At 46.5% G+C, this 71,584-nt stretch overlaps 9 non-coding genes across 9 annotated transcripts; all 9 read left to right on the forward strand.

Annotated features, from left to right (window-relative positions):
- The first annotated feature begins 19,711 nt into the window (after positions 1–19,711).
- trnan-guu (transfer RNA asparagine (anticodon GUU)) lies at positions 19,712–19,785 on the forward strand. The gene has a single exon. It is a non-coding gene; the product is annotated as a tRNA-Asn (tRNA).
- Positions 19,786–21,199: 1,414 nt separating this feature from the next.
- trnan-guu (transfer RNA asparagine (anticodon GUU)) lies at positions 21,200–21,273 on the forward strand. The gene has a single exon. It is a non-coding gene; the product is annotated as a tRNA-Asn (tRNA).
- A 1,414-nt stretch (positions 21,274–22,687) lies between these two features.
- trnan-guu (transfer RNA asparagine (anticodon GUU)) lies at positions 22,688–22,761 on the forward strand. Its single transcript has one exon. It is a non-coding gene; the product is annotated as a tRNA-Asn (tRNA).
- A 4,788-nt stretch (positions 22,762–27,549) lies between these two features.
- Positions 27,550–27,623, forward strand: trnan-guu (transfer RNA asparagine (anticodon GUU)). Its single transcript has one exon. It is a non-coding gene; the product is annotated as a tRNA-Asn (tRNA).
- Positions 27,624–29,037: 1,414 nt separating this feature from the next.
- On the forward strand, positions 29,038–29,111 carry trnan-guu (transfer RNA asparagine (anticodon GUU)). The gene has a single exon. It is a non-coding gene; the product is annotated as a tRNA-Asn (tRNA).
- A 4,788-nt stretch (positions 29,112–33,899) lies between these two features.
- trnan-guu (transfer RNA asparagine (anticodon GUU)) lies at positions 33,900–33,973 on the forward strand. Its single transcript has one exon. It is a non-coding gene; the product is annotated as a tRNA-Asn (tRNA).
- A 6,677-nt stretch (positions 33,974–40,650) lies between these two features.
- On the forward strand, positions 40,651–40,724 carry trnan-guu (transfer RNA asparagine (anticodon GUU)). The gene has a single exon. It is a non-coding gene; the product is annotated as a tRNA-Asn (tRNA).
- A 3,219-nt stretch (positions 40,725–43,943) lies between these two features.
- Positions 43,944–44,015, forward strand: trnae-cuc (transfer RNA glutamic acid (anticodon CUC)). The gene has a single exon. It is a non-coding gene; the product is annotated as a tRNA-Glu (tRNA).
- Positions 44,016–62,005: 17,990 nt separating this feature from the next.
- On the forward strand, positions 62,006–62,077 carry trnae-uuc (transfer RNA glutamic acid (anticodon UUC)). Its single transcript has one exon. It is a non-coding gene; the product is annotated as a tRNA-Glu (tRNA).
- The last annotated feature ends 9,507 nt before the right edge of the window (positions 62,078–71,584 follow it).

Below are 71,584 nucleotides of genomic sequence, written 5' to 3' on the forward strand. Positions count from 1 at the left end.
CCTTCCTCTGCGTCCTTCTAGTCGTTGAATAAAAAATAATCAGGCCTCATAAATATGCCTTAGTGGCCTCCTCCATTATTTCCGGATTACTGGCCGTACCCGAGTTGATATCCCAGAAGGTTCTGAACTCTTGTGATGTACTCAAAAAATTTGCTATCCCTTAACAGGAATGGGTCCATGCACCAGTGTTGTGCATCCATTCCACCACTCTTGATTTTACCATCTAATTACACTGGAACATGGTCCGAGACAGCTATATTGCCAATTTCACCAGCCAATGTTCTGTCCAAGCAATCCAATGGCATTTAAAATGGTCAGTTCCCATGTGGTACTTATATGGGTTGGAAGCTGCCCCGATTGTGGGAAGGTGTTCAGTCGCTCCTCCCACCTCGTGATTCACCGGGGGGTCTAGAACCGGTGAGAAACCCTTCCCCGGCCCCAAATGTGGGAAGGCCTTCAGCGATTCCTCTGATCTGCTGGCCCACTGGCGGGTCCACACCGGCGAGAGGCCATTCACCTGCTCTGTCTGCGGGAAGTACTTTACACGCTCTTCCGACCTGCTGAAGCACCAGCGGGTCCACACTGGGGAAAGGCCCTTCACCTGCTCTGAGTGCGGGAAGGGCTTTACCCAGGCCTCCCACCTGCTGACACACCAGTGGGTCCACACTGGGGAGAGGCCGTTCACCTGCCTCGAGTGCGGGAAGCGCTTTGCTGTCTCCTCCACTCAACTGACGCACCAGCGGGTCCACATTGGGGAGAGGCCGTTTGCCTGCCAAGAGTGTGGGCAGAGGTTCACAATGTCCTGCAGCTTGAACAAGCACCAGTGGAGGCATCAATGCTCCCAACAATCAGATTCTGCCGGTAACGCTGCTGAGGGTCACCCCCAGGACTGAACCTCCTGCCCTTTCTGATAGTGGGGTTAGTGGGAGAGTTGGTAGGCTTTTTTGTTTTCTACTGGGGGAGTGGGGGGGAAGGGGGGGGTGGTGGCTCAGTGGTTAGCACTGCTGCCTCATAGCGCCAGGGACCCAGATTTAATTCCATCCTCAGGGTGACTGTCAGTGTGGCGTTTGCATGTAATTCCCCGCTGTGTCTGCGTGGGTTTCCTCTGCGTGTTGCAGTGTCTTCCCAAAGTCCAAACGTGCGCATGTTTCGGCGAATTGGCCAAGCTAAATAGTCCCATAGTGTTCAGGAATGTGTAGGTGTGGTGCATTAGTTAGGGGTAAGTGCAGAGTGATAGGGTAGGAGAATGTATCTGGGTGAATTACTCTTCAAAGGTCGCTCTGAACTTGTTGGTCAGAAGGGTCTGTTTCCACACTGTCGTGATTCTATGATTCTGTGAATATTGCTTCCAGTGGGCGCTGCTGCTCATTGAGCCCAGGACCCGCACAAACCTAAGACCACAAGGCCATTGGAGCAGAAGTTAGGATATTTTGACCCATCGAATCTGCTTCACCATTTGTTAGAGACAAAATAAAAAACTGCAGATGCTGGAATCTAAAATAGACAAACAGGAGGCTGGGCACAACAAGGCAGGCAGCACCAGGAGGTGGAGAAGTCAGCATTTCAGGTATTACCCCTCAGGACTGAAGAAGGGTTCTACCCGAAACGTTGACATCTCCATCAGAAGTGATTTATCAGTTAGAACTAGAGGGCATAGGTTTAGAGTGAAAGGGGAAAGATTTAAAAGGGACCTAAAGGGAAAACTTTTCATGCAGAGTGTGGTGCGTGTATGGAACAAGCTGCCAGAGGAAGTGGAGGAAGCTGGTAGAATTTAAAAGACATTTGGTTGGGGACATGAATAGAAAGGGTTCGAGGGATTTGGGCCAAGTGCTGGCAATTGGGACTAGATTAATTTAGAATATCTGGTCAGCGTGGACGAGTTGGACTGAAGGATCTGTTTCCAAGCTGTACCTCTCTATGACTACTGGTCCTGATGTAAGTTTAGAATTGAGTAACTTTGAATAATTCAATCTTGTTGAATTCACCTCCTGAAAGGTTTCAAATGAACCCCTCCAAGCGATATGAGTTAACTACGCCGAGTTGGATAAAGTATCCCATCAAGTTCAACACGAATGCGCAGTTGAAGAAGTCAGAGGTCACACAACACCAGGTTACAGTCCAACAGGTTTATTTGAAATCCCAAGCTTTGGGAGCATTGCTCCTTCATCAGTGCTGCTCCTTCATCACTTCACCTGATGAAGGAACAGTGCTTCGAAAGCTCATGAGTTCAAATCAATCTATTGGAATTGTCACCTGGTGTTGTGTGACTTCTGACCTGTCCACCCCCAGCACCACCACATCAGAGTTGACCAATGAGATCAGATTTTATTCAGCATGATTTAGTGAGATATTCATCTGGATGCCCTTATGCCTGAAACATCGATTCTCCTGCGCCTCGGGTGCTGCCTGACCTACTGTGCTTTTCCAGCACCACACTCTCAACTCTGATCTCCAGCATTTTCAGTCCTCACTTTTTCCTGGTTCATGTGGAAACTCAACATTGTCAGAGTTACGAAGAGACGCCAGTCATAGAGTACTATAGCACAGACACAGGCCCTTCAGCCCAAACTGGTCCATGCTGACCAAAATGTTTGTCAACACTAACGTATTTCCCTGCACTTGGCCCATATCTTTCTAAAGCTTTCCTATCCATGTATTTGTTGAAATGCCTTTTCAGTATTGTTAATGTGCCTGTTTCAACCACTTCCACTGGCAGTTGTTTCCTCAGGCGAACTACACTCTGTAAATATTTTGCCCCACATCTTTTCTTCCATCTTTCTCCTCTCATCATAAAAACGCGTCCTTGGACTTGAAATCCTCCCCCTAGGGAAGAGACAGCTACCATTAAGCCAACTCTACCCCTCATGGTTTGAAAATATTGCCTCTCAACTTCCTCTGCTCCAGTGGAAAAACATCCCAGCCTATCCAGCCTAAATTCTAATTTGATAATAATGGCAGTGATGATTTTGGCTGTGTGTGTGTCAAGGATCTCTCATTTCTAAGCCAATGCTGTGCCTCTTAAGTTCTCTGATCTTAAAACGAATGGCACCCCATTCATTTACAATGTCCATGTTTTCTGTGTAAAGTCGGTCCTGGTCAGGAAATAGGCAGTGGTGTCTTATATTCCCGTAGACTTCTTGTGACCGGGTTCATATGCTCTGTTTTGAGATGTATGAGTAAATCTTCAGAACAAAAGATTAATGCAACCTTTATTCATGTCTCATTATTAAAAACACTTTCTCCATTTACAGATGTGATTGAGAAGCTTCTCCCAATGAATCTTTGACTGATAACAGCATTTGTCAGGCTTTTGAAAGTCACTGCAGCTCTGTCATAGCACAGGGGGGGGGGGGGGCGGGGGGGGCTCTTTCAGACACAACGCGTCACGCAGAAAATTCTCCCACATTAGTCGAGCAAGGTAGACGTCTTTTTAAGACATTGTGAAAATTGAAAGGGTTCAGAAAAGGTTTGGAAGGATGTTGCCAGGTTGCAAGGTTTGAGCTACAGGGAGAGGCTGAATACGCTGGTACTATTTTGCCTGAAGCTTTAGAGTCAGCCAGAAACATCTGTTGAATCAGGAAACATCTCTTCCTGCAGCAGCTTCAGACAGACTGCTTGCTAAAACCCAAACCAGGGGAAAAGAATGAGACAACTGCCCTTTCATTGTAGAAGTGGTTTAGAAAATAAAATGTCAAACCCTTTTCCCTGATTGTTGCCTTAGCCAGAATCTGTTAACCATTAGCGAAAACCTTAAACCTGGATGAATGGGAAGCCTTTTACAACCCCTCCTGAAAATAAACCAACAACTTCATCTTCTTAAAGGAGCAGCATGATCACAACGAAAAGCACCTGAACTGAAACATTTGTAACAAAAGGCTGTACACTTAGCAGGACAAGAAAACACGTTTGCAATTTCACCAATCAATTTAAATCAGCCCCGTTGGCTACCAAAAACTTGTTAAATTTAAATCCTAAAGTTTTGACAACAGGGCCAATCCTATCATAAAGAACTGGCTCTCTCAGTCATCTGTGTATTAGAGAAAGCATCATTTAGAAAAACAGAGAAGGACATTCCTGACAGAGGAATCGGAGGAGGCATCCCCGACAGAAAATGGCACAGAATATTCCGGAAGACACATAACCTGGTTGTAATCTGAGAGATTAAATTCTATTTTGTGTTATCTGAGTGGGGCATGTATTGATAGGAACAGCATACCAGAAGGATCTTGATTTATTCCAGAATACTCAGTAGTTAAGAAGGATTTATTCAGTTTGTTAGTAGTTTTGTTCATTCGTTCACCGTGAGAGTTGGTTAAATAAATTGCTGATTGTCGATTTTAAAATGTCAGGGATTTACTTTTAACACTACAGCAGGTTACACCACTTATCACACTGACTTTACAGATTAAAGGGCAACGTGCCACTCTTTGGACGTTTCAGTTTGAGATCTTGGTGTGTGGGGGGTGGGTTCAGCCTTCGCTTTGTAACAGTATTGATGACATTCTCTTGAATGCAATGGAGTCAATATTAACCCCAGCCTCTTGGTGTGGTTGTGGGTGAATCGCCTTAATTTGGCTCCTGACTCAGAAACAGCACAGAGAATCAACTGCTGAAACAATGATTTGCACTTTATTGCATGGAGCAACCACAAATAAAACCTCTCAAGTTCATTCAGCTTCACCACCCGCCCCCCCCGCCCCCCAAACTTGGCTATCACCCAGTTGATGGCTGAATTTAACTGGGTTTCCACCGACAGTGCCCATTTATGGAAGTTCCAGGGGTTTGATGCAGTATTATTCTTCTCAGTACTGCTGCTGCTGCATCATTCTGGAATTGAACTTTGGTGGCTTTTCCTCAATTTCAAATCTGTGGTGTGACTTTTTTTTAAGACTCTAACATCACCTCACATTGCTGGAGACCTCAGGTCTGTAGCTTACCTTCTTATCCTTGAGGGTTAGCTGCCTGTTTGAAACAGCCTGCCCTGCAATTAACCCCTCTATGTCAGGGCTTTCCTTCTACAGGCAGAATTAATTGTCCTTTGGTCACACCATTATTAAACAACATTATCTTGCCTGTCCCAATAAACAACTTATTGTGTTGCCTCCTTCTTCCCATGGATGTTAACGAGCAGAAATTAAGCCATTTATCGTATTGAATCTGCTCTGCCATTCAATCATGGCTGATATGTTTCTTAACCCCATTCTCCCTGTAACCTTTGAGCCGCTTAATGCTCAAGAATGAGTGAATGGTGGAGCAGACTGAATGGGCTGAATGACCTAATTTCACTTCCTGTGGTGTCACAGTTTCTCGTCGGCCCTTTCGTTTCTTGGTCCAGAAAGAGTTATTGTTGACTCGTGTAATTTGGGAAGCTCTGGAGTTTACAGGTGCACACCACGCTCCTCTCTGCCTCCTCCCAGAATAACGATTCCTCCTGAGATACTGGCAGTTCTTGAGATCCTTGGATATCCCGGAATACAAATCAGTGTGTCTGGAAGTCTCTGGTGCTACCCTGGAACAGAAGGATTATGGGGAGAAAATTCAGAAATCCGAAGAGCAAAGAGACTTGGGACTTCTAGCCCAGGATTCTCTCAAGGTAAACTTACAGGTTGAGTCAGTAGTTCGGAAGGCAATTGCAACAATGGCATTTATTTTGACAGGACTTGAATATAAAAGCAGGGGTGTACTCCTGAGGATCTATAAGATTCCAGTCAGGCCACAATTGGAGTACAGTACACAATTTTGGGCCCCATATCTCAGGAAGGATGTACTGGCCCTGGAACATGTTCAGAGGAGGTTGATGTGAAAGGTCCCAGGATTGAAAAGCTTAACATATGAAGAACATTTGAGGACTCTGGGTCTATACTCAATGGAGTTTAGAAGATAACAAGGGAACTAATTGAAACCTACAGCATACTGAACAGCTTAGACAGAGTGGATGTTGGGAAAATATTTCCATGGGTAGGAGAAACGAGGAGCCGAGGGCTCAGCCTTCAAGTGAAGGGAAGACCTTTTGGAACGGAGATAAGGAGAACTTCTTCAGACTGAGAGTGTTGTATCTATGGAATTCACTGCCCCAGAAGGCTGTGGAGGCCAGATCGTTGAATATATTTAAGCTGGGGATAACTAGGTTCTTGAGTATCAAGAGGATCAAAGGTTTTGGGGAGAATGGGGTTGAGAAACTTATCAGCCATGATTGAATGGTGGAGCAGACTCGATGGGCTGAATGGCATAATTTCTGCTCTTATAATCTTATAATATGCTGATGTGTGGAGGGGTGAGAATGGGGGGAAAGAGATAAAGAGGGGAACACAATTAAGGTGAAGCTGGATCCAGATACATAGGAAATACAAGAATTGTACGATAAATTTCAGACCACATAGAAGCACTGGCATACAGAGGGATCTGGCCATATGGATCTCCAAAAGTGGCAATACAGACGGGTAACGTGATCAAGAAGGCACACAGCACGTTTGCCTTGAGTGTAAGAGTTGGCGAGTTATGTTACAGCTATTTATTCCAGTCACATTCAGAATATTGCGTGCAGTTCTGGTCCCCACACGACCAGAAGGACATGGATGCTCTGGGAGAGGGTATGGAGAAGGTTCACTAGGACATTTCCTGGTCTGGAGGTCTCATTTTGAGAATAGATGGGATAAACCTGGATTATTTTCACTGTAAAGATGGAGGCAGAGGGATGGCCTCAACGAAATGATGAGACACACAGATTGACTGGACGGGGGCGGCGTGATGGCTCAATCATTAGCACTGATGCCTCACAGCGCCATGGAAACTGGTTCGATTTCAGTCCCAGGTGACTGTCTGTGTGGAGTTTGCACACTCTCCCTGTGTCGATATGGGTTTCCTCCGGTTTCCTCTCACAATCCAAATGTGTAGGTTAGGGTGGAGTGGCTATGCTAAATTACCCCAATGCCCAGGGATTGGCAGGTTAAGTTGGATTGTCCATGCTTAAATTGCCCCACAGTGTTCAGGAATGTGAAAGATAGGTACATTAGTCAGGGGTAAGTTTCGAGTAATAGGGGTAGGGAAATGGGTCTGTGTGGATTATTCTTTGGATGTTTGGTGTTGGGCCAGATAGTCTGTTAAATAGTCAGAGGCTCCCCCCCACCCCCACCCAGGGTGGAAAAGTTAACGACAAGAGGGCACAAGTTCAAGGCGAGAGGGGGAGAGTCTGGGGGAGAATTGAAAGGGAAGATTTTTCACACAGTTAGATGGTATATGCCTGGAATGCATTGCCAGTGGGTGTAGTGGTAAGAGGCACCTTAGCAACACTTAAGGTGTATCTGGATAGACACATGAATGGGAGGTGTATGCAGGGACAGAAACCACGCATCGGCAATAAATAGCAGGTCTAAGTTTGGATTAAAAATTGGCACAGGCTTGGGCGGGGAGGGGCTAGGGGGTAAAGTGAACTTTCAAAAAGTAGGGGATACCTGTATGCTGATGAAGGGGTGGGTGGAGGCTCAGGTGGAGCATAAACACTGACAAAGGCCAATTGGATCGACTGTGCTGGAGACTCAATGGGACAGAGACAAATGTATCTATTTCAGATCTACCTGCACTTCAGCCGCCTCTGTGGACTGTTTCCGTAGGGAAGGTGCAATCCCAGTCTCAGAGAGCATCAGTCCCCACTGGAAGTAAAGTGGGTGAGAGAGCGGCCAGTCAGCATCAAGGAACTCCTTACCCCTCCCACTTCACCCACTAAACAGGGTTCAAGATGTGACTCTCAGCAGCGGTAACAGCAGAGTCCAACCTGAATACCTGCGCCATCTCACTTGTGAAGTTGCTGGTGACTCCACAAGTTGCACGACTGGGTGAAGCCCTTCCCACACACTGGACAGGTGAACGGCCGCTCCTTGGTGTGGATGTGCTGGTGTTTGCACAGGGTGGAGGAATCACAGAAGTCATTGCTCCACATGGGACAGGTGAACGGCTTCTCCCCAGTGTGGACGTGGAAGCTGTGGATCAGGAGATACGACTGGGTGTAGCCCTTCCTGCACACGGAGCAGGAAAACGGTTTCTCCCCGGTGTGCATCCGCTGATGCGGCAGCAGGTGGTGTGACTGAGTGAAGCCCTGCCCACACACGGGGCAGATGAACGGGTTCTTGCTGGTGTGGACCCACTGGTGGGCCAGGAGGTGGTGTAACTGAGTGCAGGTGAACAGCCGCTGCCCGGTGTGCAAACGCCGATGAATCTCCAGCGCAGATGGCGAAGGGAAACCATTCCCACACTCCCCACATTTCCACGGTTTCTCCATGGTGCAGGTGCCCTCGTCTGTCTCAGACCATAACAATCAGTTGAAAACTCGCTTACGCTTACAGCATGTGTGTGGTGTTAATGGTGAACCCTCTGATAATTGGAACACTCTCATTCAGTCTGTAAAGCTTGTTCCAGTCACTACTCGGGTGTGTGGGTACATGAGACTTTGTGTTTCCAGTCACACTGACGTTTAAAACCTAACTAAGCTGACAGACCTTCTCCCCTTTGTTTTCAAGGCCATCAATATCCACGTCCTCGTGAATCAAATGACTATCAGACTTTGATGTGATGTTTGGTCTGACATTTCTGCCGCCAAAATCTTCTCTTGTAATATTCCTGTGAAGTGATTGCAAAGGTCATCATAGTCAGTCCATGATAGAAATTCTGAACGTAATTCTAGTTACTGTGGAACATTCTTTCCTTTCAATCCCAAAGATCTTCGTGTCGATCTATATGTAACTGTAAACCAACAGGGTTATGGGGCAGACTGCATACCTCCACGAAGAGTTCACATGGACTCAAGTTGCTGAATGGACCTCTGTAGTGCAGTATTGACACTCTTACTGAAGATCTACAATATGCTGCAGTACGATATGACAAGCCCAGGAACAACTGCAAATGAGACAAGGTCTATTCAGAAATTGGGCCATGAACTTCTGAAGCTGCTGCTGCTCAGTCCAAAGATGTGCAGGTTAGGTGAATTGGGCATGCTAAATTGCCCGTAGTGTTAGGTAAGGGGTAAATGTAGGGATATGGGTGGATTGCGCTTCGGCGGGGCGATGTGGACTTGTTGGGCCGAAGGGCCTGTTTCCACACTGTACGTAATCTAATCTAATCTAATCTCTCTCTCTGAATGAAGATTGATCTTCACCCAGACTGCAACTTCCTTCCTCTGTCCAAATATTTGTGAACACATCCCTTTTTTTGAAGGATGGCATGTTTCCTGATCATCACAATTAAAGGGGTGTCTTCCCCCTGATATGCAAGTCAGGGGAAGGGCAGAGTCACGTCTTGTGTTGTTGTGTGGAATCTGTGACAGCTGCAACAAATTCATCCCAACTCCTGTACTCAGTGCTCTGACTGATGAAAGCAAGCATGCCGAAAGTCTTCTTCACTGCCCTGTCTACCCATGAGTCCACTTTCTAGGAGCTATGAACCTGCACCCTTACATCTCTTGGTTTGAAATACTACATATGAAACAGATTTGGTGCTTGTTGGTATGTGTTATTATTTGGTGCTTATCTCGACTCTAATTCGGTATTTTATACTGAATGCCATGACTGATGAAGGCCAGTGTGCCAAAAATTTCTCACTGTGACTCCACTTTCAGAGAACTGTGAACATGTACTCCAAGATCCCTCTGTTCCACTACACTCCTTAAGATCCTACCATTCACCATGAAATTCCTACCTTAATTTGACTATACAAAATGTAAGACCTCACACTTATCTATATTAAACTCCATTTGCCATTAAACTTAAACCTATGCCCTCTAATTTTGGAATCCCCCACCTTGCCTATTTACCCTACCCATGTCCCTCATGATTTTATAAATGTCTTTAATGTCACCCCTCAGCCTCCAAAGCTCCAGAGAAAATAGCTCCAGTCTATTCAGCCTCTTCCTGTAGCTCAAACCCTCCAACCCTGGCAGCATCCTTGTAAATGTTTTCTGACCCTTTCAAGTTTCACAACACCCTTCCTGCAGCAGAAAGCACAGAAATTGCATGCAGTATTGCAACAATGATGGAACCAATGTCCTCTCTGAAGAGGATTTTAAAACAATATTTATAACAACAAGCAAATCATGTTAGTTGGGCATGACTTTCCCATAGCAGTTTGTTTTGGTTGTCCTTCATTAACCTATGCTTTATAATATATAAGAAAATATTTTGAGGGATGGGATTGTTGCTAGCACGTCCAACATTTGCTCCCCATCCCTCATGGCCTTTGGACTGAGCAATTGGCTACATGCTTGAAGGCAGTTGAGAGTCAACCACATTGTAGTAGGTCTGGAGTCACATGATGTGAGCGTGTGCGCGCGTGTGCAGGGTTGTGAGTGGTAGATTTCCCTCCCTAAAAGAACACTTTCACAACACTCTGTAATGATTGGACAAAAACAACAGTTCTGACAGCATCTATGAGGAGACGACAGTGTTACTGTTTTGAGTCCGGTGACCCTTCAAAATTAGGCTGCATTCAAAACATTAACTGTTTTCTTTCCACAGATGCTGCCAGACCTGCTGCATTTCCCCAGCAATTGTGCCTTTTGTTGCTGATCTCCAACAGCTGCAATGCATTGTCTTAGCCAATAATGGTTTCCTGGTTGCCAGTACAGAGACAAACTCTCACTTCCAGATCTTTTTATTCGTTGAAAATAAAGTCCAATAGCATCCATGATCGGATTTTAAGTTTTGTTCTCAGAAGACCGAGATCTCTGGACTACTTAACCAGTATCACGAGATCACAATCTTCCCTTCACTGACAGTGACATTGACAATCTTGTCCTGAATATTTTTCTTTATTCATTCATGGAACGTGACACTTGGTCTCCCAAAAAATAACCAAGTGCCAATTCAGAGGGCAGTTAAGAGTCAACCACATGACTTTGGATCAAGAGTGACACATTCACCAAACTGGGAAATGACTGAAGATTTCCTTCCTTAAAAAAAGGTTATTAGTGAACAAGATAGGTACTTATGACAATTGATAAGATCACCAAAGCAGCGATAAGTTTATATTCCAGATACATAAATTGATTTCAAATTGCATCAGGGCCATAGCAGCATCAATTTTAAACTCCAGACGTTAAATCCAGTAACAATGCCCAAATGCCACCAACTCCCTACAATCTCTAGGCTTCCCAACACTGACTGGTCTGTAATTGCCAGTTGCATCCTTTTCCTCCTTTCTATTTACTATTCAATTCAGCCCATTGAGTTGACTCTGCCATTTATTCAGATCACGATTATTCTGGGAAACATTTACTCCATTTTGCTGCCATTTCCCCATAATCCTCAATTCGCTTACTGATTAAAAAAAAATCCATCTCAGCTTTGAATGCACGTAACATCCCAGGCTCAACAGCCCTGTGTAGTATCAAGTTCCACAGATTTACTGCCCTCAGGAGAAATTCCTATCGGTCCTAAACATGTAATCTCTTATTTGGAGGTGACTTCCTCTGGTCCCAGACTCACCCCCTTTTCCACGTCGAGCCTGTCAAGTCTCCTCAGAATCTTGTACGTGACAATAAGGTTACCTGTAATTCTTCTAACTTCTAATAAGCACAGGCCCAACCTATTCAGTTCTCCTCATAAGACGTTCTTTCCATCCCTGGTATCATCATGGTCAACCTTCTCTGGACTGCCTCCAATGCCAATATATCTTTCCTCAGGTAAAGGGCCCTAAACAGTTCACAGTATTCAGTTGTGGCCTGACTAATACCTCACATAGGTTCACTATAATCTCCCTACATTTCTACTCTATTGAAAAGGCCAACCTCCCATTTGCCTCCCTATTACTCACTGAAATTGGATGAAGAGATTCGTGGTTGTGATTCCAAATCCCTCTATTCTAAAGCTTTCTCCATTTAATCTTCAGTTCTTCACCTCCTGACAAACTGTATTACCTCATTTTCCCATCTGCTAAGCTTTCGCTCATTTGCTTAACCTGTCTATATCCCTCTCCAGATATCTAATGTCATCCTCACCACCTGCTTTCACATCAACTGTCTCTTCTGCAAATTTAGCAATAGTACTTTCACTTTACTTATCCAAGTAATTCGTATATATATTGTAAATAATGTTGGCCCCAGCGCTGATCCCTGTGGTACACCATTAGTTACAAGTTGTCATCCTGAACATGCCCCTTTCCACGACTGTGGCAGTTAGCCAATCCTCTATCCATGCTAACATACAGCCTCCCAACACTGTGGGCTCTTTGCTTACTATTTCATGAGATGTGAATATCATTGGCTGTGCCAACAACTCTTCCCAAACTGACCTTGAAAAGGTGGCGCTGAACTGCCTCTTAAATTGCTTCATAAATGTGGTGTGGACTGCAACAATGTTCAGGAGTGAGTTCCAGCATTTTGGTCAATACCAAAGAAACAATGCGATATATCTTGCAGTCGGAATCCTGTGTTCACACTTGTCTGTTCTTGGTGGTTGAGGTCATGACTTGGAAGGTGCTTTTGAAGGACCACCACTCATGCAATCAAGCCAGACTGATAGATTGTGGCCCGAGACTCTGCCATTTTGATTTCCCTCGTCAATCTACATTCTTTCCAGCGAAGTTTCAGTCTCAAACCGTCACGCAATGCCATCTGTTACGGCTTAAACGATAAGAATACACATGATTACCAACCGTATTTTGGGTTGTATAAATCTTTGCCTGCCAGAATTATTTTCCAAAAGACTTTAATTAAACTGGGTGACTGCATGAAATGGTTTGTTGGTCAGACTATAATCATCATCCTCAAAGGAGACAATGCCAGTAATACCATTGAACTCGTCTTTTTGTTTAAAAAGCAGAAGTTCTTGATTTATTTTTACAACTTACTGGCATTCACACCTGCACATGCAATGTCAAACTCAGACAACATAAATGAAATTACACCATTACAACAATCCAACAGATTAATTAATAATACACAGTGAATACCAAGGCTGATTAATGTGAAATTAAATTTGACTGAAAATGTAAAATCGAGATGAGAGATAACAAATGTGGGAAGGGCAGAAGGCAAGAAATGCAGCATCATAGAACGTGCTCCTCCAGGGAGTGTATTTTACCAACTACAACTGCTCAATATAAACAAACACTCTGACATGACCCTCCGGTTTTAATGTAAACCATAGCCCCATACAGTAGGTACAATTTAAATAAGTTAATAGATACAAGCCTTGAGCAAATCCAGCCTCCAGCCGGGACCCCGCTTCTTGGAGGTCCGAGAGGGGTTCCCACTCATTCATTGAACAGGAGGCGGCTCAATTAATTGTAATGGGCACGGAGGGTACAGCGGTCGTGTCTCATGTTGAGGAGGAAGCTGTTTCCTCTCATTCAAGAAGAGGATCTATTTACTAGAGTTTTTTTTGTGGTGCAGGTGTAGTCTCCCATAGAGCCCTGAGGCTCAGGTTCAAATCCCACTGCTCCAGTATGTGTAATAACATTACTGCCCAAGCCACGTGCCAATTGGCATAGGGATAAGAAAATTAGGGGAGTGAACACGTCAACCAGTTCAATGCTATCTCCAATCATTTCACTTCCTGTCCCATTCGTACTCCAGGGAGTCCAGCCTCGTTTAACGAAGGTTCTTTTTGAGAAGTTTAATCGGGCATTTTTGCACAAGTCAAGTTAAGAAAGATGGGATCTCACGCAAGACTGCGTGGTAGACAACAATTGTAATTCTCGGCGGGGAGGCTGAATTATGAATTCACTAATAGCCTCACCTAAGCGATGGTGCAGCCCCTGACGTCGCCTGTCTCTGTGGCGCAATTGGTCAGCGCGTTCGGCTATTAACTGAAAGCTTGGTGGTTCGAGCCGACCCAGGGGCGGTGTGTTCGCTGTTTTTCCTTGGCTTCGAAGCCGTTCGCTTTTAATAGGGTCAGGAAAATGTTCCCCAAACGAAAATCTTCTCCACAAAGGGGTTTCTGAATTGAATTAATGTCTAACGGAAGGGACTGCGGATGCGGAGAAGCCGAGACAAAAAGAGAAACTCGGCAGGTTTGACAGTACCTGTCGGAGAAAACAGAATCCTGAAATGTTGTCTCTGATTCTCTTTCCACGGATGTTGCCTGACACAGATGGCCTCCTTCTTCAAGGACCGCAATTTCCCCCCCGACGTGGTCGACGGTGCCCTCCACCGCATCTCCTCCACTTCCCGCTCCTCCGCCCTTGAGCCCCGCCCCTCCAACCGCCACCAGGACAGAACCCCACTGGTCCTCACCTACCACCCCACCAATCTCCATGTACAGCGCATCATCCGCCGTCACTTCCGCCACCTCCAAACAGACCCCAGCACCAAGGATATATTTCCCTCCCCTCCCCTATCAGCTTTCCGTAGAGACCACTCCCTCCGCGACTCCCTTGTCAGATCCACACCCCCCACCGACCCAACCACCACTCCCGGCACCTTCCCTTGCAACCGCAGGAGGTGCAACACTTGCACACACACCTCCCCCCTCACTTCTCTCCAAGGCCCCAAGGGAAACTTCCATATCCGCCACAGATTCACCTGCACCTCCACCCACATCATCTACTGCATCCGCTGCAGCCGGTGTGGCCTCCTCTATATTGGGGAGACAGGCCGCCTACTTGCGGAGCGATTCAGGGAGCACCTCTGGGCCACCCGGACGAACCAACCCAACCAACCTGTGGCACAGCATTTCAACTCCCCCTCCCACTCCACCGAGGATATGCAGGTCATTGGACTCATCCACCGCCAAACCACAACAACCCGACGGTCGGAGGAGGAGCGTCTTATCTTCCGACTGGGAACCCTCCAACCGCAGGGGATGAACTTGGACTTCACCAGTTTCTTCATCCCCCCTCCCCCCACCTTGTCTCAGCCGGATCCTTCCAGCCCGGCACCGCCTTCCTGACCTGCAGTCTTCTTCTTGACCTCTCCGCCTCCACCCTACTCCGACCTATCACCCTCACCTTGACCTCTTTCCACCTATCACATTTCCAACTCCCCTCCTCCAAGTCCCTCCTCCCTACCTTTTATCTTCTCCTGCTGAACACTCTCTGCTCATTCCTGAAGAAGGGCCTGTGCCCGAAACGTCGAATCTCCTGTTCCCTGGATGCTGCCTGACCTGCTGTGCTGTTCCAGCAATAAAGTTTCAACTTTGATCTCCAGCATCTGCAGACCTCACTTTCTCCTGCTGATTTCCTCCTGCAATTTCTAGTTTTGTTTTGAACTGAAAGTTCATTTCAACTTTTGGGATGAAACACCTAAATATCTGCAAACACCGTGTGCAGATATTTAACCCTTTCGAATCACTGTGAAGTGATTGGATTCAAACAAACTCTGCGATGATTCACTCTTTCTCAGCTCCACAGGCAGACAGACCTGAGAAGTGAAGCTGTCAGTGTGGTTCTGTATTGGTGGGCCGAGTGGCGAATGCGATGGACTTGAAATCCATTGCGGTTTCCCCACGCGGGTGTGAACCCTGCCGAGTACAAAATGAGAAATGTCGTCGAAAAGAAAGGGAGCTTGCTCTCCGGCTTCTTCTTTAAGATTAAAATCAGTGGAGGGGGAAAAGTATTTCACTCACATTGGGACTGGTGGGAATCTGCAACCCACTGCCTGTTCGGGTGGAACAAGCAGATACCCGCAGAGCTTCCTTTGAGGCTGAGTCAAGTGTTTGGTAATGAGATTAGAACAGTGAGAGGCTTGAAATCGTGATCGAAATGAAGCAGGCACCTGAGGACAAGGGTGTTTCCTTTGCCAGTGAAAGATACTGCTTCACAAAGTTGGGCCTGTGGAAGGGAATCAGTGACGGTGATTATCTTTGGTTGTTCACCTTGTGAAGGTTCCCATTGCTGCGCATGTCCGTGTTAACGTCAGAAACTCTGCAGCATGGTGGCGTTAGATACGCACAGGGGCGGGGCGCAATGGATGACGCATCTGACTCCACCTACCTATTTGAAATGCAGCCCACAGCTTCTTCACACACCCCAATTAATCTTTCTCATTGTCCTGAAGCCGGCATACGGTTTGAATTCCCGATCTGCGGGAATGGGAATCTTTTCACTGTCTCGCGTCAGTCAATGTCCCTGAGAACATCAGAGTCAAGTCACAGCGCTGTCAGATGAGGGGAAGCTGAAATCGCCCCACACACTGCTCACGGGCACATTTCACTTTCCCCAACTCACCGCCCCAACCACTGCGGCTTGTGGGAGTGGAAAGGAAACAATCACCAAAACCCAGTCTTATCTTTGTGAATCTTCAGAAAATCAGCAAACGTTCATCCCTTCGGATTTTCTATCCTGGGCTGACAGGATTGGGTTTTGTCACTCTTTTGTAGGACATTGCAAGTGGATATTTTGTACAAAAGCACCACAATGCAATCTGATTAATCAGGATCTGGATGTTTTCGGTCTTTGAATGTAAGTGTTGTGCTCAAGAACTTTGTTGTTCACAGTTTATAATACTTATCTTCCCAGTCCCCTGTATTACTTATCGAAAATGTTTAGGCTGCGTCTTTCAATCCTTTCACTGTCTGTTAATGAGGATAGCGTTTCCGTGTTTTACCTAAATTATCTTGACCTTGCATACCTCAAGCCTCAAACTCATTTCACGAGAAACCTTCTCCACTTCAAAAGCCAATTGTTAATGATGGCTCTGTTTCTTGTCACGTATCCAATTTCAGATCGATGTTGTTAATATCCCTTTTTTTTATTTCTTTAGATTCAGGTTTCGCTCACAGGGCTAGAACAGAACTGTCACCAAATACATTTTCCAATCTACGTTCATCCTACCGATTGTATTAGCATCATCAACACTTCTCATCAAAATAACTCGAGGGACTTTCATCACAATTCTCTGTGAACAGTTCTACATTAGCTTTGCTGAATGAACCCCAAATCTTTTTAAGTGGCTCCTTATTTTCGGCCCTGATTATTAATCTCTCTACGCATGGAAATGTATCCTTCCCACCCGCTCTATCACTCATCAATGTGTGTAGTTCAGTTCGATCTCCCATCAGCCTCCTCTGTCCTGATCAAATCCAGGGGAACAGGATACGTTGGGGCTATGGCGCGGACAGGACAAGCCCAATACTCACCTTTCCTGTTAGAACCATTCCATGAGAATCTTTAGACCACAACTTTGGGCGTGTAGTTGTGGCCGAACACTTAAGGTGTTGGCGTAGAGATCCTTTGGGGCTCCCCCGCTCAAGATGGTAACCTGCTGACTATGCTTTCTTCGCTGGCGATTATAAATGACTTCCTGTTGGTTACATTATGGCTCAAACTTCACAAAACCCGTCTCAATAAAGTCCCGTTTTCTCGTGTGTCGGAATTGATTGCCATGCAGGAACCTCGGGTTCTGAACAAACAACGTACCAGACTCACAACGTCAGCTCTGTTTACCTTTCCACAGATGCTGCTCTACCTGTTGGCTTTCTGCAGTATTCTCTGTGTTTATTCGGCACAAGTGCTGCTTTTCATTCAAGAACTTCAATTCCTGTCCTCTGGTAACTGACTCTGGTCAGTGGCAATTGGTTCTTCTGATCATTAATCTGCCCATTCCCACCGCTTCTTCTCCCATCATTACCAACAGCCCCAGGAAATCTCCAGTTAACCTTCTTTGCTCCAAAGCGAACATTCCCAACCTTGGGAATGTCTCCCCAAAATGGAAATTCCTCATCCCTGGACATGACGCAAGGTGTACAATTGGGAAGAGACTTTGGCAAAATATTGTCAGTTAGGAAATGGAAAAATGTTCATGAAGCAAAGCAGAAATCCCAGTCTCCAGCTTTGTGAATCTTTAGAAACTCTTTGGGAAGCGTATTTAGAGGAGAATGAAAGATGAACTGTCCGACTGAGTAGAGACAGTCCAGACAGCGTCCCCTTGTGGAAGAGGCCGGGAGATTGACTCAGATGTTCTCGGGACATGAACTGATCTGAGACATTGAAAGAATTGTCGTTCCTGCAGTCAGGAATTCAAACCCCTTCTCGCCTCCGCGCCAATGAGAGAACTCGGGAACAGGCAAAACACTGAAAGGCTCGAAGGGCGACGGCCCCGGAGTAAGAAAGCTAGTTCCTCGTGACATGGATGTGTCTGCAGAGAGTAGGATCAGACTGTTCCCGGTGTCTCCACAATGAATGTCCCAGGCTTTATTGTGGAAAAGTAAAACTGATAGACGACAATTGTAATTCTCGGCGGAGCAGGCTGAATTATGAATTCACTAATAGCCTCCCCACTGCGATGGCGCAGCCCAAGCCTACGCCTGTCTCTGTGGCGCAATTGGTCAGGGCGTTCGGCTGTTAACCGAAAGGTTGGTAGTTCGAGCCCCTCCAGGGGCGGTGTGTTCGATGCCCTTCCTCGGCTTCGAGGCTGTGCACTCTTAAAGGGGTCAGGAAAATGTTCCATAAACGGAAATCTTCTCCATAAGGGGTTTCTGAATTGAATTAATGTCGAACGGAAGGGACTGCGGATGCTGAGAAGCCGAGACCAAAAGAAAAACTGGGCAGGTTTGACAGTGCCTGTCGGAGAAAACAGAGTTCAGAAATGTTGTCTCTGGTTTTCTTTTCACAGATGTTGCCTGACCTGCTGAGTTCCTCCTGCAATTTCTAGTTTTGTTTTTAACTGAAAGTTCATTTCAACTTTTGGGATGAAACATCTCGACTCGCCATGTGCAGATATGTAATCCTTTCGAATCACTGTGAAGTGATTGGATTCAAACAAACTCTGCGATGATTCACTCTTTCGCAGCTCCACAGGCAGACAGACCTGGGAAGTGAAGCTGTCAGTGTGGTTCTGCATTCGTGGGCCGAGTGGTTAATGCGATGGACTTGAAATCCATTGCGGTTTCCCCACGCAGGTGTGAACCCTGCCGACTACAAAATGACAAATGTCGTCGAAAAGAAAGGGAGCTTGCTCCCCGGCTTCTTCTTTAAGATTCAAATCAGTGGAGGGGGAAAGGTATTTCACTCACATTGGGACTGGTGGGAATCTGCAACTCACTGCCTGTTCGTGTGGAACAAGCAGATACCCGCAGAGCTTCCTTTGAGGCTGAGTCAAGTGTTTGGTAATGAGATTAGAACAGTGAGAGGCTTGAAATCGTGATCGAAATGAAGCAGGCACCTGAGGACAAGAGTGTTTCCTTTGCCAGTGAAAGATACTGCTTCACAAAGTTGGGCCTGTGGAAGGGAATCAGTGACGGTGATTATCTTTGGTTGTTCACCTTGTGAAGGTTCCCATTGCTGCGCATGTCCGTGTTAACGTCAGAAACTCTGCAGCGTGGTGGCGTTAGATACGCACAGGGCCCGGGCGCAATGGATGACGGATCTGACTCCACCTACCTATTTGAAATGCAGCTCACAGCTTCTTCACACACCCCAATTAATCTTTCTCATTGTCCTGAAGCCGGCATACGGTTTGAAGTCCCGATCTGCGGGAATGGGAATCTTTTCACTGACTCGCGTCAGTCAATGTCCCTGAGAACATCGGAGTCAAGTCACAGCGCTGTCAGATGAGGGGGAGCTGAAATAGCCCCACACGCTGCTCACGGCCACATTTTACTTTCCCCAACTCACCGCCTCAACCACTGTCTGCAGACTGTCCCCGGTGTCTCCACAATAAATCTCCCAGGCTTTATTATGGAAAAGTAAAACTGATAGATGACAATTGTAATTCTAGGCGTGGAGGCTGAATTGTGAATTCACTAATAGCCTCCTCTAAGCGATGGCGCAGCCCTCGTTTTCGCCTGTCTCTGTGGCGCAATTGGTCAGCGCGTTCGGCTGTTAACTGAAAGGTTGGTGGTTCGAGCCCACCCAGGGGCGGTGTGTTCGCTGTTCTTTCTTGGTTTCAAAGCTGTGCGCTTTTGATGGGGTCAGGAAAATGTTCCCCAAACGGAAATCCTCTCCACAAAGGGGTTTTTGAATTGAATTAATGTCGAATGTCAGGGACTGCGGATGCGGAGAAGCCGCGACAAAAAGAGAAACTCGGCAGGTTTGACAGTACCTGTCGGAGAAAACAGAATTCTGAAATGTTGTATCTGATTCTCTTTCCACGGATGTTGCCTGACCTGCTGATTTCCTCCTGCAATTTCTAGTTTTGTTTTGAACTGAAAGTTCATTTCATCTTTTGGGATGAAACACCTAAATATCTGCAAACACCGTGTGCAGATATTTAACCCTTTCGAATCACTGTGAAGTGATTGGATTCAAACAAACTCTGCGATGATTCACTCTTTCGCAGCTCCACAGGCAGACAGACCTGGGAAGTGAAGCTGTCAGTGTGGTTCTGCATTCGTGGGCCGAGTGGTTAATGCGATGGACTTGAAATCCATTGCGGTTTCCCCATGCAGGTGTGAACCCTGCCGACTACAAAATGACAAATGTCGTCGAAAAGAAAGGGAGCTTGCTCCCCGGCTTCTTCTTTAAGATTCAAATCAGTGGAGGGGGAAAGGTATTTCACTCACATTGGGACTGGTGGGAATCTGCAACTCACTGCCTGTTCGGGTGGAACAAGCAGATACCCGCAGAGCTTCCTTTGAGGCTGAGTCAAGTGTTTGGTAATGAGATTAGAACAGTGAGAGGCTTGAAATCGTGATCGAAATGAAGCAGGCACCTGAGGACAAGGGTGTGTCCTTTGTCAGTGAAAGATACTGCTTCACAAAGTTGGGCCTGTGGAAGGGAATCAGTGACGGTGATTATCTTTGGTTGTTCGCCTTGTGAAGGTTCCCATTGCTGCGCATGTCCGTGTTAACGTCAGAAACTCTGCAGCATGGGGGCGTGAGATACGCACAGGGCCCGGGCGCAATGGATGACGGATCTGACTCCACCTACCTGTTTGAAATGCAGCTCACAGCTTCTTCACACACCCCAATTAATCTTTCTCATTGTCCTGAAGCCGGCATACGGTTTGAAGTCCCGATCTGCGGGAATGGGAATCTTTTCACTGTCTCGCGTCAGTCAATGTCCCTGAGAACATCGGAGTCAAGTCACAGCGCTGTCAGATGAGGGGAAGCTGAAATAGCCCCACACGCTGCTCACGGCCACATTTTACTTTCCCCAACTCACCGCCTCAACCACTGTCTGCAGACTGTCCCCGGTGTCTCCACAATAAATCTCCCAGGCTTTATTATGGAAAAGTAAAACTGATAGATGACAATTGTAATTCTAGGCGTGGAGGCTGAATTGTGAATTCACTAATAGCCTCCCCTAAGCGATGGCGCAGGCCTCGTTGTCGCCTGTCTCTGTGGCGCAATTGGTCAGCGCGTTCGGCTGTTAACTGAAAGGTTGGTGGTTCGAGCCCACCCAGGGGCGGTGTGTTCGCTGTTCTTTCTTGGTTTCAAAGCTGTGCGCTTTTGATGGGGTCAGGAAAATGTTCCCCAAGCGGAAATCCTCTCCACAAAGAGGTTTTTGAATTGAATTAATGTCGAATGTCAGGGACTGCGGATGCGGAGAAGCCGCGACAAAAAGAGAAACTCGGCAGGTTTGACAGTACCTGTCGGAGAAAACAGAATTCTGAAATGTTGTATCTGATTCTCTTTCCACGGATGTTGCCTGACCTGCTGATTTCCTCCTGCAATTTCTAGTTTTGTTTTGAACTGAAAGTTCATTTCATCTTTTGGGATGAAACACCTAAATATCTGCAAACACCGTGTGCAGATATTTAACCCTTTCGAATCACTGTGAAGTGATTGGATTCAAACAAACTCTGCGATGATTCACTCTTTCGCAGCTCCACAGGCAGACAGACCTGGGAAGTGAAGCTGTCAGTGTGGTTCTGCATTCGTGGGCCGAGTGGTTAATGCGATGGACTTGAAATCCATTGCGGTTTCCCCATGCAGGTGTGAACCCTGCCGACTACAAAATGACAAATGTCGTCGAAAAGAAAGGGAGCTTGCTCCCCGGCTTCTTCTTTAAGATTCAAATCAGTGGAGGGGGAAAGGTATTTCACTCACATTGGGACTGGTGGGAATCTGCAACTCACTGCCTGTTCGGGTGGAACAAGCAGATACCCGCAGAGCTTCCTTTGAGGCTGAGTCAAGTGTTTGGTAATGAGATTAGAACAGTGAGAGGCTTGAAATCGTGATCGAAATGAAGCAGGCACCTGAGGACAAGGGTGTGTCCTTTGTCAGTGAAAGATACTGCTTCACAAAGTTGGGCCTGTGGAAGGGAATCAGTGACGGTGATTATCTTTGGTTGTTCACCTTGTGAAGGTTCCCATTGCTGCGCATGTCCGTGTTAACGTCAGAAACTCTGCAGCATGGGGGCGTGAGATACGCACAGGGCCCGGGCGCAATGGATGACGGATCTGACTCCACCTACCTGTTTGAAATGCAGCTCACAGCTTCTTCACACACCCCAATTAATCTTTCTCATTGTCCTGAAGCCGGCATACGGTTTGAAGTCCCGATCTGCGGGAATGGGAATCTTTTCACTGTCTCGCGTCAGTCAATGTCCCTGAGAACATCGGAGTCAAGTCACAGCGCTGTCAGATGAGGGGAAGCTGAAATAGCCCCACACGCTGCTCACGGCCACATTTTACTTTCCCCAACTCACCGCCTCAACCACTGTCTGCAGACTGTCCCCGGTGTCTCCACAATAAATCTCCCAGGCTTTATTATGGAAAAGTAAAACTGATAGATGACAATTGTAATTCTAGGCGTGGAGGCTGAATTGTGAATTCACTAATAGCCTCCCCTAAGCGATGGCGCAGGCCTCGTTGTCGCCTGTCTCTGTGGCGCAATTGGTCAGCGCGTTCGGCTGTTAACTGAAAGGTTGGTGGTTCGAGCCCACCCAGGGGCGGTGTGTTCGCTGTTCTTTCTTGGTTTCAAAGCTGTGCGCTTTTGATGGGGTCAGGAAAATGTTCCCCAAGCGGAAATCCTCTCCACAAAGAGGTTTTTGAATTGAATTAATGTCGAATGTCAGGGACTGCGGATGCGGAGAAGCCGCGACAAAAAGAGAAACTCGGCAGGTTTGACAGTACCTGTCGGAGAAAACAGAATTCTGAAATGTTGTATCTGATTCTCTTTCCACGGATGTTGCCTGACCTGCTGATTTCCTCCTGCAATTTCTAGTTTTGTTTTGAACTGAAAGTTCATTTCATCTTTTGGGATGAAACACCTAAATATCTGCAAACACCGTGTGCAGATATTTAACCCTTTCGAATCACTGTGAAGTGATTGGATTCAAACAAACTCTGCGATGATTCACTCTTTCGCAGCTCCACAGGCAGACAGACCTGGGAAGTGAAGCTGTCAGTGTGGTTCTGCATTCGTGGGCCGAGTGGTTAATGCGATGGACTTGAAATCCATTGCGGTTTCCCCATGCAGGTGTGAACCCTGCCGACTACAAAATGACAAATGTCGTCGAAAAGAAAGGGAGCTTGCTCCCCGGCTTCTTCTTTAAGATTCAAATCAGTGGAGGGGGAAAGGTATTTCACTCACATTGGGACTGGTGGGAATCTGCAACTCACTGCCTGTTCAGGTGGAACAAGCAGATACCCGCAGAGCTTCCTTTGAGGCTGAGTCAAGTGGTTGGTGATGAGATTAGAACAGTGAGAGGCTTGAAATCGTGATCGAAATGAAGCAGGCACCTGAGGACAAGGGTGTGTCCTTTGCCAGTGAAAGATACTGCTTCACAAATTTGGGCCTGTGGAAGGGAATCAGTGACGGTGATTATCTTTGGTTGTTCACCTTGTGAAGGTTCCCATTGCTGCGCATGTCCGTGTTAACGTCAGAAACTCTGCAGCATGGTGGCGTGAGATACGCACAGGGCCCGGGCGCAATGGATGACGGATCTGACTCCACCTACCTGTTTGAAATGCAGCTCACAGCTTCTTCACACACCCCAATTAATCTTTCTCATTGTCCTGAAGCCGGCATACGGTTTGATGTCCCGATCTGCGGGAATGGGAATCTTTTCACTGTCTCGCGTCAGTCAATGTCCCTGAGAACATCGGAGTCAAGTCACAGCGCTGTCAGATGAGGGGAAGCTGAAATAGCCCCACACGCTGCTCACGGCCACATTTTACTTTCCCCAACTCACCGCCTCAACCACTGCGGCTCCTGGGAGTGGAAAGGAAACAATCACCAAAACCCAGTCTTAGCTTTGTGAATCTTCAGAAAATCAGCAAACGTTCATCCCTTCGGATTTTCTATCCTGGGCTGACAGGGATGGGTTTTGTCACTCTTTTGTAGGATATTGCAAGTGGATGTTTTGCAGAAAAGCACCACAATGCAATCTGATTAATCAGGTCCTGGATGTTTTCGGTCTTTGAATGAAAGCGTTGTGCTCCAGAACTTTGTTGTTCACAGTTTATAATACTTATCTTCCCAGTCCACTGTTTCACTTATCGAAAATGTTTAATTTGCGTCTTGTAATCCTTTCACTGTCTGCTAATGAGGAAAGCGTTTCCGTGTTTTACCTAAATTATCTTGACCTTGCATACCTCAAGCCTCAAGCTAATTTCACGAGAAACCTTCTCCAGTTCAAAAGCCAACTGTTAATGATGGCTCTGTTTCTTGTCACGTATCCAATTTCAGATCGATGTTGTTAATGTCCCTTTTATTCCTTCAGATCCAGGTTTCGCTCACAGGGCGAGAACAGAACTGTCACCAAATACATTTACCAATCTACGTTCATCCTACCGATTGTATTAGCATCATCAACACTTCTCATCAAAATAATTCGAGAGACTTTCATCACAACTTTCTGTGAACAGTTCTACATTAGCTTTGCTGAATGAACCCCAAATTTCTTGAAGTGGCTCCTTATTTTAGGCCCTGATTATTAATCTCTCTACGCATGGGAATGGATCCTTCCCACCCGCTCTATCCCTCATCAATGTGTGTAGTTCAGTTCGATCTCCCATCAGCCTCCTCTGTCCTGATCAAATCCAGGGAAACAGGATACGTTGGGGCTATGGCGCGGACAGGACAAGCCCAATACTCACATTTCCTGTTAGAACCATTCCATGAGAAATTTTAGACCACAACTTTGGGTGCTTAGCTGTGGCCGAACACTTAAGGTGTTGGCGTAGAGATGCTTTGGGGCTCCCCCGCCCAGGCTGGTAACCTGCTGACTTTGCTTTCTTCGCTGGCGATTTTAAATGACTTCCTGTTGGTTGCACTATCGCTCAAACTTCACAAAACCCGGCTCAATAAAGCCACGTTTTCTTATGTCTGGGAATTGATTGCCATGCAGGAACCTCGGGTTCTGAACAAACAACGTACCAGCCTCACAACGTCAGCTCTGTTTACCTTTCCACAGATGCTGCTCGACCTGTTGGCTTTCTGCAGTATTCTCTGTGTTTATTCGGCACAAGTGCTGCTTTTCATTCAAGAACTTCAATCTCTGTCCTCTGGTAACTGACTCTGGTCAGTGGCAATTGGTTCTTCTGATCATTAATCTGCCCATTCCCACCGCGTCTTCTCCCATCATTACCAACAGCCCCAGGAAATCTCCAGTTAACCTTCTTTGCTCCAAAGCGAACATTCCCAACCTTGGGAATGTCTCTCCAAAATGGAAATTCCTCATCCCTGGACATGACGCAAGGTGTATAATTGGGAAGAGATTTTGGCAAAATATTGTCAGTTAGGAAATGGAAAAATGTTCATGAAGCAAAACAGAAATCCCAGTCTCCAGCTTTGTGAATCTTTTGAAACTCTTTGGGAAGCGGATTTAGAGGAGAATGAAAGATGAACTGTCCGACTGAGTAGAGACAGTCCAGCAGCGTCCCCTTGTGGAAGAGGCCGGGAGATTGACTCTGAGGTTCTCGGGACATGAACTGATCTGAGACATTGAAAGAATTGTCATTCCTGCACATCAGGAATTCAAACCCCTTCTCGCCTCCGAGCCAATGAGAGAAATCGGGAACAGGCAAAACACTGAAAGGCTCGAAGGGCGACGGCCCCGGAGTAAGAAAGCTAGTTCCTCCTGACATGGATGTGTCTGCAGACTGTCCCCGGTGTCTCCACAATAAATCTCCCAGGCTTTATTATGGAAAAGTAAAACTGATAGATGACAATTGTAATTCTAGGCGTGGAGGCTGAATTATGAATTCACTAATAGCCTCCCCTAAGCGATGGCGCAGGCCTCGTTGTCGTCTGTCTCTGTGGCGCAATTGGTCAGCGCGTTCGGCTGTTAACTGAAAGTTTGGTGGTTCGAGCACACCCAGGGGCGGTGTGTACGCTGTTCTTGGTTTCAAAGCTGTGCGCTTTTGATGGGGTCAGGAAAATGTTCCCCAAACGGAAATCTTCTCCACAAAGGGGTTTTTGAATTGAATTAATGTCGAATGTCAGGGACTGCGGATGCGGAGAAGCCGCGACAAAAAGAGAAACTCGGCAGGTTTGACAGTACCTGTCGGAGAAAACAGAATTCTGAAATGTTGTATCTGATTCTCTTTCCACGGATGTTGCCTGACCTGCTGATTTCCTCCTGCAATTTCTAGTTTTGTTTTGAACTGAAAGTTCATTTCATCTTTTGGGATGAAACACCTAAATATCTGCAAACACCGTGTGCAGATATTTAACCCTTTCGAATCACTGTGAAGTGATTGGATTCAAACAAACTCTGCGATGATTCACTCTTTCGCAGCTCCACAGGCAGACAGACCTGGGAAGTGAAGCTGTCAGTGTGGTTCTGCATTCGTGGGCCGAGTGGTTAATGCGATGGACTTGAAATCCATTGCGGTTTCCCCATGCAGGTGTGAACCCTGCCGACTACAAAATGACAAATGTCGTCGAAAAGAAAGGGAGCTTGCTCCCCGGCTTCTTCTTTAAGATTCAAATCAGTGGAGGGGGAAAGGTATTTCACTCACATTGGGACTGGTGGGAATCTGCAACTCACTGCCTGTTCGGGTGGAACAAGCAGATACCCGCAGAGCTTCCTTTGAGGCTGAGTCAAGTGTTTGGTAATGAGATTAGAACAGTGAGAGGCTTGAAATCGTGATCGAAATGAAGCAGGCACCTGAGGACAAGGGTGTGTCCTTTGTCAGTGAAAGATACTGCTTCACAAAGTTGGGCCTGTGGAAGGGAATCAGTGACGGTGATTATCTTTGGTTGTTCGCCTTGTGAAGGTTCCCATTGCTGCGCATGTCCGTGTTAACGTCAGAAACTCTGCAGCATGGGGGCGTGAGATACGCACAGGGCCCGGGCGCAATGGATGACGGATCTGACTCCACCTACCTGTTTGAAATGCAGCTCACAGCTTCTTCACACACCCCAATTAATCTTTCTCATTGTCCTGAAGCCGGCATACGGTTTGAAGTCCCGATCTGCGGGAATGGGAATCTTTTCACTGTCTCGCGTCAGTCAATGTCCCTGAGAACATCGGAGTCAAGTCACAGCGCTGTCAGATGAGGGGAAGCTGAAATAGCCCCACACGCTGCTCACGGCCACATTTTACTTTCCCCAACTCACCGCCTCAACCACTGTCTGCAGACTGTCCCCGGTGTCTCCACAATAAATCTCCCAGGCTTTATTATGGAAAAGTAAAACTGATAGATGACAATTGTAATTCTAGGCGTGGAGGCTGAATTGTGAATTCACTAATAGCCTCCCCTAAGCGATGGCGCAGGCCTCGTTGTCGCCTGTCTCTGTGGCGCAATTGGTCAGCGCGTTCGGCTGTTAACTGAAAGGTTGGTGGTTCGAGCCCACCCAGGGGCGGTGTGTTCGCTGTTCTTTCTTGGTTTCAAAGCTGTGCGCTTTTGATGGGGTCAGGAAAATGTTCCCCAAGCGGAAATCCTCTCCACAAAGAGGTTTTTGAATTGAATTAATGTCGAATGTCAGGGACTGCGGATGCGGAGAAGCCGCGACAAAAAGAGAAACTCGGCAGGTTTGACAGTACCTGTCGGAGAAAACAGAATTCTGAAATGTTGTATCTGATTCTCTTTCCACGGATGTTGCCTGACCTGCTGATTTCCTCCTGCAATTTCTAGTTTTGTTTTGAACTGAAAGTTCATTTCATCTTTTGGGATGAAACACCTAAATATCTGCAAACACCGTGTGCAGATATTTAACCCTTTCGAATCACTGTGAAGTGATTGGATTCAAACAAACTCTGCGATGATTCACTCTTTCGCAGCTCCACAGGCAGACAGACCTGGGAAGTGAAGCTGTCAGTGTGGTTCTGCATTCGTGGGCCGAGTGGTTAATGCGATGGACTTGAAATCCATTGCGGTTTCCCCATGCAGGTGTGAACCCTGCCGACTACAAAATGACAAATGTCGTCGAAAAGAAAGGGAGCTTGCTCCCCGGCTTCTTCTTTAAGATTCAAATCAGTGGAGGGGGAAAGGTATTTCACTCACATTGGGACTGGTGGGAATCTGCAACTCACTGCCTGTTCGGGTGGAACAAGCAGATACCCGCAGAGCTTCCTTTGAGGCTGAGTCAAGTGTTTGGTAATGAGATTAGAACAGTGAGAGGCTTGAAATCGTGATCGAAATGAAGCAGGCACCTGAGGACAAGGGTGTGTCCTTTGTCAGTGAAAGATACTGCTTCACAAAGTTGGGCCTGTGGAAGGGAATCAGTGACGGTGATTATCTTTGGTTGTTCACCTTGTGAAGGTTCCCATTGCTGCGCATGTCCGTGTTAACGTCAGAAACTCTGCAGCATGGGGGCGTGAGATACGCACAGGGCCCGGGCGCAATGGATGACGGATCTGACTCCACCTACCTGTTTGAAATGCAGCTCACAGCTTCTTCACACACCCCAATTAATCTTTCTCATTGTCCTGAAGCCGGCATACGGTTTGAAGTCCCGATCTGCGGGAATGGGAATCTTTTCACTGTCTCGCGTCAGTCAATGTCCCTGAGAACATCGGAGTCAAGTCACAGCGCTGTCAGATGAGGGGAAGCTGAAATAGCCCCACACGCTGCTCACGGCCACATTTTACTTTCCCCAACTCACCGCCTCAACCACTGTCTGCAGACTGTCCCCGGTGTCTCCACAATAAATCTCCCAGGCTTTATTATGGAAAAGTAAAACTGATAGATGACAATTGTAATTCTAGGCGTGGAGGCTGAATTGTGAATTCACTAATAGCCTCCCCTAAGCGATGGCGCAGGCCTCGTTGTCGCCTGTCTCTGTGGCGCAATTGGTCAGCGCGTTCGGCTGTTAACTGAAAGGTTGGTGGTTCGAGCCCACCCAGGGGCGGTGTGTTCGCTGTTCTTTCTTGGTTTCAAAGCTGTGCGCTTTTGATGGGGTCAGGAAAATGTTCCCCAAGCGGAAATCCTCTCCACAAAGAGGTTTTTGAATTGAATTAATGTCGAATGTCAGGGACTGCGGATGCGGAGAAGCCGCGACAAAAAGAGAAACTCGGCAGGTTTGACAGTACCTGTCGGAGAAAACAGAATTCTGAAATGTTGTATCTGATTCTCTTTCCACGGATGTTGCCTGACCTGCTGATTTCCTCCTGCAATTTCTAGTTTTGTTTTGAACTGAAAGTTCATTTCATCTTTTGGGATGAAACACCTAAATATCTGCAAACACCGTGTGCAGATATTTAACCCTTTCGAATCACTGTGAAGTGATTGGATTCAAACAAACTCTGCGATGATTCACTCTTTCGCAGCTCCACAGGCAGACAGACCTGGGAAGTGAAGCTGTCAGTGTGGTTCTGCATTCGTGGGCCGAGTGGTTAATGCGATGGACTTGAAATCCATTGCGGTTTCCCCATGCAGGTGTGAACCCTGCCGACTACAAAATGACAAATGTCGTCGAAAAGAAAGGGAGCTTGCTCCCCGGCTTCTTCTTTAAGATTCAAATCAGTGGAGGGGGAAAGGTATTTCACTCACATTGGGACTGGTGGGAATCTGCAACTCACTGCCTGTTCGGGTGGAACAAGCAGATACCCGCAGAGCTTCCTTTGAGGCTGAGTCAAGTGGTTGGTGATGAGATTAGAACAGTGAGAGGCTTGAAATCGTGATCGAAATGAAGCAGGCACCTGAGGACAAGGGTGTGTCCTTTGCCAGTGAAAGATACTGCTTCACAAATTTGGGCCTGTGGAAGGGAATCAGTGACGGTGATTATCTTTGGTTGTTCACCTTGTGAAGGTTCCCATTGCTGCGCATGTCCGTGTTAACGTCAGAAACTCTGCAGCATGGTGGCGTGAGATACGCACAGGGCCCGGGCGCAATGGATGACGGATCTGACTCCACCTACCTGTTTGAAATGCAGCTCACAGCTTCTTCACACACCCCAATTAATCTTTCTCATTGTCCTGAAGCCGGCATACGGTTTGATGTCCCGATCTGCGGGAATGGGAATCTTTTCACTGTCTCGCGTCAGTCAATGTCCCTGAGAACATCGGAGTCAAGTCACAGCGCTGTCAGATGAGGGGAAGCTGAAATAGCCCCACACGCTGCTCACGGCCACATTTTACTTTCCCCAACTCACCGCCTCAACCACTGCGGCTCCTGGGAGTGGAAAGGAAACAATCACCAAAACCCAGTCTTAGCTTTGTGAATCTTCAGAAAATCAGCAAACGTTCATCCCTTCGGATTTTCTATCCTGGGCTGACAGGGATGGGTTTTGTCACTCTTTTGTAGGATATTGCAAGTGGATGTTTTGCAGAAAAGCACCACAATGCAATCTGATTAATCAGGTCCTGGATGTTTTCGGTCTTTGAATGAAAGCGTTGTGCTCCAGAACTTTGTTGTTCACAGTTTATAATACTTATCTTCCCAGTCCACTGTTTCACTTATCGAAAATGTTTAATTTGCGTCTTGTAATCCTTTCACTGTCTGCTAATGAGGAAAGCGTTTCCGTGTTTTACCTAAATTATCTTGACCTTGCATACCTCAAGCCTCAAGCTAATTTCACGAGAAACCTTCTCCAGTTCAAAAGCCAACTGTTAATGATGGCTCTGTTTCTTGTCACGTATCCAATTTCAGATCGATGTTGTTAATGTCCCTTTTATTCCTTCAGATCCAGGTTTCGCTCACAGGGCGAGAACAGAACTGTCACCAAATACATTTACCAATCTACGTTCATCCTACCGATTGTATTAGCATCATCAACACTTCTCATCAAAATAATTCGAGAGACTTTCATCACAACTTTCTGTGAACAGTTCTACATTAGCTTTGCTGAATGAACCCCAAATTTCTTGAAGTGGCTCCTTATTTTAGGCCCTGATTATTAATCTCTCTACGCATGGGAATGGATCCTTCCCACCCGCTCTATCCCTCATCAATGTGTGTAGTTCAGTTCGATCTCCCATCAGCCTCCTCTGTCCTGATCAAATCCAGGGAAACAGGATACGTTGGGGCTATGGCGCGGACAGGACAAGCCCAATACTCACATTTCCTGTTAGAACCATTCCATGAGAAATTTTAGACCACAACTTTGGGTGCTTAGCTGTGGCCGAACACTTAAGGTGTTGGCGTAGAGATGCTTTGGGGCTCCCCCGCCCAGGCTGGTAACCTGCTGACTTTGCTTTCTTCGCTGGCGATTTTAAATGACTTCCTGTTGGTTGCACTATCGCTCAAACTTCACAAAACCCGGCTCAATAAAGCCACGTTTTCTTATGTCTGGGAATTGATTGCCATGCAGGAACCTCGGGTTCTGAACAAACAACGTACCAGCCTCACAACGTCAGCTCTGTTTACCTTTCCACAGATGCTGCTCGACCTGTTGGCTTTCTGCAGTATTCTCTGTGTTTATTCGGCACAAGTGCTGCTTTTCATTCAAGAACTTCAATCTCTGTCCTCTGGTAACTGACTCTGGTCAGTGGCAATTGGTTCTTCTGATCATTAATCTGCCCATTCCCACCGCGTCTTCTCCCATCATTACCAACAGCCCCAGGAAATCTCCAGTTAACCTTCTTTGCTCCAAAGCGAACATTCCCAACCTTGGGAATGTCTCTCCAAAATGGAAATTCCTCATCCCTGGACATGACGCAAGGTGTATAATTGGGAAGAGATTTTGGCAAAATATTGTCAGTTAGGAAATGGAAAAATGTTCATGAAGCAAAACAGAAATCCCAGTCTCCAGCTTTGTGAATCTTTTGAAACTCTTTGGGAAGCGGATTTAGAGGAGAATGAAAGATGAACTGTCCGACTGAGTAGAGACAGTCCAGCAGCGTCCCCTTGTGGAAGAGGCCGGGAGATTGACTCTGAGGTTCTCGGGACATGAACTGATCTGAGACATTGAAAGAATTGTCATTCCTGCACATCAGGAATTCAAACCCCTTCTCGCCTCCGAGCCAATGAGAGAAATCGGGAACAGGCAAAACACTGAAAGGCTCGAAGGGCGACGGCCCCGGAGTAAGAAAGCTAGTTCCTCCTGACATGGATGTGTCTGCAGACTGTCCCCGGTGTCTCCACAATAAATCTCCCAGGCTTTATTATGGAAAAGTAAAACTGATAGATGACAATTGTAATTCTAGGCGTGGAGGCTGAATTATGAATTCACTAATAGCCTCCCCTAAGCGATGGCGCAGGCCTCGTTGTCGTCTGTCTCTGTGGCGCAATTGGTCAGCGCGTTCGGCTGTTAACTGAAAGTTTGGTGGTTCGAGCACACCCAGGGGCGGTGTGTACGCTGTTCTTGGTTTCAAAGCTGTGCGCTTTTGATGGGGTCAGGAAAATGTTCCCCAAACGGAAATCTTCTCCACAAAGGGGTTTTTGAATTGAATTAATGTCGAATGTCAGGGACTGCGGATGCGGAGAAGCCGCGACAAAAAGAGAAACTCGGCAGGTTTGACAGTACCTGTCGGAGAAAACAGAATTCTGAAATGTTGTATCTGATTCTCTTTCCACGGATGTTGCCTGACCTGCTGATTTCCTCCTGCAATTTCTAGTTTTGTTTTGAACTGAAAGTTCATTTCATCTTTTGGGATGAAACACCTAAATATCTGCAAACACCGTGTGCAGATATTTAACCCTTTCGAATCACTGTGAAGTGATTGGATTCAAACAAACTCTGCGATGATTCACTCTTTCGCAGCTCCACAGGCAGACAGACCTGGGAAGTGAAGCTGTCAGTGTGGTTCTGCATTCGTGGGCCGAGTGGTTAATGCGATGGACTTGAAATCCATTGCGGTTTCCCCATGCAGGTGTGAACCCTGCCGACTACAAAATGACAAATGTCGTCGAAAAGAAAGGGAGCTTGCTCCCCGGCTTCTTCTTTAAGATTCAAATCAGTGGAGGGGGAAAGGTATTTCACTCACATTGGGACTGGTGGGAATCTGCAACTCACTGCCTGTTCGGGTGGAACAAGCAGATACCCGCAGAGCTTCCTTTGAGGCTGAGTCAAGTGTTTGGTAATGAGATTAGAACAGTGAGAGGCTTGAAATCGTGATCGAAATGAAGCAGGCACCTGAGGACAAGGGTGTGTCCTTTGTCAGTGAAAGATACTGCTTCACAAAGTTGGGCCTGTGGAAGGGAATCAGTGACGGTGATTATCTTTGGTTGTTCACCTTGTGAAGGTTCCCATTGCTGCGCATGTCCGTGTTAACGTCAGAAACTCTGCAGCATGGGGGCGTGAGATACGCACAGGGCCCGGGCGCAATGGATGACGGATCTGACTCCACCTACCTGTTTGAAATGCAGCTCACAGCTTCTTCACACACCCCAATTAATCTTTCTCATTGTCCTGAAGCCGGCATACGGTTTGAAGTCCCGATCTGCGGGAATGGGAATCTTTTCACTGTCTCGCGTCAGTCAATGTCCCTGAGAACATCGGAGTCAAGTCACAGCGCTGTCAGATGAGGGGAAGCTGAAATAGCCCCACACGCTGCTCACGGCCACATTTTACTTTCCCCAACTCACCGCCTCAACCACTGTCTGCAGACTGTCCCCGGTGTCTCCACAATAAATCTCCCAGGCTTTATTATGGAAAAGTAAAACTGATAGATGACAATTGTAATTCTAGGCGTGGAGGCTGAATTGTGAATTCACTAATAGCCTCCCCTAAGCGATGGCGCAGGCCTCGTTGTCGCCTGTCTCTGTGGCGCAATTGGTCAGCGCGTTCGGCTGTTAACTGAAAGGTTGGTGGTTCGAGCCCACCCAGGGGCGGTGTGTTCGCTGTTCTTTCTTGGTTTCAAAGCTGTGCGCTTTTGATGGGGTCAGGAAAATGTTCCCCAAGCGGAAATCCTCTCCACAAAGAGGTTTTTGAATTGAATTAATGTCGAATGTCAGGGACTGCGGATGCGGAGAAGCCGCGACAAAAAGAGAAACTCGGCAGGTTTGACAGTACCTGTCGGAGAAAACAGAATTCTGAAATGTTGTATCTGATTCTCTTTCCACGGATGTTGCCTGACCTGCTGATTTCCTCCTGCAATTTCTAGTTTTGTTTTGAACTGAAAGTTCATTTCATCTTTTGGGATGAAACACCTAAATATCTGCAAACACCGTGTGCAGATATTTAACCCTTTCGAATCACTGTGAAGTGATTGGATTCAAACAAACTCTGCGATGATTCACTCTTTCGCAGCTCCACAGGCAGACAGACCTGGGAAGTGAAGCTGTCAGTGTGGTTCTGCATTCGTGGGCCGAGTGGTTAATGCGATGGACTTGAAATCCATTGCGGTTTCCCCATGCAGGTGTGAACCCTGCCGACTACAAAATGACAAATGTCGTCGAAAAGAAAGGGAGCTTGCTCCCCGGCTTCTTCTTTAAGATTCAAATCAGTGGAGGGGGAAAGGTATTTCACTCACATTGGGACTGGTGGGAATCTGCAACTCACTGCCTGTTCGGGTGGAACAAGCAGATACCCGCAGAGCTTCCTTTGAGGCTGAGTCAAGTGGTTGGTGATGAGATTAGAACAGTGAGAGGCTTGAAATCGTGATCGAAATGAAGCAGGCACCTGAGGACAAGGGTGTGTCCTTTGCCAGTGAAAGATACTGCTTCACAAATTTGGGCCTGTGGAAGGGAATCAGTGACGGTGATTATCTTTGGTTGTTCACCTTGTGAAGGTTCCCATTGCTGCGCATGTCCGTGTTAACGTCAGAAACTCTGCAGCATGGTGGCGTGAGATACGCACAGGGCCCGGGCGCAATGGATGACGGATCTGACTCCACCTACCTGTTTGAAATGCAGCTCACAGCTTCTTCACACACCCCAATTAATCTTTCTCATTGTCCTGAAGCCGGCATACGGTTTGATGTCCCTATCTGCGGGAATGGGAATCTTTTCACTGTCTCGCGTCAGTCAATGTCCCTGAGAACATCGGAGTCAAGTCACAGCGCTGTCAGATGAGGGGAAGCTGAAATAGCCCCACACGCTGCTCACGGCCACATTTTACTTTCCCCAACTCACCGCCTCAACCACTGCGGCTCCTGGGAGTGGAAAGGAAACAATCACCAAAACCCAGTCTTAGCTTTGTGAATCTTCAGAAAATCAGCAAACGTTCATCCCTTCGGATTTTCTATCCTGGGCTGACAGGGATGGGTTTTGTCACTCTTTTGTAGGATATTGCAAGTGGATGTTTTGCAGAAAAGCACCACAATGCAATCTGATTAATCAGGTCCTGGATGTTTTCGGTCTTTGAATGAAAGCGTTGTGCTCCAGAACTTTGTTGTTCACAGTTTATAATACTTATCTTCCCAGTCCACTGTTTCACTTATCGAAAATGTTTAATTTGCATCTTGTAATCCTTTCACTGTCTGCTAATGAGAAAAGCGTTTCCGTGTTTTACCTAAATTATCTTGACCTTGCATACCTCAAGCCTCAAGCTAATTTCACGAGAAACCTTCTCCAGTTCAAAAGCCAACTGTTCATGATGGCTCTGTTTCTTGTCACGTATCCAATTTCAGATCGATGTTGTTAATGTCCCTTTTATTCCTTCAGATCCAGGTTTCGCTCACAGGGCGAGAACAGAACTGTCACCAAATACATTTACCAATCTACGTTCATCCTACCGATTGTATTAGCATCATCAACACTTCTCATCAAAATAATTCGAGAGACTTTCATCACAACTTTCTGTGAACAGTTCTACATTAGCTTTGCTGAATGAACCCCATATTTCTTGAAGTGGCTCCTTATTTTAGGCCCTGATTATTAATCTCTCTACGCATGGGAATGGATCCTTCCCACCCGCTCTATCCCTCATCAATGTGTGTAGTTCAGTTCGATCTCCCATCAGCCTCCTCTGTCCTGATCAAATCCAGGGAAACAGGATACGTTGGGGCTATGGCGCGGACAGGACAAGCCCAATACTCACCTTTCCTGTTAGAACCATTCCATGAGAAATTTTAGACCACAACTTTGGGTGCTTAGCTGTGGCCGAACACTTAAGGTGTTGGCGTAGAGATGCTTTGGGGCTCCCCCGCCCAGGCTGGTAACCTGCTGACTATGCTTTCTTCGCTGGCGATTTTAAATGACTTCCTGTTGGTTGCACTATCGCTCAAACTTCACAAAACCCGGCTCAATAAAGCCACGTTTTCTTATGTCTGGGAATTGATTGCCATGCAGGAACCTCGGGTTCTGAACAAACAACGTACCAGCCTCACAACGTCAGCTCTGTTTACCTTTCCACAGATGCTGCTCGACCTGTTGGCTTTCTGCAGTATTCTCTGTGTTTATTCGGCACAAGTGCTGCTTTTCATTCAAGAACTTCAATCCCTGTCCTCTGGTAACTGACTCTGGTCAGTGGCAATTGGTTCTTCTGATCATTAATCTGCCCATTCCCACCGCGTCTTCTCCCATCATTACCAACAGCCCCAGGAAATCTCCAGTTAACCTTCTTTGCTCCAAAGCGAACATTCCCAACCTTGGGAATGTCTCTCCAAAATGGAAATTCCTCATCCCTGGACATGACGCAAGGTGTATAATTGGGAAGAGATTTTGGCAAAATATTGTCAGTTAGGAAATGGAAAAATGTTCATGAAGCAAAACAGAAATCCCAGTCTCCAGCTTTGTGAATCTTTTGAAACTCTTTGGGAAGCGGATTTAGAGGAGAATGAAAGATGAACTGTCCGACTGAGTAGAGACAGTCCAGCAGCGTCCCCTTGTGGAAGAGGCCGGGAGATTGACTCTGAGGTTCTCGGGACATGAACTGATCTGAGACATTGAAAGAATTGTCATTCCTGCACATCAGGAATTCAAACCCCTTCTCGCCTCCGAGCCAATGAGAGAAATCGGGAACAGGCAAAACACTGAAAGGCTCGAAGGGCGACGGCCCCGGAGTAAGAAAGCTAGTTCCTCCTGACATGGATGTGTCTGCAGACTGTCCCCGGTGTCTCCACAATAAATCTCCCAGGCTTTATTATGGAAAAGTAAAACTGATAGATGACAATTGTAATTCTAGGCGTGGAGGCTGAATTATGAATTCACTAATAGCCTCCCCTAAGCGATGGCGCAGGCCTCGTTGTCGTCTGTCTCTGTGGCGCAATTGGTCAGCGCGTTCGGCTGTTAACTGAAAGTTTGGTGGTTCGAGCACACCCAGGGGCGGTGTGTACGCTGTTCTTGGTTTCAAAGCTGTGCGCTTTTGATGGGGTCAGGAAAATGTTCCCCAAACGGAAATCTTCTCCACAAAGGGGTTTTTGAATTGAATTAATGTCGAATGTCAGGGACTGCGGATGCGGAGAAGCCGCGACAAAAAGAGAAACTCGGCAGGTTTGACAGTACCTGTCGGAGAAAACAGAATTCTGAAATGTTGTATCTGATTCTCTTTCCACGGATGTTGTCTGACCCGCTGATTTCCTCCTGCAATTTCTAGTTTTGTTTTGAACTGAAAGTTCATTTCATCTTTTGGGATGAAACACCTAAATATCTGCAAACACCGTGTGCAGATATTTAACCCTTTCGAATCACTGTGAAGTGATTGGATTCAAACAAACTCTGCGATGATTCACTCTTTCGCAGCTCCACAGGCAGACAGACCTGGGAAGTGAAGCTGTCAGTGTGGTTCTGCATTCGTGGGCCGAGTGGTTAATGCCATGGACTTGAAATCCATTGCGGTTTCCCCACGCAGGTGTGAACCCTGCCGACTACAAAATGACAAATGTCGTCGAAAAGAAAGGGAGCTTGCTCCCCGGCTTCTTCTTTAAGATTCAAATCAGTGGAGGGGGAAAGGTATTTCACTCAAATTGGGACTGGTGGGAATCTGCAACTCACTGCCTGTTCGGGTGGAACAAGCAGATACCCGCAGAGCTTCCTTTGAGGCTGAGTCAAGTGTTTGGTAATGAGATTAGAACAGTAAGAGGCTTGAAATCGTGATCGAAATGAAGCAGGCACCTGAGGACAAGGGTGTTTCCTTTGCCAGTGAAAGATACTGCTTCACAAAGTTGGGCCTGTGGAAGGGAATCAGTGACGGTGATTATCTTTAGTTGTTCACCTTGTGAAGGTTCCCATTGCTGCGCATGTCCGTGTTAACGTCAGAAACTCTGCAGCATGGTGGCGTTAGATACGCACAGGGCCCGGGCGCAATGGATGACGGATCTGACTCCACCTACCTGTTTGAAATGCAGCTCACAGCTTCTTCACACACCCCAATTAATCTTTCTCATTGTCCTGAAGCCGGCATACGGTTTGAAGTCCCGATCTGCGGGAATGGGAATCTTTTCACTGTCTCGCGTCAGTCAATGTCCCTGAGAACATCGGAGTCAAGTCACAGCGCTGTCAGATGAGGGGAAGCTGAAAAAGCCCCACACGCTGCTCATGGCCACATTTTACTTTCCCCAACTCACCGCCTCAACCACTGCGGCTCCTGGGAGTGGAAAGGAAACAATCACCAAAACCCAGTCTTAGCTTTGTGAATCTTCAGAAAATCAGCAAACGTTCATCCCTTCGGATTTTCTATCCTGGGCTGACAGGGATGGGTTTTGTCACTCTTTTGTAGGATATTGCAAGTGGATGTTTTGCAGAAAAGCACCACAATGCAATCTGATTAATCAGGACCTGGATGTTTTCGGTCTTTGAATGTAAGTGTTGTGCTCCAGAACTTTGTTGTTCACAGTTTATAATACTTATCTTCCCAGTCCACTGTTTCACTTATCGAAAATGTTTAATTTGCGTCTTGTAATCCTTTCACTGTCTGCTAATGAGGAAAGCGTTTCCGTGTTTTACCTAAATTATCTTGACCTTGCATACCTCAAGCCTCAAGCTAATTTCACGAGAAACCTTCTCCAGTTCAAAAGCCAACTGTTCATGATGGCTCTGTTTCTTGTCACGTATCCAATTTCAGATCGATGTTGTTAATGTCCCTTTTATTCCTTCAGATCCAGGTTTCGCTCACAGGGCGAGAACAGAACTGTCACCAAATACATTTACCAATCTACGTTCATCCTACCGATTGTATTAGCATCATCAACACTTCTCATCAAAATAATTCGAGAGACTTTCATCACAACTTTCTGTGAACAGTTCTACATTAGCTTTGCTGAATGAACCCCAAATTTCTTGAAGTGGCTCCTTATTTTAGGCCCTGATTATTAATCTCTCTACGCATGGGAATGGATCCTTCCCACCCGCTCTATCCCTCATCAATGTGTGTAGTTCAGTTAGATCTCCCATCAGCCTCCTCTGTCCTGATCAAATCCAGGGAAACAGGATACGTTGGGGCTATGGCGCGGACAGGACAAGCCCAATACTCACCTTTCCTGTTAGAACCATTCCATGAGAAATTTTAGACCACAACTTTGGGCGCTTAGCTGTGGCCGAACACTTAAGGTGTTGGCGTAGAGATGCTTTGGGGCTCCCCCGCCCAGGCTGGTAACCTGCTGACTATGCTTTCTTCGCTGGCGATTTTAAATGACTTCCTGTTGGTTGCACTATCGCTCAAACTTCACAAAACCCGGCTCAATAAAGCCACGTTTTCTTATGTCTGGGAATTGATTGCCATGCAGGAACCTCGGGTTCTGAACAAACAACGTACCAGCCTCACAACGTCAGCTCTGTTTACCTTTCCACAGATGCTGCTCGACCTGTTGGCTTTCTGCAGTATTCTCTGTTTATTCGGCACAAGTGCTGCTTTTCATTCAAGAACTTCAATCCCTGTCCTCTGGTAACTGACTCTGGTCAGTGGCAATTGGTTCTTCTGATCATTAATCTGCCCATTCCCACCGCGTCTTCTCCCATCATTACCAACAGCCCCAGGAAATCTCCAGTTAACCTTCTTTGCTCCAAAGCGAACATTCCCAACCTTGGGAATGTCTCTCCAAAATGGAAATTCCTCATCCCTGGACATGACGCAAGGTGTATAATTGGGAAGAGATTTTGGCAAAATATTGTCAGTTAGGAAATGGAAAAATGTTCATGAAGCAAAACAGAAATCCCAGTCTCCAGCTTTGTGAATCTTTTGAAACTCTTTGGGAAGCGGATTTAGAGGAGAATGAAAGATGAACTGTCCGACTGAGTAGAGACAGTCCAGACAGCGTCCCCTTGTGGAAGAGGCCGGGAGATTGACTCTGAGGTTCTCGGGACATGAACTGATCTGAGACATTGAAAGAATTGTCATTCCTGCACATCAGGAATTCAAACCCCTTCTCGCCTCCGAGCCAATGAGAGAAATCGGGAACAGGCAAAACACTGAAAGGCTCGAAGGGCGACGGCCCCGGAGTAAGAAAGCTAGTTCCTCCTGACATGGATGTGTCTGCAGACTGTCCCCAGTGTCTCCACAATAAATCTCCCAGGCTTTATTATGGAAAAGTAAAACTGATAGATGACAATTGTAATTCTAGGCGTGGAGGCTGAATTATGAATTCACTAATAGCCTCCCCTAAGCGATGGCGCAGCCCAAGTAGTCGCCTGTCTCTGTGGCGCAATTGGTCAGCGCGTTCGGCTGTTAACCGAAAGGTTGGTGGTTCGAGCCCACCCAGAGGCGATGAGCTTCTGGTTGCCTGTCACTTTAACACGCCACCCTGTTCCCTGGCCCACATCTCCGTCTCAGGCATGCAGCAGTGTTCCAGCCAAGCTCCGCTCCAGATGGAAGACCAGCGCCTCATTTTCCGTTTGGAATCCTCCAGTCTTCAACATCGAGTTCAATATTATTTGGACCCGAACTCCCGCATGCTCTTGATCCCGACCACACCCACACGAGGCCTTGTTATCACATCGTCTGCTGTTTCACACGACTTATTGTGAGCCAGGAATAGTCTCCATGAACAGTTAGTCACCCTCCGACACAGATCGTTATTCTCTCCTTTGTCCCTCCAATGTTCTCCGTCTGAACTCGTGGCAAAGAGAGCAATGTGGACTGATATCCCTGAGCCAGCTCTTTGTCCCATCTCCAGGAACCGGGTTCTCTCCACTGGCGGATAATTAAACCACTTTGTTGTTGCGTTGACGTGAGGAGATTGTATAAATATAAACTTTTCTAAATCCCCACCTTCCGTTGATTGAACTGTGAGTTCACTCTGATTCACAACACGTGTCACAGCGCAATTTGAGGCCCACATTAGCTCTGCTGGTTCTACACAGCAAGTAAATGAGAGTCTCTATTCGTATCATTCTCTTGCCTTCGCCCTGTAAATCTCCACATTGTTACTTTGGACATGACCACCGAATTCCCTTTTGTGTTCTTGAATCTGCCTCCTTGTCACGGTCAGACAGGGACAAGAAAGTGTTCTTCCTAATGTCACTTTTACTTTTTTTTCCAAATGCCTTGAAATCTCTGCCAATTTTTTGGGAAATTGAAAGGATTCTCATTCCTGCACATGAGGCTGAATTGATTTAATTTCTAACGTAAAGGACTGCGGATGCTGAGAATCAGAGACACAAAGAGGAGCTGCTGGAGGAACTCAGCCGGTTTGGCAGTACCTGTGGGAGAAAACAGAGTTCTGAAATATTGTCTCTGATTCTCTTTCCACCGATGGTGCCTGACCTGCTGAGTTGCTCCTGCAATTTCTGTTTTTGCTTTTAACTGAAAGTTTATTGCATCTTTCGTGATGAAACAACCAGACTCGCCATGTGCAGATCTGTAACCCTTTCGAAACCTGTGAAGTGATTGTATTCAAACAAATCCAGCAATAACTCACTCTTTCTCAGCTCCACAGGCAGGGAGACCTGGAAAATGAAGCTGTCAGTGTGGTTCTTTATTCGTGGGTCGAGTGGTTAATACGATGGATTTGAGATCGATTGCGGTTTCCCCACGCAGGTGTGAACCTTGCCGACTACAGTTGAGAAATGTCGTCAAAAAGAAAGGAAGACTGTTCCCCGGTTTCTTCTTTAAGATTCACATCAGTGGAGGGGTTGGAAATCTGCAACCCATTGCCTGTCAGGATGGAACAAGCAGATACCCACAGAGCTACTTTTGAGGCTATGAGCCAAGTGTTTGGAAATGAGACGAGAACAGTGAGGGGCGTGAAGTCGTGATCGAAATGAAGCAGGCACCTGAGGACGAATGTGTTTTATTTGCCAGTGAAAGATACTGCTTCACCAAGTTGGGACAATGGAAGGGAAGCAGTGACGGTGATTATCTTTGGCTGTTCCTCTTGTGAATGTTCCCATTGCTGCGCATGTCCGTGTTAACGTCAGAACTCTGCAGCATGGTGGCGTCAGGTACGCTCAGTGCCAGGGGCGCAATGGATGACGCATCTGACTCCACCTACCTGTTTGAAATGCAGCTCACAGCTTCTTCACACACTCCAATTAATCTTTCTCATTGTCCTGAAGCCGGCATACGGTTTGAATTCCTGATTTGCGGGAATGGGAATCTTTTCACTGTCTCGCGTCAGTAAGTGTCCCTGAGAACATCAGAGTCACGTCACAGCGCTGTCAGAGGAGGGGAAGCTGAAATCGCCCCACACGCTGCTCATGGACATACTTCACTTTCTCCAACTCACCTCGCCAACCACTGCGGCTCCTGGGAGTGGAAAGGGAACAAACACCAAAACCCAGTCTCAGCTTTGTAAATCTTCAGGAAATAAGAAATCTGTTCATCCTGTTGGATCTTCCATCCTGGCCTGACAGCGTTGATTTTAAATGGCTGTCCAGTCAGTGCTTATTCGTTTTGGCTGAAAAAAATCTTCCTTATCTCATCCCAGCATTTCTTGCCACAGAGAACTGTGCAGCAGAGTTCATGTATATATTTCCTTGTATGGTATTTTGTAAATAACATTCGTTTGCGGGTTGTTTGTACAGGCTATTCCAGGTCCATTAGCCGCTGTTTAAGTGTGTTGGTAGGTTTGTGGGCTACCATGATGCTGAGAGCGTTGAGTTGTCTGGACATCATTTCCCAGATGTCTTTTATGTAAAGTAATGTGGCTAGGGTTTCTGCACACGTTATGTCTTCTTGTGTCAGTTTGTTGATGTGAAATCGACACACTGGGTTTATTGGGTAGGCAAAAGTGCGGATTGCAGATGCTGGAAACCAGAGTTTAGATCAGAGTGGTGCTGGAAAAGCACAGCAGGTCAGACAGCTTCCGAGGAGCAGGAAAATCGACTTTTCGGGCAAAAGCCCTTCATCCTGAATGGAAGCAGGACGCCTCCAGGGCGGAGAGATAAATTGGGGGGTGGGGGTGTGCTGGGCCGAAGGTAGCAAAGAGTACAATAGGTGAATGGAGGTGGGGATGGAGGTGACAGGTCAGAGAGGAGGGTGGAGCGGATAGGTGGGAAGGGAGATTGGCAGGTAGGACAGGTCATGAGGATAGCACTGTGCTGGAAGTTTGGAACTGAAGTAAGGTGTGGGGAGGGGAAATGAGGAAACTGGTGAAGTCTACATTAATGTTCTGGGTTTGAATTTATCTGAGGCGGAAGATGGGGCGTTCTTCCTCCAGGCATCGGGTGGGGAGGGAGCGGCGATGGAGGAGGCCCAGGACTTGCATGTCCTCGGCAGAGTGGGAGGGGGTGTTGAAATGTTGGGCCAGAGGGCGATGGGGTTGATTGTTGCGGTTGTCCTGGAAATATCCCCTCAAGCGCCGTGACTGGACTCTGCGAGGAGTCTCCAGCCTCCCCAATGTGGAGGAGACCGCATCGGGAGCAATGGATACAAGAAATGACATTGTTGGATGCACAGGTGAAAGCTTGCTGACGACCGTGGCCCAGGTTCGATTTCCGGGCAGGAAAGTAATTTTTAGGAGAGCTGACACGCGGAATCCGCATCGCCCTGGTGGTCTAGTGGTTAGGATTTGGCGCTCTCACCACCGCGGCCCGGGTTCGATTCCCGGTCAGGGAAACCATTTTCAGGGGTGCAGGCTACCCATTCTTCTTAAATGCGCTGTGTAATTTTTTATAGTCGTTCCTGGGTGCTGCAGTGTGTCGTGGCTCGTTGAAATAGTGTCCTGATTCAGATTTGTTTGTATGTGGAGGGATGATTGCTTCTGTAGTTAAGTACTTGGTTCGTGTGCGTTGTTTTCCTGTAGAGGCTGTTTTGAATTTACCATTGACTGTTTGCTCTACTGTGACATCCAGAAATGGCACTTTGTTGTTGTTCTCCTCTTTTGTGAATTTTATGTCAGCGAGGATATTGTTGATGGTGTTGTAGGTTTCCTCTAATTTGTTTCAGTTTTTGATGACAAAAGTGTCATCACTGTAGTGGACCCAAAGTTTGGGTGGATCGTTGGAAGGGCTGTTTGTTCGAGTCTCTGCATTATTGCTTCTGCGAGGAATCCTGATACTGGTGGTTTCATGGGTATTTCGTTGATTTGTTTGGAGGGCTTGTTACTGAATACGAAGTGGGGGGTAAGACACAGTTCTACGAGGTTGACAGTGCTATCTTTGCTGATGAAGTTGGTGCGGTGTTTGTGTCTCTGGTTCTTCGAGTAGTGTCTTCAGTTTTCTTTGGCCAAGTTGATGTTAATGGATGTGAACAGGGCTGTTATGTCAAAGGACAGCATTATTCCATACTCTTCTATCTTAGTATCTTTGGTGTTCAGGAATTCTTGGATGGAGTAAATGGAGTGGCGTGAATCTTCGACTTGGTGTTTTCAGTGGAGGCCTTTGACTCGTCTGTGCACTGGTGTTCCAAATGGTGAGGCTTTGGGCCTGAGGGGGGCTCCTGGTTTGAAGAGGAGAACAACAACAAAGTACCATTCTTAGATGTCACAGTAGAGCGAACAGCAAACGGGGAACTTCAAACTAGCGTCTACAGAAAAACAACACACACAAACCAAATACTTAACCACAGAAACAATCATCCCAACACCCACAAACGTTGCTGCAGCAGGACATTACTTCAACGAGCCACTACACACTGCAGCACAGAGAAACTACGAAGAGCAGAAGAGGAATACGTATATAGTGTATTTAAGGAGAACGGGTCCCCAATAAACCCAGTCCGCCGATTTCTCATTGATGCTTCCAAGCTGACTTTCAAAAATTCGGTTTGTCCCTCCATTCTTTCCTGTTTGTTTTTTGTGGGTTTTGAAAGCTTTCGCAATACTCTGACTGAGTATTGGAGTTGGGAATTATGTTGTGGCTGTACAGGACATTGGTTAGACCACTTTTGGAATATTGTGTGCAATTCTGGTCTCCTATCAGAAGGATACTGTGAAATTTGAAAGGGTTCTGAAGCACCAGTGGGTCTACAGAGGGGAAGAGGCCCTTCTGCTGCCCGGAGTGTAGGAAGGCCTTCAGTGATTCCTCTGCCTGCTGCCGCACCAGTTGGTCCACACCGGGGACGGCTGTTCTCCGGCCCCAAGTGCGAGATGGCCCTCAGCAGTTCTTCCCACCGACTGAGACACCAGTGGGTCCACACTGAGGAGAGGCCGTTCTTCTGCCCCGAGTGCAGGAAGGGCTTTGCTCTTTCCTCCGACCTGCTGGCCCATTGGTGAGTCCACATGGAGGAGTGGTCGTTCAGTTGCCCTAAGTGCAGGAAGTCCTTCAGCAATTCCTCAGCCCTGCTGAGGCACCAGTCCGTCCACACCGGGGAGAAGCCGTTCTCCTGCCCCGAGTGTGGGAAGGGCTTTATCTGCTCCTCCACACTGCGGAAGCACCAGCTGTTCCACACGGGGGCGGGGGGGGAGGGGGAGGCCATTCTGCTGACCTGAGTGCGGGAAGGCCTTCAGCAATTCCTCCACCCTGCTGAAACACCTGTGTGTCCTTCAGCAGTGGGAGGCCCTTCAGCTGGCCCGAGTGTGGGAAGAGGTTCATGTTTGCTTGCAACTTGCGGAAGCACCAGCGGGGGCACTGCTGCTCATTGAGCCAGGGACTGCACATCGTCAATGAAATGATCCAAATAAACCTCAGACCGCAAGACCATCGGAGCAGAAGTTAGGCCATTGGGCCCGTCGAGTCGACTCTGCCATTCGTTAGAGACAAGAATAGTGCAGATGAGATTAGCTACAGGAAATAGGCCATTTGTCCCAACAAGTCCACACAAACCCTCCGAAGAGTAACCCATCCACACCCATTTCCCTCTAACTAATGTACCTAACTCTATGGGCAATTAAGCATGGCCAATCAACATGACCTGCACATCTTTGGTTTATGTAAGAAGACAGGATCGCCCAGAGAAAACCCATGCAGACACTGGGAGATTGTGCAAACTCCTCACAGACAGCTATCCAAGGCTGGAATCAAACCTGGGTCCCGTGCGCTGTCAGGCTGCAGTGGTAACCACTGAGCCACTACATATTGCAACCCGAAGTTGCAAGCAGGAGTTTGGGAGAATACAGCCTCAGAATGTGGAGTAGTCAGCGTTTTGAGTATTAACCCTTCTTCAGGACTGAAACGTTAACTTCTCCATGAGAAACGATTTATGGGAATGATGCTGGGGGTTGTAGGGTTTGAGCTCCAGGGAGAGGCTGAATAGCTGGAGCTGTTTTACCTGAAGCATCGGAGGCAGAGGAGTGACCTAATAGAAGTTACAAAATCATGAGGGGTATGGACAGGGTAATAGACAAGATCTTTTCTCAGGAGTGGGGGAGTCCAGAACTAGAGGGCATAGGTTTAGGGTGAGAGGCGAAATATATTAAAGAGCCAACGTCTTCATGCAGGGGCTGGTACATATATGAAATGAGCTGCCAGAATATATGGGTCAGGTGCTGTCAAATGGGACTAGATTAATTTAGGATATCAGGTCAGCATGGACAAGTTGGACTGAAGGGTCTGTTTCCATGCTGTACGTGTCTCTGACTACTGGTCCTGATGTAATTTTAAAATAGGGTCCAAGTAACTTTGAATAGTTCAATCTTATTGAGCTCACTTCCTGAAAAGTCTCAAATGAATCATCTGAGCGATACTGTTTAAACATGCTAAGTTGGACAAAGTATCCCATCAAGTTCAATACAAACCCAGAGTTGAAGAAGTCAGAAGTCAGAACACCAAGGGGACCAAACTGATCACAATATTCCAGGTGCAACCTTATCAACGTCCTGTATAACTACAACATAACTTGCCAACATCTATACTCAATTCCCTAATTGATGAAGGCCAGTGTGCTGAAACCTTTCTTCACTGCCTTGTGTACCAATGTAATCAGAGATATAGGACCTACTTTAAACTGATCCACAATCCAGCTGCTGGGAGCCCAGAAGCAGAGTAGTGCTGCGTGAGTGTGCTGGGCACATAACCCAGAGGTCGATGGGTAAAAACCATGTGATGCTATTGTCCAATGTCTCCGTAAGCTGCTTTCATTTACAATGGTGCTCTGTTCTGTATGTTGCCTTTGCATCTGCTTCCCAAAGCTTCTTCAGTGGAGGAGTGGCAGCTGGAGCCCAGGAGTTCAACGACCCGCCGGAGCTTGAGGAAGGTCCAAGCTCCAAGAAGCGGAGGGTCCGGCTGGAGGCTGGATTTGCTCAAAGCTTGTATTTTTAACTCATTTAAATGGTACCTACTGTATGGGGCTATGGTTTACATTAAAACCGGAGGATCATATCAGAATGTTTATATTTAGCAGCGGTAGTTGGTAAAATACACTCCCTGGAGGAGCACCTTCTATGATGCTGCATTTCTTGCTTTGTGCCCTTCCCCCATTTCTTATCTCCCAGCTTGGTTTTATGTTTTTTTGGTTAAATTTAATTTCATATTAATCAGACTGGGTATTGACTGTGTGCTATTAATTTGCTTCTTCGAATATTGAAAGTCAAAATTAATGGTGTAATTTCATTTCTGATGTCAGAGTTTGACATTGAATGTGCAGATGTGAATACCAGTAAGTTGTGAAAATACTTGTGGTTTTTAACAAAAAGAGCAGTTCACTGATATTCATGGCATTGTCTTATTTGGGAGTGATGATTCAAATCTGACCAGCAAACCGTTTCATGCAGTCACCCAATTTAGTTAAAATTTTCATTAATTTAATTAAAGAAAAGAACTCTGGCAGGCTAAGATTTATGCAATCTATTTATAAGATGATGTCCATTGCTTGCAATATGGTCTCATCCACATTGGGGAAACTGGACGCCAACTCGCGGAACGTTTCAGGGAACAGCTCTGGGACACTAAAACTAAACGACCGACGCCCTGTGGCTGAACGCTTTAACTCGCTCTCCCATTCCGCCAAGGACATGCAAGTCCTGGGCTGCCTCCACTGCCAAACTCTTGCTAACCAACGCTTGTAAGAAAAACACCTCACCTTCTGACTTGGGACCCTCCAACCACATGGTATCAATGTAGATTTCATCAGTTTCCTCATTTCCTCTCCCCCACCTTGTCCCAGATCCAACCTTCCAATTCGACACCAACCTCTTGACCTGTCATACCTGTCCACCTTGCTTCTCACCTATTTGCTCCACCCTCATCTCTGACCTATTACCATCAATCCCTACCTCCATCTACCTATTGCATTCCCAGCTGCCATTCATCCAGCCCCACTTCCTTCCCATTTACCTCTCAGCCCCCTTGGGCCACCCTTTATTCCTGATGAAGAGCTTATGCTCTAAACCAAGACTGTTATGAAACAACATTCTCAACAAATAGGAAAAAGTTCCCAAGTCAGATTTCATTCCCTCTTCTGTTTCCCAGTTCTTTCAGAAATAAGAAATATCTTTTTCTTCCACTAGAAAGTGATCTTCCACTTTGCGCTGTCTGAAGTGTTATGCCACATTATTACTTCAGCCACCTTTTAAGAATCGTTTCAACCTGTTTTTCTAACAATTGTGGAGGTGACCAAAAGCAAACATTTCACTCCTCCTCAATGCCCCATTTCTCCTCCTATGAGCCACTTTGTCATGTTGTCTATGTTGCAAGCAGCCGAGTGCACTTTGTTTCTGAATTGAAATTTGGCCATTGAAGTGATCAGAATTAATATTTATCGATGGATAGCTGTGTCTGCACTAACTGTAATTATCCACCAATACGATGTCGTTTGTTCCACCAAAACTGGAAACAATGATCTGTGTTTATATTGCAGTCGGATGTAGAAAATCATCCCAGCGATCTTCACGTTATTATAGTTTACTGTGGCCATAACAGCATTGCGTGGCAGTTTGATGTGACTAAAACTTGGATGGAAAGAATGTAGATTGATGAGAAGGCAAAATGGCAGTGTCTCTGGCCACAATCGATCAGTCTGGCTTGATTATATGAGTGGCGGCTGTTCAAGAGCAACTTCCACTCCATCACTTCAACCAGCAAGAGGAGATAAGTGTGAACACAACATTCCAACTGTGACATATACGCATTGCTTCGATGTTATTGATCAAAATCCTGGAACTCGCTCCTGAACCTTTATTATAGACCACATCATATTTGTGAAGTAATTTAAGAGGTAGCTCACCACCACTTTTTCAAGGACGGTTTGGGAAGACTTGCTGGCAGAGCCAATGATATGCACATGATATTGGAAACAGTCTAATCGTATGGATAGATGATTGGCTAACCAATGATACAGGAGGGATAAGGGGCATGCTCAGGATCGCAACTTACAACTAGCAACGGTCCACAGGGATCAGTGCAGGGGCACAAAATTATTTCCTATATTTATATGAATTACTTGGATAAGTAAAGTGAAAGTACTATTGCCAAGACTGCAGTTGATTAGAATGCAGGTGGTAAGGATGACATGAACTCTTCATCCAAGTTCAGTGAGTAATAGGGAAGGCAAAAGGGAGATTGGCCTTTAAATGGAGTACAAAAGTAGGGAGGTTATCGTGAACCTCCGCCTGGAGGTTTTGATTGAAAGTGCAGTGAAGATTCAACCAGCTGACAGTGGATCTGAATCACATGTAGATCAGACCAGGTTTGGACAGCAGGAAACCAGATAAGTTTTTACAACAAACCACAACGATTTCATCATTTGACTCTTAAATCCAGATTTATATTGAATTCAGATTCCAACATCTGCCGTGGCAGGTTTTGAACCCAAGTCCCGTGAACATTACCTGGGTGAATGGTCTGGTGACAATAAAGTGGCCATCGCCTCCCCTGAACACATTGGCATATTGTGTTCAGAGGTAACAAAGGAGCAAGAGGTTTCAGCAGCTGCTAAGTTGTTGATATTACACAAGGGAACATCAGCACTCTCAGTAATGGCACATACTGAAGCCAGGGCCCTGTATCAGAGGTAAGGGCTCGGGATCCACAAGAAATAGGAACAGCAATACGCCATTCAGCCTCTTGAGCCTGCTCCTCCATTCAGTAGGATCGTGGCTGATCTGGCATTCCCCACATCCACTTTCCTGCCCTTTCCCTGGAACTGTTCATCCTCCGACTGATCACGAATCTATCGATCCTAGTTTTAAATGTGACAAGAAGGATGTCAACAGAGTTACTGGGGTTGGGGGAGGGGCGGGAGGTGCTCAGGTCGAACCTGGGGACTAAAACAATGGCTTCACACTTCACAATATTTAACTAAGGGAATGTTTATGGTTATCCAATGCTGGAAATTGGGCAGGCATTCAGATGAAATTATTGGTAAATTATGAATGACAGAGGAGTCGGGAGAGAAGTGATGTTCAGGCACAGTTGGATATCATCAGTATAGATGCCAACACCAGCTGCTACGGTTAAATAAATAAGAACGGAAGACGCTAAAAGCAGACCCTCCCAGAGGATACAGCGATGTTGGAGAGGGTCAGTACTGTCATTAACCCTGATCAAGGCTGTCCGCAGGTCGACGAGGGAATGTTCATCCCTATCACCGTTACAAAGGATGTCAAATATGACCTTGATAAGAACTGTTTCAGGGGTAGAAACCAGACTCGAGGGCTTTAAACACAGAATTCTGGAAAAGCTGGGAATGGCTTATTCAACAATGTTACATCCAAACCAACACTTCCATTGGTGCGATAATTATAGAAGTGTTTTGGTTTTTATTTAGATGATTCTCAGCATTACTGAGTAAGAAGCAACAAAATTAACACAAGAAATATTGCAATTGCTACAATATGCCTGCTCCCAATAGGAGGTCACCTGGTGTTCACTTAACTGTCTACAAGGCGCAATATTGGAAAGGAATTATCCAGTTCATAGCTATAAGAGGGGAGACACAGACTGCTTGATACAAAGGGCGGGAGTAGGCCACTCGGCCCTACGAGCCTGCTGCAACATTCAATAAGATCATGGCTGATCTGAATACAACCTCAGCTCTACATTCCTCCACATCCCCGAATATCTGTCACCCACTTGGTTAGCAAGAACCTGTCTACCTCTGCCTTAAAGATTTTGAATTCACTGCCTTTTGAGGAAGACACACAACCATCAGAAAGAAAAAAAATCATCCTCATTTTTGTCTTCTACTTTTAAAATATGACCCTCCATTTTCAGATATTAAGATAGGGATACAAACTGCATTCAAATAATACCTGTGGTACAGTTAACTATCTCAAAGTGCTTCACGTGAACATAATGAGAATTCCTTTAAAAATCACAAGAGTGGAGCACAGATTAGGACAGGTGGCCAAAGACTTGGTCAAAGGGGCAGGTTTAGGGCAATCTTTTAAACAGGTTCAATTTCCCAAAGATCTGAGGACTAAGACATAAAGAGCAAACACAAAATAGCAAAGGATGGGAAACAACAGTGTGGACATAATGTCACAGGATGAGTAATCCAGGGAACATGAGTTCAAATCCCACCACAGCAAGAGGTGAGATGTGAATAATTCAAATCATAAATGGGGAACACAAAATTAGTCTCAGTATGGTATCGATGGCACTGACGTCAATTGTCATAAAAGCCCATGTTCACCAATGTCCTTTCAGGAGGGAAACTGCCATGCTTACCTGGTCTGGCTTTCATGTGACTCCAGACACACAGCAATGTGGTTGACTCTTAAATTGCTCTCTGAATTGACATAAGCAAGACACCTTGCACTTAAGGATGGATACCAAACATCAACCTTGTTAAAGTGTCAGAACAGAAATTGCTGGAGAAACTCAGCCAGTCTGGCAACACCGGTGGAGAGAGAGAGAGAAAGAAACAGAGTAAATATCCTGGCATGCGTCCAGAACAGTTGTGAAGAAGGGTCACAGCACTTGAAATGCTAACTCTGCTTCTCTCTCCACTTGTGCTTCCAGTCCTTTTGAGTTTCTCCAGCAATTGGTGCATTTTTGTGTTTCAGATCTCCAGCATTGCAGTTCTTTATTACACTGACGTAGGGAAGCTCAAATCCGATAAAAGAATAAAGCAGAAGGGCTGGGATTACTCAGCAAGTCTGGCAGCAGCTATGGAGATAAAAACAGTTAGTTCTTCGGGTTATTGAATGATCTTACATCGGGGACAAACTTTTGGCAAGCTGCAAGAGTAAAAGGCACTGGTGTAACTTCAACATCTGGGAGAACTCTCTCAGCCATGGAGGTCAGACTGACTCAGCATTCTGGTCCTGCTCATAACCTGTTAACTTCTCCATTTGTTGTTCTTGTTATATTTCTACATGGTTAACACATTCCTATGTTTTAAAATGATATTCCAAACTGACAGGAATTTTCCATGTAAGTAATCATACATTAGATGGTTTGGAACGTGAATGTAAGTTTTAAACAAAAAGTATTTATTCATGCATGGTGTGTGGGCATCGCTGGCAATGCTTGCATTTATACCATCCTTAACCACCCTGTGGTTGGTTGGAAAAGTGAATGAAGATGTCTGAGATTGTCTTGATTAGCACAGCAATCTCAAAGATGGGTGTGCTCAGGTAGAAGTACCCTCCACTCCCACAGCAAGTCTGCATTCACTTCAATTACAGATGCCATCTCACACTCCCAGGACAAGGACAGCATGGGATTACAATCAGAATAAAGCTTCTTCTACTCTTAAATTGAAAGTGAAGCTACCTCAACACTGTCCCCAACAAACACTGTCAAGACAGAGAGAGCATTGGGTTAGATACAGAGTAAAACTCCCTCTACACTTCCCCATTCATTGAGTCCCAGGACAATGACAGCAAAGGGTTAAATAAACAGTAGAGCTTCTTCCATTATGACTGACACTTAGTACGTTCTACACCAATCCTCAAGGATAATTCAGAACTGAGCCTATTATCTGGTACTGAATTCACACACCCTAATGGGAATGACAGCAACAGAAAATCAGGTAAAACACACACAATGTACAACAAAACTAGACCGTTATTGGGATCTAAGATATTTAAATGAGAGGAGATATGATCCCTGCAATGATCTGAATGTGAGCTGAACAACTTTCTCACTTGAACTATATTCTCTGGGAATGCAATGTCCACCTCACTGCTGTCTCTTCAATTCCTCTGCTCTCGTTCAGGGCTGAGTTGCGGCTGACCACATGGTGGCGTGGGCGTCAAGAGGTTAGACAATTAAGGTCAACTTGGATTGAGGGCATCCTGTGTCATGCCAGTGAGGTCGAGGGTCGCTGATTTACTCAACTTATAATCGGGGACAAGGGGATGTCAGGCTGGGCTTGTATCAATTTGCGTTTAGAAGAAACAGATGATCTGATGAAGCTGTATAACATCTGGAGAGGACTTAATGTAAATGTAATGTCCACTCATTTCTAGCCAGAGACTAGCCTCTCATTTAAGATAGGAGAGTTTTGTTTTTCTCTCAAGTGTTCCCAAGTCTTTGAAATTCACTTCTTTAGAGAGCAGCATGTGGTGGTGGCACGGTGGATAGCACTGCTGCTTCACGGCATCAGTGATCTGAGTTTGAACCCACCCTCGGGCCGACTCTTTGTGAGGAGTTTGCACATTCTCCCCTTGTGTCTGCGTTGGTTTCCTCTGGTGCTCTGGCCTCCTACCACAGTCCAAAGGATGTGCAGGTGAGTGTAGATTGACCATGGGAGATGCAGGGTTACAGAGATAGAGTAACGAACTGGTTTTGGGTGGGACGGTCAGTCAATGTTGACTCGATGGGCTGAATGGCCTACTTGCACGCAATTGACCTATATCAATCAACAGTATACTCTTGCTTTATGGTTACCGGCATCAAATTACATTCGTGGTTTTGGTTATTTCATCTCTTACGTCATCATATTCAACCAACTGCAGCATCTCGAAACTTGCTTAATTACAATACCCAATATCAGCAGAGTTCTTTTTCTTTTTGTCACGACCATTGTCTTGAAATCTGACGTGTGACCTCTTCATTGCTGTCAAAGTTCCTTATTTGTCCCTACATTGTCATGGTTTTACTTTGTCAAATGACTTCCTGGCTTTTGCAGTTAAGACCCTATATTCTGCCCTCGTCAACACTTTCCCTTCCAATTCTGTACTAAAGATTTCATGAAAAACCTCAGAGTGTGGTGAGACTGTGGAACTCACTCCCATAGTGAATAGTTGGGGTGAAAGACATTACAACTAAGGGTAAGCAACCAATTACAAATGAATGTCACTCTCATCAGATTCACAACACAGTGAAATTAAAACATGCAATGTCCCTCAATTTCTCAACTGTTCCGAATCAGACTTGATGAAGAACAGATCTTGCACATCAACATTATAATTTAAACAAAAACCAACAATTATAAATACGGCAACTTTTCTAGGCCAAAGTTAAGTAGATAATCTAATTAATAGCAATGAATTAAACTTTTTGATCAAGTCCCCCATCATCTCAGAAACAGAAATTTCAGCGGCAAATTAAGAAAGAATTTTTTTTTAAAACTTACCAATTCAAACAAACAGTTTCCAACAATGTATTGCCAAGCCTTTGTGCAATACTTGGACTATGAGTTTTTCACAGACACGTAACTGTAAATCCAATTTAAAAGTCACTGCTTAATGTGACGAGACACCCCAAAGTATTCAGCCATTTCTTACAGGCTGGGACTCATTCCCAGAAAGAGCCAACAATTCTTTAACTGACAGTAGAATCTCGAGAGAACAGCTCCTGGGCTCAACAAGCAGCAACGCCCAATGGAAGCAAAGTTGGCGGCGGGGCAGGGCGGGGCAAGGGCATAAAACAAAAAAGCCCACTGACTCTCCCACTGCACAAACACACTGTCAGAATGCACAGGGGCTCAGTCCTGGGAGTGACCCACAGCAGTTTCATCAAGAGGGCCACACTTGATGAAGACATCTTGCACACCAGAATTATAATTTAAACAAGAACAAACAATTATGAATACCGCAAATTTACTAGGGCAAAGTTAAACAAGATAATCCAGTTAATAGCGATGATTTAAGCCTTATGATCAAGTCCTCCACCATCCCATAGACACAAAATTAAGGGGTAAATTAAGGAAGAGAATTTTTAAAATTATCAATTGAAGCAATCAATTCCCAACAATGGATTGCCAAGCCGTTGGGCAATTCTTCGATGATGAGTTGTTCACAGGCACATAACCGTAAATTTAATTTGAAAGTCACTGCTGAATGTGAATGGACACCCTGAAGTATTCAGCTATTTCTTACAGACTGGGGCTCGTTCCCAGACAGAGCCAATAATTCTTTAACTGGACAGAAAACACTAAAGAGAACAGCTCCTGGTCTCAACGAGCAGCAGTGCCCACTGGAAGCAAAGTTGCGGGGGTGGGGAGCACGACGGCATAAAACCAAAAAATCCGACCGACTCTCCCGCTATAAGCACTGTCAGAATGGGCAGGGGTTCAGTCCTGGCAGTGACCCACAGCAGTTTCACCAGCAGAATCAGATTGTTGGGAGCACTGGTGTGCCCGCTGGTGCTTCTGCAAGGTGCAGAATGATGAGAACCTCCGCCTGCACTCGGGGCAGGTGAACGGCCTCTCCCCGGTATGGTCCCCGCCTGTGCCTCAGCAGGTGGGAGGAATTGCTGAAGGCCTGCCCGCACTCTGGGCAGGGGAAGGGCCTCTCCCCGGTATGGACCCGAAGGTGGGATGCCTGGTTAAAACCCTTCCCGCACTTGAGGCAGGAGAACGGGCTCTCCCCGGTGTGGACCCGCTGGTGCCTCAGCAGGGCAGAGGTATCGTTGAAGGCCTTCCCGCACCTGGAGCAGCTGAAGGGCTTCTCCAATATGTGGACCCGGCGGTGGGTCAGCAGGACGGAGGAATAGCTGAAGGCCTTCCCGCATTCGGGGCAGGAGAATGGCCTCTCGCTTGTGTGACCCGCTGGTACCTCTGCAGGACAGAGGAAATGCTGAAGGTCTTCCCGCACTCAGGGCAGCTGAAGGGCCTCTCCATAATGTGGACCCGCTGATGGCTCATCTGGTGGGAGGAATTGCTGAAGCCCTTTCCGCACTCAGAGCAGGAGAACAGTCTCTCCCCGGTGTGACTGCGCCCATGAGTCTCCAGGTCAGATGGGAAACGGAAGCCTTTCCCACAGTCGCCACACTTCCACGGTTTCTCCACGGGACGGGATTCCTTAGGTTTCTCCATGACCGAAGCTTCACCTGCACACAAACGCGTGTACAGTACCTCTCTGCAGTGAATTCCTCTTCCCAGTCTGTATAACATTTACTGGCTCCACAATCAAAGTGCTGCAACAGTAGGGTCTCTCTTCCAGTCTCACTGATGCTGAAAACGTACTGAAACAGGAACTTAAACGCTTGGTTCCTTCTCACAGAATCATGGTCGAAAATTGTTATAGTCCCGATGGATTCAGTGACTGTCAGACATTGACGTGAAATTGAGGACAGCAAATGCTGGAGAGTCAGAGTCAAAGTGCAATGCTGGAAAATCACAGCAGATCAGGCAGCATCTGAGGAGCAGTCGAGTCAATGTTTCAGGTAAAGCCCTTCAGCTATTGATATTGAAACTTCCGTCTTCAGATCTTCAAATAATCTGTAAAAAGAGATTACAAAAATCATCACTGTCAGTCCAGGTTAGAAATTCCAAACAAGCAATTCTACTTTACGCAGAACATTCTTTTCTTTTTCCACAAAATTGAAAGCACCATCCCACCCCTTCTCACCCCTCTATTCTCACTCCGCTCAAACTAATTCTCCCGACGGTACTGATTCAGGATCTTACAGAGACCGAAAAGTGAAAACATCGAGACAGACACCTCTGAATTTTGGATACCTCCACCTGAAAGTTAGTATCTTTCACGATATGTAGGAGTGAGTAAGTCTGATTTTGGGAAGCAAAAAAAGTACCAATTCAGGATGAACCTTCAATGCACCTTCTTGAGAAACATCCAGACACGGAATGGTTAACATCTGGGGAGGTGGAGGAAATGAGATATCAAGGCATTGGCACCGACACCAGACAGGAACTGAACATACAGGCATGGCAAACATTACGGGCAAGCCAGAGTCATTGAGATACACAGCACAAAAACAGGTCCTTCAGTCCAACTCATCCGTGCCGACCAGATAGCCTAAATTAATCTCGTCTCATTTACCAGCACTTGGCCCATATCCCTCTGAACTCTTCCTATTCATATATCCATCCAGACGCCTTTTAAATGTTATAATTGGACCTACATCCACTATTTCCTCCGGCAGATCATGCCTTACACTTGCCTCTCTCACGCCAAACATACTACCCTCCTGTTCTGGACTTCTCCCATCCCTGGGAAATGACCTTGTCTATTTAACCTATCCATGCCTCGCATGACTCTATAAACGTCTGTAAGGTCACCCCTCAGCCTCTGGTATACCGGGGAAAACAGCTCAAGTAATGCACTGCGTGAACTTTTAGCTTCACACTCGCTGAACCTCCCTCCCGTGTAAAACATTGTTTCCCTCCCCAACACTGCCCATGGGAAAAACCAAGAGTGCTGAGACTCTGGAGTTGGGGGAATGCCACGTAGAATTCCTACAATGTGGAAACACGCCATTCAGCCAAACAAGTCCACACAGACCATCCAAAGTGGAACCCATGCATACAATTTCCCCTATCCCATTACACTACACTTACTGCACACTCTGGGCCCATTTAGTATGGTCACTTCTCCCGAAACCGCACATCGTTAGACTTTGGGAGGAAACCAGAGCAAACCCACGCAGACACGGCAGGGAGAATGTGCAAACTCCACACAGATAGTCGCGCCAAGGCTGGAATCGAACACGGGTCCGTGGTGCGGTAAGGCAGCAGTGCTCACCACTGATCCATCGTGCGACTTACGTGTGCAAAAGGAGGTGGGGCCTGGGAACTTTGTTAATTGTACCACACAGTGGATTGTTGAGCCAGGTTAAATCTCACAGGATCCAGGGAGAGCTAACCAACTGGGTACAAAATTTAGAAGCGCGTTGTTGTAGGTGCTGGAATCCTTCCTGAAAACAACAAATGCTGAAGATCACAGTGGGTCAGGCAGCGCTGTGCTACTCTATGACCGGATAGTGTGGATGTGGAGATGATGTTTCCACTAGGAGAAGGGTTGAGGATGCCAAGTCATTGAGGGCATTTAAGACAGAGATAGGTTCTTGATTAGTAAGGGGTCAAGGGTTATGAGGAGAGGGCAGCAGAATGGGATGGAGAAATATATCAGCCATGATCGACTGGTGGAGGAGACTCGATGGGCCAAATGGCCTCATCCTGCTCCTGTGTATTATGGTCTTAAAGCGGAGCAGTAGTCTTAAGAGGTTCTCACAAACTATTTCAGAATCCTGAAGAGGAGTTGTTGGATTGGAAACCTTAACTCTGCTTTTTCTCCACATATGCTTCCAGTCCTGCTGAGTTTTTCCAGTGTTGTCAGTTTTTGTTTCAGTTTTCCAGCATCCACAGTTCTTTGTCTTATTTATCACAGTCATTTCTTGCCTTTCCCAAGTGTCTGGAACTTCATCTCCCTGATCTACAAACTGTTCAGTTACCCTAGAAATGACCACTACCTCCTTATCAGAGTAGACCCCTTTGTTGCAAAATGATTGTTCAATTCTGTGACCAAAATAATTGCATTCGTAATTACTTACAACAGGGACTCTCAATATCTCAGGCAAGAACACAGCCAGATTTTTTCAGACAGTACATTTATGTGATTTGATACAAATCCCTATTCCCTACTTTACCAGCGTGCTGCTGGGAATGGAGGGTTTGAGTTAAGAAGAAGCTGGGACATTTTTCCAACGAAGCCTAGCAAGTTGACAGATAACTTTATAGAGATTTTTAAAATCAGGAGGGGGAAAAAATAAGGTGTCATTTCCTGGAGGCTCAGAATATTTTATTGCTCCAGAAGGTGTAAAAGGGGGTCAAAGATTCAGCAGAAATCGAGTAGAGCTGAGAACAGACAACATTTTACTCTGTGGGAACAGGGGGACCAGAGGACAGAGAAATCAGGACCTGAAATCGAGCTGACACCAGACTACCATGTTATCAGTGCTTTGACAATGGTACTTCTGTGCGGGGCAGGTTGAATTATGAATTGAATAGTAACTTCCTCAAGGAGACTGTGCAGGAAAGCCCGGGGTTGTCTCTGTGGCGCAACTGGTCAGCGCGTTCGGCTGTTAACCGGGAGGTTGTTGGTTCGAGACCACCCCGAGACGGCGCGTTTGTTGTTCACGCTCCAACCGCTTTCTTGGCTGCAAAGATGCGCGGTTTTAATGCTGTCAGGAAAATGTTTCCCAAACGGAAACCTTTTCCACTGAGGAAGCACAAAGGGGTTTCTGAATTGATTGAATTTCTAACGTAAAGGACTGCGGATGCTTACAGTCCGAGACAGAAAGCGAAACTGCTGGAGCAACTCAGTTCCTGGATGAGGATAAAAAAGTTCTGAAATGTTGTCTCTGATTCTCTTTCTACAGATGCTGCCTGACCTGCTGAGTTGCTCCTGCAATTTCTGGTTTTGTTTTTAACTGAACGTCCATTTCATCTTTCGGGATGAAACACCCAGACCCGCCATTTGCAGATATTTAACCCTTTCGAAACCTGTGAAGTGATTGGATTCAAACAAACTCTGCAATGATTCACACGTTCTCAGCTCCACAGGCAGAGAGACCTGGGAAATGAAGCTGTCAGTGTGGTTCTGTATTGGTGGGCAGAGTGGTGAAGGCGATGGACATGAAATCCATTGCGGTTTCCCCACGCAGGTGTGAACCCTGCCGACTACAGTTGAGAACTGTCGTCAAAAAGAAAGTGAGATTTCTCCACGTTTTTTTAAAGATGCAAACCAGTGGAGGGGTTGAAATATTTCAATCACATTGGGACTGGTCGGGAATCTGCAACCCACTGCCTGTCAGGGTGGAACAAGCAGATACCCGCATAGCTACTTTTGAGGAGATGAGCCAAGTGTTTGGAAATGAGACGAGAACAGTGAGGGGCGTGAAGTCGTGGTCGAAATGAGGCAGGCACCTGAGTACAAAGGTGTTTTATTTGCCAGTGAAAGATACTGCTTCACAAATTTGGTACAATGGAAGGGAAGCAGTGACGGTGATTACCTTTGGCTGTTCACCTTGTGAATGTTCCCATTGCTGCGCATGTCCGTGTTAACGTCAGAACTCTGCATCATGGCGGCGTCAGGTACGCACAGGGCCAGGGGCGCAATGGATGACGCATCTGACTTCACCTACCTGTTTGAAATGCAGCTCACAGCTTCTTCACACACCCCAATTAATCTTTCTCATTGTCCTGAAGCCGGTGTAAGGTTTGAATTCCTGATCTGCAGGAACGAGACTCTTTTCACTGTCTCGCGTCAGGAAGTGACCCGGAGAACATCATAGGCACGTCACAGCGCTGTCAGAGGATTGGAAGCTGAAAGAGCCCCACACGCTGCTCACGGGCACATTTCACTTTCCCCAACTCACCGCCCCAACCACTGCGGCTTCTGGGAGTGGAAAGGGAACAAACACCAAAACCCAGTCTCAGCTTTGTAAATCTTCAGGAAATAAGAAAACTGATTATCCCTTCCGGTCTTCCATCCTGGCCTGACAGCGTTGATTTTAAATGGCTGTCCAGTTAGTGCCGATTCGTTTTGGCTGAAAAAATCTTCCTTATCTCATCCCAGCATTTCTTGCCACAGAGAACTGTGTGGCAGAGTTCATGTATATATTTCCTTGTATGGTATATTGTAAATAACATTCGTTCGCGGGTTGTTTGTATAGGGTATTTAAGGTTCACTAGCCGTTGTTTAATGCTGAGAGGGTTGAGTTATCTGGAAATCATTTCACAGATGTCTTTAATGTAAAGTAATGTGGCTAGGGTTTCTGCATACGTTGTGTCTGCTAGTGTCAGTTTGTTGATGTGAAATCGTCACACTGGGTTTATTGGGTAGGCAAAAGTGAGGACTGCAGATGCTGGAAACCAGTTTTGATCAGAGTGGTGCTGGAAAAGCACAGCAGGTCAGACAGCTTCCGAGGAGCAGGAAAACCGACGTTTTGGGCAAAAGCCCTTCATCAGGAATAGAGGCAGGACGCTTCCAGGGATGACGAGATAAATTGGGGAGGGGGGGGGGGGTGCTGGGCCGAAGGTAGCAAAGAGTACAATAGGTGAATGGGGGTGGGGATGGAGGTGACAGGTCAGAGAGGAGGGTGGAGTGGACAGTTGAGAAGGGAGATTGGCAGGGAGGACAGGTCATGAGGACAGCGCTGAGCTGGAAGGTTGGAACTGAGGTAAGGTGGGGGGAGGGGAAATGAGGAAACTGGTGAAGTCCACATTGATGTCCTGGGGTTGAATTTATCCGAGGCGAAAGATGGGGCGTTCTTCCTTCAGGCATCGGGTGGGGAGTGAGCGGCGATGGAGGAGGCCCAGGACCTGCATGTTCTCGGCAGCGTGGGAGGGGGAGTTGAAATTTTGGGCCAGAGGGTGATGGGGTTGATTGCTGCGAGTGTCCTGGAGATGTTCCCTCAAGCGCTGTGACCTGACTCTGCGAGGAGTCTCCAGTCTCCCCAATGTCGAGGAGACCGCATCGGGAGCAATGGATACAAGCAATGACATTGGTGGAAGCCTTCTCACGATCGTGGCCCAGGTTCGATTTCCGGGCAGGGAAGCAATATACAATAGGGCTGCGAGGGGGCGTTGCTGTCTCCCTGGTGGTCTAGTGGTTAGGATTCGGCGCTTTCACCGCTGCGGCTCGGGTTCGATTCCCGGTCAGGGAAGTATTTCTCAGTGGATCTGTTGCCTATCCATTCTCCTTAAATGCGCTGTACAGTTCCTTGTTGGTCTTCGTCGTTACTGGCTCCTGCAGTGTGTCGCGCCTCGTTGAAATCGTGTCCTGATTCCGGCTTGTTTGTAGGTGTAGGGATCATTGCTTCTGTAGCTAAGTACTTGGTTCGTGTGTGATGTTTTCCTGTCGACGCTGTTTTGAATTTACCATTGACTGTTCGCTCTACTGTGACATCTCGAAATGGCACTTTGTTGTTGTTCTCCTCTTTTGTGAATTTTATGCCAGTAAGGATATTGTTGATGGTGTTGTAGGTTTCCTCTAATTTACTTCATTTTTTGATGACAAAAGTGTCATCACTGTGGCGGACAACAAAGTTTGAGTTGGATCGTTTGAAGGGCTGTTGGTTTGAGACTCTGCATTATTGCTTCTGCTAGGAATCCTGATACTGGTGGTTTCATGGGTGTTTCGTAGATTTGTTTGTAGGGCTTGTTACTGAATATGAAGTGGGTGGTTAAGGCACAGTTCCACGAGCTGGATAGTGCTATCTTTGCTGATGAAGTTGGTGCTGTGTTTATGTCTTTGGTTCTTCGAGTAGTGTTCCAGTTTTCTTTGGCCACGTTGATGTAAATGGATGTGAACAGGGCTGTTATGTCAAAGGACATCATTATTCCATCCTCTTCTAACTTAGTTCTTTGGTGTTCAGGAATTCTTGGATGGAATAAATGGAGTGGCGTGAATCTTCGACTTGGTGTTTTAGACTTCAGTGGAGGCCTTTGATGAGTCTGTATGTTGGTGTTCCAAGTAGTGAGACTAAGGCCTGAGGGGGGCTCCTGGTTTGAAGAGGAGGAGAACAACAACAAAGTGCCATTCTTAGATGTCACAGTAGAGCGAACACTCAACAGTGAACTTCAAACTAGCGTCTACAGAAAAACAATACACGCAAACCAAGTGCTTAACCACAGAAGCAATCATCCCAACACCCACAAACGAAGCTGCATCAGGACATTATTTCAATGAGCCACTACACACTGCATATAGAGGATTATAAAATCATGAGGGGTACGGATGAGGTGAACAGCAGGTGTCCTTTCCCTCAGCTGGGGTTTTCAGGATCAGGGAGCAAATATTTTGAGGTGAGTAGAGAAAGATTTTATAAAGACAGGACAAGAATCGTTTTTTAAGAGTGGTCTGAGTGCAGAATGAATGTCCAGAAGAAGTCATAGAGTCATAGAGATGTACAGCACAGAAACAGAATGTTTGGTCCAACTTGTCCATGCCGACCAACTATCCCAAAACAATCTAGTCCCACCTGACAGCGCACGGCCCCATATCCCTCCAAACCCTTCCTATTCATACAACTAACCAAATGCCTTTTAAATGTTGCAATCGTACTAGACTTCACCACTTCCTCTGGCAGTTCATTCAATAAACGTACAATCCTCTGCGTGAAAACGTTGCCCCTTAGATCTCTTTTGTATCTTTCCTCTCTAATGCTAAACCCATGCCCTCTCGTTCTGGACTCCCCCACCCCAGGGAAAAAGACTTTGTCTATTTATCCTATCCATGCCCCTGATGATTTTATACACGCAGAGTTACAACGTTTGGATAAGTACATGAATATGAAAGGTTCGAAGGTTTATGGGCAAACACTGGTAGGTGGGACGAGTTTAGTTTGAGAACATACTCAGCATGGACGAGTTGGATGAAGGGTCTGTTCAGTGCTGTCTGACTCTGTGACTGACCTGTACTGGTCTTAAAACCATTTTCTTACCTCCCCCCATAACAATCCACTTCTTTGTTGTTCAAAACTCAGATGAATTTAGCCTTGAATATGTTCAATGACCCCACTTCTGAACTGAATTCCTCTTCGTAATATACCACTTGCCTCGCTCATTGCCTGCTGCATCTGCCCGACAACTGGCATTGACTGGAATGGAGGGACTCTGACACCCCTTTATACATCCATACATCATTCCTGATGAAGGGCTTGTGCCCGAAACGTTCACTGTCCTGCTCCTCAGATGCTGCCTGACCTGTTCTGCTTTTCCAGTGCCACATTTTTCGACTTTCACCTCTAGTCCTCACTTTCTCCACATTCCAATATATCACCATTTAAACAATGCACTGCTTTTTTTTAAACAGCCAAGGCGATAACTTCACATTGCGGCACTGCACTTGCCATGTGTTGGCCAACTGAGACACAGACCTGGACCAACTTCGGGAAGAGGCAAAACACTGAGTTCTGAACAAAAACCGTAACACACTCAAAACGTCGGCTCTGTTTACCTTTCCACAGATGCAGCTCGACACGTTGGCTTTCTGCAGTATTCGCTGTGTTTGAACTGATAGAAGACAATGGTAATTCTGGGCGGGAAGGTTAAATTACGAATTGAATAGCAGCTTCCTCAACGGAACTGTGCGGGCGATGGGCGGACCTGTCTCTGTGGCGCAATTGGCCAGCGCGTTCGGTTGTTAACCGGATTGTTGGTGGTTCGAGACCACCCAGAGACGGCGTGTTTGTTGTTCACGCTCCAACCGCTTTCTTGGCCGCAAAGATGCACGTTTTTAATGGTGTCAGGAAAATGTTTCCCAAACGGAAATCTTTTCCACTGAGGAAGCACAAAGGGGTTTCTGAATTGATTGAATTTCTAACGTAAAGGAATGCGGATGCTTACAGTCCGAGACAGAAAGCGAAACTGCTGGAGCAACTCAGTAGTTTTGGATGTTCCTGAATGAGGAAAAAAAAAGTTCTGAAATGTTGTCTCTGATTCTCTTTCTACAGATGCTGCCTGACCTGCTGAGTTGCTCCTGCAATTTCTGGTTTTGTTTTTAACTGAACGTCCATTTCATCTTTCGGGATGAAACACCCAGAATCGCCATTTGCAAATATTTAACCCTTTCGAAAACTGTGAAGTGATTGGATTCAAACAAACTCTGCAATGATTCACTCTTTCTCAGCTCCACAGGCAGAGAGACCTGGGAAATGAAGCTGTCAGTGTGGTTCTGTATTGGTGGGCAGAGTGGTGAATGCGATGGACATGAAATCCATTGCGGGTTCCCCACGCAGGTGTGAACCCTGCCGACTACAGTTGAGAACTGTCGTCAAAAGGAAAGGGAGATTGTTCCACGGTTTTTTTAAAGATGAAAATCAGTGGAGGGGTTGAAATATTTCAATCACATTGGGACTGATCGGGAATCTGCAACCCACTGCCTGTCAGGGTGGAACAAGCAGATATCCCCAGAGCTGCTTTTGAGGATATGATCCAAGTGTTTGGAAATGAGACGAGAACAGTGAGGGGCGTGAAGTCGTGGTCGAAATGAAGCAGCACCTGAGGACAAAGGTGTTTTATTTGCCAGTGAAAGATACTGCTTCACAAAGTTGGGTCGATGGAAGGGAAGCAGTGACGGTGCTTCTGTTTGGCTGTTCACCTTGTGAATGTTCCCATTGCTGCGCATGTCCGTGTTAACGTCAGAACTCTGCATCATGGCGGCGTCAGGTAGGCACAGTGCCAGGGGCGCATTGGATGACGCATCTGACTCCACCCACATGTTTGAAATGCAGCTCTCAGCTTCTTCACACACCCCAATTAATCTTTCTCATTGTCCTGAAGCCGGTGTAAGGTTTGAATTCCTGATCTGCAGGAACGAGACTCTTTTCACTGTCTCGCGTCAGTAAGTGTCCCGGAGAACATCAAAGGCACGTCACAGCGCTGTCAGAGGAGGGGAAGCTGAAAGAGCCCCACACGCTGCTCACGGGCACATTTCACTTTCCCCAACTCACCGCCCCAACCACTGCGGCTCCTGGGAGTGGAAAAGGAACAAACACCAAAACCCAGTCTCAGCTTTGTAAATCTTCAGGAAATAAGAAAACTGATTATCCCTTCCGGTCTTCAATCCTGGCCTGACAGCGTTGATTTTAAATGGCTGTCCAGTTAGTGCCGATTCGTTTTGGCTGAAAAAATCTTCCTTATCTCATCCCAGCATTTCTTGCCACAGAGAACTGTGCGGCAGAATTCATGTATTTCCTTGTATGGTATTTTGTAAATAACATTCGTTTGCGGGTTGTTTGTATAGGGTATTTAAGGTTCACTAGCCGTTGTTTAATGCTGAGAGGGTTGAGTTATCTGGAAATCATTTCACAGATGTCTTTAATGTAAAGTAATGTGGCTAGGGTTTCTGCAGACGTTGTGTCTGCTAGTGTCAGTTTGTTGATGTGAAATCGTCACACTGGGTTTATTGGGTAGGCAAAAGTGGGGACTGCAGATGCTGGAAACCAGAGTTTAGATCAGAGTGGTACTGGAAAGGCACAGCAGGTCAGACAGCTTCCGAGGAGCAGGAAAATCGACATTTCGGGCTTAAGCCCTTCATCAGGAATAGAGGCAGGACGCTTCCAGGGATGGCGAGATAAATTGGGGGGTGCTGGGCCGTAGGTAGCAAAGAGTACAATAGGTGAATGGGGGTGGGGATGGAGGTGACAGGTCAGAGAGGAGGGTGGAGCGAACAGTTGAGAAGGGAGATTGGCAGGTAGGACAGGTCATGAGGACAGCGCTGAGCTGGAAGGTTGGAACTGAGGTAAGGTGGGGGGAGGGGAAATGAGGAAACTGGTGAAGTCCACATTGATGTCCTGGGGTTGAATTTATCCGAGGTGAAAGATGGGGCGTTCTTCCTTCAGGCATCGGGTGGGGAGTGAGCGGCGATGGAGGAGGCCCAGGACCTGCATGTTCTCGGCAGCGTGGGAGGAGGGTTGAAATGTTGGGGCAGAGGGTGATGGGGTTGATTGCTGCGGGTGTCCTGGAGATGTTCCCTCAAGCGCTGTGACTTGACTCTGCGAGAAGTCTCCAGTCTCCCCAATGTCGAGGAGACCGCATCGGGAGCAATGGATACAAGCAATGACATTGGTGGAAGCCTTCTCACGATCGTGGCCCAGGTTCGATTTCCGGGCAGGGAAGCAATTTACATTAGAGCTGTGAGGGGGCACTGCTGTCTCCCTGGTGGTCTCGTGGTTAGGATTCGGCGCTTTCATCGCTGCGGCCCGGGTTCGATTCCCGGTCAGGGAAGTGTTTCTGAGTGGATCTTTGGCCTACCCATTCTCCTTAAATGCGCTGTACAGTTCCTTTTTGGCCTTCGTCGTTACTGGCGACTGCAGTGTGTCGTGCCTCGTTGAAATAGTGTCCTGATTCAGGCTTGTTTGTATATGTAGGGATCATTGCTTCTGTAGCTAAGTACTTGGTTCGTGTGTGTTGTTTTCCTGTCGACCCTGTTTTGAATTTACCATTGACTGTTCGCTCTACTGTGACATCTAGAAATGGCACTTTGTTGTTGTTCTCCTCTTTTGTGAATTTTATGCCAGCAAGGATATTGTTGATGGTGTTGTAGGTTTCCTCTAATTTACTTCATTTTTTGATGACAAAAGTGTCATCACTGTGGCGGACACAAAGTTTGGTTTGGATCGTTGGAAGGGCTGTTGGTTTGAGACTGCATTATTGCTTCTGCTAGGAATCCTGATACTGGTGGTTTCATGGGTGTTTCGTTGATTTGTTTGAGGCTTGTTACTGAATATGAAGTGGGTGGTAAAGGCACAGTTCCACGAGCTGGATAGTGCTATCTTTGCTGATGAAGTTGGTGCTGTATTTGTGTCTTTGGTTCTTCGAGTAGTGTCTCCAGTTTTCTTTGGCCACGTTGATGTTAATGGATGTGAACAGGGCTGTTATGTCAAAGGACATCATTATTCCATCCTCTTCTAACTTAGTGTCTTTGGTGTTCAGGAATTCTTGGATGGAATAAATGGAGTGGCGTGAATCTTCGACTTGGTGTTTTAGTCTTCAGTGGAGGCCTTTGACTAGTCAGTATTTTGGTGTTCCAAGTAGTGAGACTATGGCCTGAGGGGGGCTCCTGGTTTGAAGAGGAGGAGAACAACAACAAAGTGCCATTCTTAGATGTCACAGTAGAGCGAACAGTCAATAGGGAACTTCACACTAGCGTCTACAGAAAAACAACACACGCAAACCAAGTGCTTAACCACAGAAGCAATCATCCCAACACCCACAAACGAAGCTGCATCAGGACATTATTTCAATGAGCCACTACGCACTGCATATAGAGGATTATAAAATCATGAGGGATACGGATGAGGTGAACAGCAGGTGTCCTTTCCCTCAGCTGGGGGTTTCAGGATCAGGGAGCAAATATTTTGAGGTGAGTAGAGAAAGATTTTATAAAGACAGAACAAGGATCGTTTTTAAGAGAGTGGTCTGAGTGCAGAATGAATGTCCAGAAGAAGTCATAGAGTCACAGAGATGTACAGCACAGAAACAGACTGTTTGGTCCAACTTGTCCATGCCGACCAACTATCCCAACCCAATCTCGTCCCACCTGACAGCACACGGCCCCATATCCCTCCAAACCCTTCCTATTCATATACCTAACCAAATTCCTTTTAAATTTTGCAATCGTACGAGACTTCACCACTTCCTCTGGCAGTTCATTCAATAAACGTACAATCCTCTGCGTGAAAACGTTACCCCTTAGATCTCTTTTGTATCTTTCCCCTCTAATGCTAAACCCATGCCCTCTCGTTCTGGACACCACCACCCCTGGGAAAAGACTTTGTCTATTTATCCTATCCATACCCCTCATGATTTTATACACGTACAGTTACAACGTTTAAAAGACATTTGGATAAGTACATGAATATGAAAGGTTCGAAGGTTTATGGGCCAAACACTGGTAGGTGGGACGAGTTTAGTTTGAGAACATACTCAGCATGGACGAGTTGGATGAACGGTCTGTTCAGTGCTGTCATACTCTGTGACTGACCTGTACTGGTCTTAAAATCATTTTCTTACCTCCCCCCATAACCATCCACTTCTTTGTTGTTCAAAACTCAGATGAATTTAGCCTTGAATATGTTTAATGAACCCACTTCTGAACTGAATTCCTCTTCGTAATATACCACTTGCCTCGCTCATTGCCTGCTGCATCTGCCCGACAACTGGCATTGACTGGTGTGGAGGGACTCTGAGACCCCTTTGTACATCCATACATCATTCCTGATGAAGGGCTTGTGTCCGAAACGTTCACTGTCCTGCTCCTCAGATGCTACCTGACCTGTTCTGCTTTTCCAGTGCCACAGTTTTCGACTTTCACCTCTCGTCCTCACTTTCTCCACATTCCAATATATCACCATTTAAACAATGCACTGCTTTTTTTTAACAGCCAAGGCGATAACTTCACATTGCGGCACTCCACTTGCCATGTGTTGGCCAACTGAGACACAGACCTGGACCAACTTCGGGAAGAGGCAAAACACTGAGTTCTGAACAAAAACCGTAACACACTCAAAACGTCGGCTCTGTTTACCTTTCCACAGATGCAGCTCGACCCGTTGGCTTTCTGCAGTATTCGCCGTGTTTGAACTGATAGAAAACAATGGTAATTCTGGGCGGGGCAGGTTGAATTATGAATTGTATAGTAGCTTCCTCAACGAGACTGCTCGTGATGCTCGGACCTGTCTCTGTGGCGCAATTGGTCAGCGCCTTCGGCTCGTAAACGGGCGGTTCATGGTTCGAGACGACCCAGAGGCGGCGGGTTTGTTGTTCACGCTCCTACCGCTTTCTTGGCCGCAAAGTTGCGCGTTTTTAATGGTGTCAGGAAAATGTTTCCCAAACGGAAATCTTTTCCACTGAGGAAGCACAAAGGGGTTTCTGAATTGATTGAATTTCTAAAGTAAAGGACTGCGGATGCTAACAGTCCGAGACAGAAAGCGAAACTGCTGGAGCAACTCAGTAGGTTTGGCTGCACCTGGATGAGGAAAAAAAAAGTTCTGAAATGTTGTCTCTGATTCTCTTTCTACAGATGCTGCCTGACCTGCTAAGTTACTCCTGCAATTTCTGTATTTCTTTTTAACTGAACGTCCATTTCATCTTTCAGACTCGCCATGTGCAGATATTTAACCCTTTCGAAACCTGTGAAATGATTGGATTCAAACAAACTCTGCAATGATTCACACTTTCTCAGCTCCACAGGCAGAGAGACCTGGGAAAATGAAGCTGTCAGTGTGGTTCTGTATTGGTGGGCCGAGAGGTGAATGCGATAGACATGAAATCCATTGCGGTTTCCCCACGCAGGTGTGAACCCTGCCGACTACAGTTGAGAACTGTCGTCAAAAGGAAAGGGAGATTGTTCCACGGTTTTTTTAAAGATGAAAATCAGTGGAGGGGTTGAAATACTTCAATCACATTGGGACTGGTCGGGAATCTGCAACCCACTGCCTGTCAGGGTGGAACAAGCAGACACCCGCAGAGCTGCTTTTGAGGATATGAGCCAAGTGTTTGGAAATGAGACGAGAACAGTGAGGGGCGTGAAGTCGTGGTCAAAATGAAGCAGGCACCTGAGGACAAAAGTGTTTTATTTGCCAGTGAAAGATACTGTTTCACAAAGTTGAGTCGATGGAAGGAAAGCAGTGACGGTGATTATCTTTGGCTGTTTACCTCTACCTCAAAAATTCGGCAGAATTTTAACGTCACAATGAAAAGAAGTAAAAGTGACATTAGGAAGAACGTTTTCGTACAGGGAGTGGTTAGGGTCAGTAAGTCCCTGTCTGTCATTGACAAAGAGTAAGATTCAATGGACACAAAAAGGAATTCGGTGGTCACGTTCAGATGTGCAGATTTACGCTGAGAAGGCGAGAGAATGAAACGAATAGAGACACACGTTTACTTAAGTGTAGAACCAGCAGAGCGAAGGTGGGCCGCATGGCCTCCGTCTGCGCTGTGACACATGTTGTGATTCAGTGTGAAATCACAGTTCGACCAACAGAATGTGGGAATTTAGAAATAAGTTTATATTTACACAGCCTCCATACGTCTGCGAAACAGCATATTACACGACAGCAGTGGAGGTCTTTGACATCAGGCTCGAACGTGCCTGCCGCGTGCCAGACAAAAACCTGAAGTGTTCTGTGGAAGGTGCGCCGCGTGCGGCAGCAGAGTGCCGCAGCGGGAGCGTGCTGGGCCCATAACCCAGAGGTCGATGGATCGAAACACGGAAGGGACGGTTGAAAATGAGCCAGTTTTGCTCCCTCAGCCTCTCTGTCCCAGAGACAGGCAGTGGGACGGCATAAACACGTAGCATCATTCTCGCGCAGACAGAAGCCGTTCAGCCCATTGAGTCCACGGCGACTGTCTGTCACTTGTCTCTCTCTCTCTCTGAGGTTCTTCACAATCGGTGGTATCCGTCCTAATAGTAGAGGACTATGTCTGAGTCGTGATGCGGTTTCTGACATGCTTGTCATTCTCGTCTGAACCAGGGTGGCGAATTAGTGCAAGGAATGGACGAAACCGCAAGGCATGTGTTTCAACTTTACCAGCTGATTGGCATCGCAGAGAACTGGGTTTGCGATTCGGTTCAGAGAAAACAGACGAAGTACAGAATACCACAGAGACCTCTAAAATCATGCCACTTGAATTGAGTGGATTTGGCGAGTGCATCAATATGCGAC

The sequence above is a fragment of the Chiloscyllium plagiosum genome, unplaced genomic scaffold (genome assembly GCF_037043375.1).
Source record: "Chiloscyllium plagiosum isolate Xiang-an unplaced genomic scaffold, Cpla_swu_hap1 HiC_scaffold_27, whole genome shotgun sequence".
NCBI classification, from domain to species: domain Eukaryota; kingdom Metazoa; phylum Chordata; class Chondrichthyes; order Orectolobiformes; family Hemiscylliidae; genus Chiloscyllium; species Chiloscyllium plagiosum.